At 36.9% G+C, this 55,767-nt stretch overlaps 1 protein-coding gene across 1 annotated transcript; it reads right to left on the reverse strand.

Annotated features, from left to right (window-relative positions):
• Positions 1–2,092: 2,092 nt before the first annotated feature.
• Positions 2,093–22,988, reverse strand: NOS2 (nitric oxide synthase 2). The gene is made up of 27 exons (XM_053457196.1): positions 22,927–22,988; positions 20,858–21,033; positions 18,121–18,193; positions 17,729–17,848; positions 17,145–17,293; positions 16,567–16,729; positions 16,220–16,311; positions 15,890–16,031; positions 15,505–15,644; positions 14,890–15,064; positions 14,247–14,348; positions 13,331–13,525; positions 12,813–12,895; positions 12,524–12,668; positions 12,076–12,180; positions 11,552–11,601; positions 11,218–11,392; positions 10,383–10,515; positions 8,888–8,966; positions 8,091–8,272; positions 6,652–6,815; positions 5,872–6,082; positions 5,236–5,323; positions 4,854–4,975; positions 3,805–3,953; positions 3,471–3,665; positions 2,093–2,384 (listed from the first exon to the last, which is right to left on the reverse strand). The coding sequence occupies exons 2-27, from the start codon at positions 20,968–20,970 to the stop codon at positions 2,298–2,300; spliced, it is 3,432 nt and encodes a 1,143-aa protein (XP_053313171.1). The 5' UTR covers positions 20,971–21,033; positions 22,927–22,988; the 3' UTR covers positions 2,093–2,297.
• Positions 22,989–55,767: the final 32,779 nt, after the last annotated feature.

Here is a 55,767-nt window from a genome sequence, read left to right on the forward strand (position 1 = left end):
AAAATATTTACAAAAATGTGAGGGGTGTACTCACTTTTGTGAGATACTGTATGTTCGCATTTGTATAATTGTTTAGTAGTTTGACTGACAGACTTCCTCCCCTGCTCCTTTTTTATTCCAAGTGTAATATTAACAATACGTAGCTGACCTGCACAACTTGACTGTCTGCTATTTTGTAACCGTTTGAACCTTTATTAGTTTTTTTATTATTTGCTTAACAAATTTCTTTATATGTTTCTAATAAAAACAACCAAACATGGGGTGAAAAGAGTTCTGACCTTACAATACTCCAAAAAAGTTTTTTTATCTATCGTGTGTACAGCTTTTTGTGTCCCCTGAATCTGTGTATAGTTGTATATTGAGGCCAAATATCTATGCAATGATTAACTCACAAAGAAATGGTTGAAGGAATATATGTACAGATACAAAAAAATACATTTCAGGCAATTTGTTTAAAATATTTTATTTAATTGATTTTATGTTTACATAAAATTTGTAAACTACAAATCCCAGCATCAAAACGTTAATAAACCATAATACATTATTACAAAAGAGGAAAGATTCTATTCTATTCTACAAAAATACATAATTGTTTAGGAGGAATCTGGACCAGCCAGTATGTTAAAATAGGCAACATTGTATTTGTATTGTATTTATGCAAAATATATAATATTATTATTATTATTCATTGTAGCCACCCTTGGAGGCATTAGTGGAACAACCAATCAGAGCCATCTATCCCCTTTCCTTCTCCCTCTACAGCTCAGGAAGTGTGTGGTTCTGTGCTTACTAAACTGGGCTGAATTAAGTGGGTGAGAATGGGTTAAAAGGGATGGGGAACCAACTAGTTACGAGACAAGACAATACTCATGCATAAATATATACTCCTTCATAAATCAGATGAAACTAATGCCCATGCTAGCATTTTTAAGTTGCCTATCACAGTAAATGTTTTGTGAAACATTAAAAAATATCTAAATTGCAAAGCTAGGGGTAGAACACAAAGTATACATGTAGACAAGTGAATTTTAACTTTTCCTTCTACTAAAGTGCAGGTGTCTTTATCATTTATATATGCATACAAAATACTATATGTAACCCTTTTTAATTTAATGATTATGAAGGAGAAAGGAAACTTGCAATTATGTACATTTTGAAAAATATGGCACTTAGGAAAAAAATAAATTAACAATTGCTACAATAGACATAATTTTACTTCATTAGATTAGACTTAAATTACATATTACAATACATTTAAATTATTACACGCTATCGCTTATGTGAGTGCCATCATCGTGCTGCACCCATGGAATACCTTGTCAGCGTCCCTTTGTGTGCATGCACAGCACTGGATTTGGGCATTGTGAACTCACAGCTCTTTTTTTTTCTAATATTCTAACCAGCCTTTCTGGTTTTTTGGTATCTGAAGGCTTTTTCCAGATCTTCATACACCATGCAAGTGCTAACATTAAAGCACATGCTTGTGTGGAAGTGGCATTACATACATTGATTACATGGACAAGGTCATAGCCACATGACCTCTGTTTTTCCAGATATAAACATAAATATTATTGCATGAACCTAGGAAGCTAACACTATATTACCAAGGCACTGGTTTGACCTATATATATACAATAATTATTTACCAGCTTTCCAGGCTACATTTTTCATTTTAAATATGTAAACAGAGTTGTGTGAACATAATATGTTGATTGATTGCACATATCCTTCGTTAATTTAGTTATTCCTACATCCAGAGGGTTGTGTTCCATAAGCACTTAAACATGAAATCTTTTAAGCAATCTAACAAAATCTAATATTCAAAAAAGCATCCTCTGTGTAGATATCAGTAAGCACCAGGCTACAGTTTGTTATATATTTTTCTTTATCATAGTAGCCAGGTTTTAAAACAGTTGGGCAGCTGACCTAAAGTTGCCATGTTAAGGGGAAGTCATTGATGCTCACTGTAATAACTATAGATAAAGAAATTCTCTGACAAGGCCTTGTTGCCTTTCGTTTTACTTGTTGGCTAGTATCAGTGGTTACCTATTAGTGATAATAATTGCACAGTTAGGGACTGATATACTATTTTTGCCCAGAAGATGCAATGGCAATTGTATCTAACATGCTTCGGAATGAGGATGCCTTCTTTCATTAATAGATTTCATGGTTTTAAACATGTATGTAACAAAAAATAAATAAAATTTATAGAATACAGCAAATTTTGCGGAGAATAATTCTTTAAGTCTAAGATTGTGTCTGTTGAAATGCAGGTCAACAAAAGCCAAGCAAGGCACTCAGGTAGTGGAAGATTTAAGTCCATTTGTTGTTTGAGGAGATTTATAGGTGGCACCAAATATATCTTCATGATAGCGCATTTCACTCTGTAATAGAAAAAAAAAAATATGTATCTCACAGCATTTCTTTGTGATTTCCTCTGACTTAGAGTAAATAATTGGTGGCTTGTAGATTCCATGCTGTGCCTCAACTCAATCTACTAAGGCCTTCCCTCCAGTAGCCTGGGACAATTATAGCAAACTTTGTTGGGGCACAGGTGTTCACACAAAAATCTAACCTAAACCCAGTGATGACTGGTCTTGCACACAAACTGCTGGGAATCTTTACCTTTGAAACATGCAACCAGCCCATTACTTAAGTTGGGAGTTTGCAGGTGAGGAACTCCCTGATAACACTATGCATTTTGAAGGACCAATCCTGGTGAGCTTCTTCAGCAAGAAAAGTGACTTTCTAATTCTACTTATCCCACAATATTAGCTATGTATCATGTAGCGTTAGCTTGGCCCTTCTAGCACGAGAAACTAATTGGGGATGACCTTTTAGGATAAATTAAAAAAAAGTTAGGAGCAAAAAATGCGAATCAACTCCGAATGTACAAACCCGAAGCTCAAATTTAGTGAACAGACTGCGTTATCAGTTTTTTATGTATTCAACTCTCCAACCATCTGTTGTCATCAGTCTGAAGTGGTGGGTTTAAGGTCATGAAACCAAAGTGGAGGATTCTAAAAAGCAAACCTGCTTAAATGTACAAAATCCTGTTTAATGGTCAAAGGATGGAACCGGAAGTAAACAAAATCATCCCATTATGTAGCTTTCTTAACATTGAGTGTTGCACAATTAGGACTCACAGAGGTACATCGTCACATGTGTACTGATACTCCATGCAGGCAGAAAGGCAAATATGCTTTTCAGAGGGCAAGTGCAGAGTTTAAAGCACCCATGCCCCTGCTGTGCAACATTTTATGTCATTTTTGACAGTTATATTGAGGGGGAGCCAAACAGAGTACCTGCTGGCATGACAAAATGTAGACACTAAGTAGCTAAAAACTTATAATACTATTTTTGAAATTACCCAGTACCTTCACTAATAGTTTAGTAATTAAGTTATGCAAATGTTTTGCAAATCACTTTTAGTTTCAAACACTCTTTTCTATTATTATATATGTAAATACCTTTAGTTGGGAGAAATATTTATCTGTTTCCTCTTCATTCAGCCCCTTCTTCTTGGCAATCATGCATTTTAGTGTTTCAGCAACGTCCCTGGCCATTTCAATTCCACCACAAACGTACAGATGACCATGTTCCTCAAGGATGATCTTGCACACCTCTTTTTCAAGTTGTCTTTTTAGAATGTCTTGAACATATGTCTAGAGGCAGTGAGAAAAACAGAGCTGCTGTAGGTAGCAATAACTTGACATATCTACTCTACCTTTTAAACACTAGGACCAGTGCTTGGTGACGCAGAAAAATCATAGGAACGTAAACAGCAAATTATCTATTCCTCACCTTGGCTAAGCCAGGCTGTCTGGAATATGCAGTGTACACCTCTTTCAGTATGCCTCGACTCTTCATATAGGCTGTTTCTTCCCTGTAGATTTCATCCATCCCTGACTGTTGACATCCAGATAATAAAATCATAGAACGAGCCTTTGTTCCTGCAATTATAAAAACACTTTTTAGAAATATTTTAAATGTATTTCCCATTATAGTTTTCCTAAGTATCAAAACATGTCTAACAGGCATTTGAACTAAATTGTAAGTAGAGGAAACACATTCTATGGCAAAGATGGCAGGTGCTGATACTAGGGTTTCGTTACAGAGTAGAGAATTTCTACTGTAAGTAGTAGAAAATAAGTAAAAAAAATAACCTAGTTATTTCATAGAGTTTATCAATTTGCAGATAATGGTCCATAGAAAAACACAATGCATTGTATCAAACTAAAATCCTTTTTACCATATAATAAACGTCAATCACAATTCTTGCAGTTAGAAGTGATAGAGTCGTGGGTACTAGATATTGAATGTTTAAGGTTGTAATTATGGTCACGCATTTATCTGCACAGTACCATGTGATACATGGATGACTTCTCCTTTTTAAACCACACATGGTATGAGCTAATAAACTCCTGATTGCTCCATGAAATCCATTACTCCACAGATCTTCATTAGTCATAAGTCTGGGTGATTAACACTGTGTCACTTTATCATTTACCACAATGTAGTATGATAAGCATACCTGGGAGTGCTCCATGTTTGGCCCAGAGGCTCTAGGTGAAGCTCTGGTTCTCTGGGTCACATTGCTCAATTTCGGGGTAACAGGAGCAGTGTTTAGACACGCCCATTCTCCACCCAATTCCAGTCCCACCCCTATACAAATTTAAAGAGTTTGGACTAGCCCTGCCCAAGTGCACATCTAGCCCCACCCTATATGGCTAGCTCCTCCTCCTCATGTGGTTAACCATGCCCATTGTGAAGCTACTGTCCTCAAAGAGGGAGGACTGTTTCTGTTAAAAACAGGAAGAATACAAATATTTTTGAAAAGTAATACTTCATACCTTTCTTTTCCAAGTCGTAGAGCCTCTGTTGCCAAAATCCTCTGTATGGAGAAATTCCTGTTCCTGGGCCAATCAGTACACATGGGACTGATGGATTCTCGGGCAGGTGGAATGTATTAACACTATAAAATAATTAAATACAAAAGATGTATTTATGGAAAAAAAAAAAACATTTTCCCACAGCTTAACAGTTGAAAGCTGGTTCACTTCAAATAACCAGAAAGCAAAACGACTCTATTGGGTTATGTACCAGAAATACTTCCTTGTAAAATAACTTCCCAATAACTAGTTTTATGAGACAGGTATAAGGACACTAACATGTATCTGTCTCTCCCAGATTACAGTAATACAGGTTTGCATGGTACCAGAGCTGTATGTTTACCTTCGTACAAAGCAGGGGACTGTTTCATTGATCTTTACAGTGTTCAGCCATGAGCTACAAACACCATGGTGTAATGGACCCAGACCATCTAGACAAGAAAGAATTATTATTTCAACGGTGTGAAAACAACAAAAAGTGGTACAACCACAGGCAATTCTCCAGGTTATAACATCTGATTACAAGGCCTTTTGGATAGCCTCAATCTTCAAGTGAAGAAAGCAGCATTTAGTTATTCCTACCCCTGCCTAGTTCTGCATTTTTCATCTTTTTCATAACAGAAAGAGTGCAAATGCTTTGCATCATCTGCTCCCAAAACCACTTGTTTTAACATCTTTTTTTACAGTTTACAGATCTCATGTAATTGGATTTGCGTGTTATTGGTTTAGAACTTGACGTGTCTACAAATCTACAAATCTACAAGGAGACATTGAAGTGGATTCGTCAATAAAACCAAACATTTTGTCTGTATATGTTGAATTTCATATAAGTTCAGAAAGACTTAATAATATTTTTCTTTTAGATTATGTGGATGCCGTTATGGTCTAACTTTCCTGTAACCTTTTTAAAGATGCTAAAAATAATTAATAGTAATTTATACCAAAATAAGGCATTTGCAATAATAAGTTATTTTTTTACCTTGGGTTTTGTAGTTTACAACAGCAACAGTAAGATGGATCTCTCCAGGTGTCATGTCAGGAGAAGAGCTGATGGAGTAGTACCTTGGTTTTAGAGGTGGAAGCTGGGTTAGCAAAAATGTTGCAGGGACTTTAAGAGATGGGAATGCTTCTAGTACTTCAAGGAATGTTGGACAGTAATAGGATTTCCATGCAGTGTATTCAACTACGTTCTGAAACAAAGAATGCCAAAGGAGTAACAGATTAGCACCTAAGGCCTTGGTGCTTACAACAAAAAAATAATATTAATGATAACTCAGATATTGGCTGACTCATCCATTTTTTGTAGAACCTTACTTTTGACAGCATGCACTTGCTGCAAGACCTGTCCAAGTATTTATCATTAACTAGTGTGTTTGTAATAGTCTGTCACATTTCTGTGCAACAATTAATCCCACTCAGGTGTTTCCTGACTCGTGACAACACATGGGACAACATGGTTGTAGATTAAAATACAGTCAAGGTTCTTAACTATTATGACACCCACAGGTTCAACACCCATTAGCATTGTTTGGCTTATATTTGGAATCTTGATCCTGAGGGCCTTCTGCATTAAAGACTTTAGACAAGGGGCTATTCATGTAAGTATTTTTCACAACTTTTAGTATAACAAAAATGTTTTATCACAAAAGCTGGTGGCAAAAATGACACATCAAACAGTATATCAGACAGCGGTCCTTTCGTTTCTGAATACCCCACCCAATCCCAAAGTACTTAGCGAAACAACTATTTATATTCTTACGTTGCACAATTCTTCAAGTTTCTTTTTATCTGTTTCATCAGAAGCCATCAGAGACAACTTTTTCAGTAGCAGCTGTGTTGGCGGAGTAGTTATGTCTAGGAAGTATGTCAGTGCCTGGTTCAGGGAGCATGGAGGGATTTTCTCACTGATTGTCCAGAAATTACCTGAAACCACAGGAAGAGGAAGCCTGTAAGGATACATTTCAAAGTGTTCCTGTGACAGCTCCTAAGTTTTATACCGTTTAGCAATGTTTGGGGTTTTTTCTTTATTGACTGTAAGGATCAGGATGTCGAAATAATTCTCGGAACTGGGACACCATTTTAGGCAGGGAGCACTTGATTAATATACATACAAAGATAAACAAAAAAATAAGTTCCAGTCCGTACATTTTGCATGTAATAGAGTTAATAAGAAATGAAGAGCGAAGCACAATTAAAAAAAGACACATTTAAAAAAGAATTTAAACAGAATACATGAAAAGATATGCCTAGCTTTTATATGTTGCCTCTTTTTTGGAAACAAGTTAAAAGTAGTTTGATTGAAATCATAGGTGGCTTAGAATCTTGCAGACATCTGACCCCCTTGGCATTTAAAATCAAAGACAACAAACCTAACTATGAGCTGTACACTTAGAACTCCCTAAAGTCTCTTGGAGTCTCCCCAAAGTCTCCATTCTGTTGCAGGTGTCATCTCCTTGTTTAAGAAGAATGGTGTGCTCCTTGACTTTTTGCTAAACATATTCACATAGTGTATAGTACAACTGGCTTAGTTTGTTATGAAACTTTACTTCATTATATAAATCTAATATACGGTACATATTATATGGACAGACATGGTGATAAATACAATGACAGATTCCAAATTACACATTGTCAATGATAACAAACAATGTTTAGATCTTAGTGCAATTATCTGTTATTAACCGATTTTAGGTGGTTTCATGAACAGATCTGATAATCTGAGATTTTAAGGTTTATGTTACCAGGTGTAGACCGGGTACATGAGTACAATGAGCTTTAATTTTTTGGTGTTCTGACTCCCTTTAAATATAGACCTGTCTAATTCACTAGTCCTGAAATATTTTACTCTTTAACTCAACTGACAACTTGAATTGTTAAATATGTCAGTTATGTCTAACCTATAATGAGATTAATAACAAGGTAACAAAAGACACTTCCTGAAAAACCTGATTATTTGAAGCATGTGGGGACTAGTAAGGTGATATGCAGGTGCAATACCATCATGGTTGCCCTGCTAATGTCCACTTTATTGAGTGCTGCAAATGAAAAAAATGGAGATAGATATGGTGGTGATGGCTCCCATGATGGGATATTACATGGAATTTCTGTTTTGGTGTGAAGCTGATAACTAGCCAGATGTATACATGTACAAACATGACATTGAAGGAGTTAACCTTAATCGAAATATGATGACCTTACCCTGCTCACTGCGTGTCTCCAGTCGGATGTCCTGATTGCAAGGAGGAGCATCCTTCAGAAGTTTAATTATACTCGTAACTAGCTCTGGCTGGTTGCCAGGAAATACACCAGCATGTTCTCCTGGCAGATACTGTACTTCCTGGCTATTCTCGCAGGAAAGCTTGACAAGTAGGGTGGCACGGCTAAAGAACAACAAGATAGAGCCTCTTAATAGGACTGATTACGTACGGAGGATTTCCTCTCTTTGAGCTAGATCAACAACTGGATTTAGTAAGAAGACACATTTATTTATCACAGATTTATTCACTATTGCGTCAATCCCTTAACAGTTGGACAATGTCACAGCGACCTGGTGGCTTAACCAAGTTTGTCCATGGCTTCCATATAGGGAAAAATAAAATCATCATCAAAAGGATAAGAAAGTAAACTATGAAAAACAGTGTTTCCAGCATCCCCATGATAATAACTACTGTGATATTTCACATATACTAAATGTTTTCCAGTAAGAGTGCATATTATACTTAGTGGTGCATTCCTGGCCTAGGCTAACTATGCTTAGAGAAGTGGCCATCGCCCTATTAAATGATGAAGCTCCCTATTGCCCACTGCTCAATGGGTCAGTTACAAAAGTCGATTTACAGAGCAGGGACAGCCTTCATAACCTGCTGTACCTGGTGCCACATGAGCAGAGTGTTGGTATATTATGCTTCTGGGCATGTCTAGGGAAGGTCAAGAATTCCCAGTATAACACTGTGCCACTAAACACACATCAAGTTACATTTTTGACAGTTACTTACCCTGATTTTGGATTTTGGAGGTTTTCTCTAGACTTTAATTTCATTGAGAGGATGTTCCTGGAATGCAGTTTAGTGAGGGCTGCAAACAATTGGATAGAACACATCATTCAAACAGGGTTTAAGAAAATACCAAGGGACAGCAGGAGTTTAGTTCTTGTTCACTTACATATAGATTGCCTGTAATTTATAATAATTACGGTATATATGCATGTGTTTTGTATTCAAGGCACAATACACAAAACATTGTTAATGTTCTCAATTATGTTTATGGAAATGGACTTTAACCCTTTGTATTCCACCGAGCTTTTGTATCACACAATAATTAAAGTAATATCACTCAGAGAACAGGAAAATGATACATAGCCACATTATAAATTCACCTACAGACAGTTAAGATAGAGTTTCATAATAAACCACATTACTACTTAGCTAAATGGTTTCTTAAGTGCTTCCTTTCATTGGTTATCAGTTAACACACAATCATATAGCCCCATTTTCGTAATGCATGAAGTCTCCACCTTTTCCGCATCTCTGCAGTGTGACATACTGTTTGAAAGCTGATGTAAAGACTGACTTGGACACGAGCCAGCTGTGTAAGCATTTATGGGGGTTTTAACTAGGAGAAGAATTGTTTCCTATACCAACAGTACTCTCCATGATTAGTGATAGCTTACTACAGGCCAACTGAGCATTAAGGCCTTATATACATTATTACTGTTCATAAACAGCACAAACACGATTACTCCAAAACCTATTAAGTAGCTACCTGCCACTTGTGGTATCCAAGTGGCTGCAAAGAAGTCTTCATAAAACCCTACAACATTAACACTAGGGATATCGTTAACTTCTGTATCTGTTTTTAAGCAGGAATTTTAATAAAGTGATAAGAAAACTGAAAGGTTCAAATATTATTCAGTATTGTATGAAGGGGCCTGTACCAGCAGATGCCCAGACAGATATAAACATAATATGCCGGTGACAATATAACATTTTTAATGCCAATAGAATTGTATAAGGTAAAATGCTACCATGCTGCACCTTTGCTGATCATTATAATTTTACCCAAGTTTATAGTGTAACCATGTTGCAAAATTACTGTTTTACATTTACAAAATAGTTATATAGGTTGTGTGATTTGGAGAATCTCCAAGTAGTTTTTGTGTGTTCCTGCAGATATGATGTCATACCCCAGCAATTATGTTTCACTTGACAATGCAGAGACCTCAACAGGAGGGAGAGAGCAGTCAGTGGCAACACTATTGGCCCCTTCTGAGTTCAAAGAGGGAGCCCCACTTGCCCTGCATAAGGGCAGTCCTGTTTGTTCATTACTTCAAATATCAGGACCAATATCAGAACACCTTTAGTTTTATTAGCAAAACCTTTCCTATACGAGTTGAGGATTAGCATGCCCTTATGATTACGCTTGGGAACTTCTCATGGCAAAGTTCTCAGGTAGGATTATGCTAGAGATGCCTTATGAAATATCCAAAAATACCTCTAATGTGGTCATATGGCTGGGTTTCATTCACAAGGCGATAATTCTCTGGACTCCAGTTTTCTGTTGAGGTGTAATATTTAGGTAATATAATCCTTTCTTTGTCTGGAACTTTGAAAGCTTCACATGCAGCCTAGAATATACATATAAGATATAAGATATGTTTTAATGCGTTATCATAAAAACATTGTATTATCCCCAAAACTGATGTGGCTGGTAATGACTGGAGACGGATATCTCTGTTCTAGATAGTAATTCCTATCAATAACCTTTACTTCTTCCTGGTGTCTAAATATTTTTCTACTGCAAATTCATTAATGCCACTGTATAGCACATTATAATATGATGCCATACTATTTATAAATACAGTATAATAGAATAATACTAAAAGACAACTGTTTTAGTTACAATTATAAGTTATACATTATAAATAGAAATCATACAGATTATATATATTTTCTTGTATTGTAATGGTGCAAGGTCTCTGTGATACAAATATCAGAAGATGCTGAATCTGTATAGTTTGGAGAAGAAAGAATAAGGAAGATATAATGGATACTCTTAAATACATAAAACATTTAACTACAAGGAGGTATGGTTGGGGAAGGTGAGAGCAGCAGTATGAATGATGAATTTGCATAGTTTCAGTGGCAGATGAACAAAAAGACTATTGGGGATTCAGTAATTCTTACAATAGCTGTAGACTAGGCAAGAAAGCAATAATTTAATCCAACATGAGGTCTGTGCTTTTTAGGCACTAGCAAGCTATATGAGATAATTGGCTCTTATCAGGGTGTCACTTTTATGTCCCTATTACACAATAATAAAGAAATACCTTAAACGTATGGACAGCCCAGGTAAGGAATGCCTCTTCTTGTCCATTGAGCTCATCCCCTTCTCCAGTCGGGCTAATCTGAGAGGCTCCAAGCTCAGCAAGCTTCTCTTCCACAGTATGCGCAAATGCACAAAAGTGCGGGTACATGCTAGACCCAAGGCCAAAAACAGCATACCTATGAAAAAAGAGGTGGAGGTATCCATAATAAATGCATTTTGCAGAATACAGAATTCGAGGTTTTGGTACAATATAATGATGCAATTTTACGGTCCAGCCATGTATGCTACTATGGTACAATTATCTGAGATTTATGTCTAGGGTTAAGAATTCTTACCTTAACTTATTCTTCATTTTTTTCAAAGCACAGATTGATTTCTTGAATGTCTGTTGGATGGAAGAAGAACCATGTCAGTTAGTATAACACAACATAACTGTACAGAAATACATTTTGATTTTATTAAAAATACAGACCATATTGTCATCTTTATCACTATTGCAGATCATTATTAACATGCTCAAAGTATTGTTAACCAAAACGTATTTCATTATTATTTGATTATTTAAACTATTTTAAACATATGTAGCACAGTACAGTGGCTGTAAAACTGGTCATGGCGTATAATGTATATTAACTCTATATAACAGTGTGGCAATGTTCAAACCTCCTACAATTCCCACCCTCGTAAAGTAAAAGCATGCAACAGATGACATCATTGAACACTATTCCGCTATTTAGAAAGAAGCAGCCCCTTGTTGTGTTCTAAGATCATGTACTATTTATCCTATCATAGACGCTTATCAAATGTGCTAGGATCCATTAACGAAAAAGCAATATTATTAAGAAAAAAGATACCCTACCTCTCCATTGCCCGGACAGTCTCCATTTCCAAAGGTGCTCGTGACTACCAACAGAAGTGTTTCTTTTTCCAAGCTGCTGATGTTATATTCATCCATACACAGTACCTGAAATACCAATTTCTTAATTATTACAAGAATAATGTTTTGCTTAACATGAAAAAAGTTGCAATTGAGAGCATATGCTACAATGCAGATATATTTCTTTAATGGGACACTACTTTGCTAGTGTAACAAAAACTAGATTATTTTGTAGGACTGTGACCCTTTAAGTGCCTGAGAGCCGACTTGTTGTATATATTATTTGATAATGAATCTTAGACAATCAGTTTCTTAACTATATGAGTTAAGTAAACACATTGGGGTGAGAGGGGACAATTCCCCCCGCATTTGCTTAAAGGAGGCTAGTGCAGTTATAAGGTGGCTGTCTGGATTTAGTGGGGCAGTTCACCTTGGCATTGAAGGCAAAGCTGAATAAAGTGTGCAGTTTTTTGGCAAATGTTTCTGATTTTCCAGTTTCTGTGGCGTAGATGATCGTTGCTTTGGTTCGAGAAGCCATTAGTTTTCTGAAGTGTATGGATGCAAAAAGAACAGCCCTGAAATGGCAAAGATGTGGTTAAGACATGACATATATTGATCACATTTTCATTATTAAACTGAAGAGGATTTCAAACATTATCATTCCATTATATTGAATATAGTTAACCAACGGCACCAAAACGTATCTAACTAGCTCTTACTTTGCAATAACACTGAACTTGAATTCCTTTCTTTTTGGTTTGCGGCTCTCATCTTGCCACACATGGGTTTTCCAGGCATCGATCTGAAACAAAAATTTTCAACAATAAGAAATGAAGGCAATTCACGGATAACTGTCCGGGGTTATTCTTTTTTTCAAGAATGTATTGAGATGCTCACTAAAAGCTTCCTCTAATATAATACAGCATAGAGAACAACTTTGATTCATTAATATTTATGTTCCTTAGTATGTATTTTTTATTGTTTGTGTTAAAAATGAAGTCCTGTTAAGTCTTTTCAGTTAGTATCCCTAAAATCCTAGAACACAAAAAAAAATTAAACCCACAAGTGGATATTGTTGTACTACTCTTAGAGAATACATATTGTTAAAAAAAGCGTGTGATAACGTTTAGTGGATCATCAATCACAGTAAGTATGCATGTTACAGCTGAACAATGGACATCTGTGGTCTTGAACCTTGCATGAATGTAAACTAAGCAACCAAGCACAATGTTCCTACCTGATAATAGTAAAATGGGCTAAGGATGTAATTGAGCATTTCCTGATGGAAGACAGTGGTGATGCTTCCGGATATAGGTGGAACCAGCCAGAGCCAATCAGCAGGGCACCCTCCACGCAGCCTGTATTCATTTTCCATATGCTTCATAAAGGATTCCACAGCCGAATGGTGATCTGTGATAGTCACATTATGTTTCTGAAAAATACCAGATTATTTTTTAAAAAAACAGGCAGCACTGATGATAATGATATTTAGATATTTTTCAGGAATCACTAAACTCAAACACTTAGAACCCCTAAATATTAATATATATATATATATATATATATATATATATATAAAAATATATATATATCAGGAGAACCTATGAAATAAATGTCACCCATTACAAGTTGGTGTTCTAGATGCTTTTGTACTTTTTTTGTAAGTTTTATACTTCCAATACTTGACTTTTCTCTTTCACAATGTTCAATGTGTAGCTTCCCAACAAACAAAGAAAATAGATTAACCTAATTATATACCACTCATCAAACCAGAAACTCCAGAAAATATTTATACATCCAATAAGGCAACAATTAATGTCCATCATCTGTAATTATGCTCTTCCATTGTTTGTTACTAGAGTTCATTGACACCTTGGTAGGATAGCCTTTTGCAATGCTTCATTTTGAAAGAAGTTAGGCATTGCACGTGTCATGGACTTTATATATATGTTAAATGCTACTGGTCATGTTGAACTTTCCATATTACAGGTTCCCATAGTCAGCTTTGATTCATTGGCTATGACAGAATTTCAGTATATATATTTATTTGTAGAAATGACTACCCATTGATAGATCTATTTATGCTCCTATAGGTAAATCTTAAAAACGGCTTGGTGCCAGATGCAAATATACAATACATAGGCAAAACTTACTTGAAAACTGTACAGAACTGCCACATTGATCTCAACAACAGCTTGATCTTTCCACAATGACGCAACCTTGTGTGTTTCCAAACCCATCCTTCTAGCTATTTCCTGTGGAGAGGTTTGAAATATTAGCAAAGATATTTGTGAGTTCAGCAATTAAATACTTTTCCTTTGAAACACAATACAGTGTTTATGGGTGGGTCTGGATGATTGCTTTCAACCAGTATAAACAGTCATTTCTATATGTGCGCTCCTGAAATTTCTTAGATCTATACTTGTGTGTGTGTTCTACAATAGGGAAGTCATCAACACGTTGTAAGTCATCAATTCTCGATTTTATCCTTGTGTGCTTGATGCTCCAACACAGCAACATTTTCAATAGTTGACATGTTTCAAGAATCTCAAATTTCAGGTATACTTTTCTCTGCTTTTCAGGCTCAAACACACAGTAGAAGCTCACCTGAGACTGAAACCTAAATCCCTACACAGATACATAAGCAAGGCAGCCCATTACCACGATGATCAGATGACTAGACTGCTGGTTTTTATTATATTAACTACTTATTTGATGTTTTATTTGGATTCCACTAACTTTCACAATATTGCCTAAGACAGAACTTTCAAAATCAGATAGAAGAAGGGAATTTACCTCAAGCAAGTTAAAACGCTGAACATCGCAAAAGTCCCGGACACCAATTTCTGTACCCATATACCATCCATTGAATGGGCAAGCACAGAATTCAATGCCTCCAACTTCAAGGAGCATGTTGGCAACTGCTGGCAATGTGTACCATTTCAGATTGAGCTCCTTGAACCAGTCAAACCTTACATAGCAGAACATAAACTATAATTAATGGTGAATGATATAAATATGAATCCATCTAAAGACCTATATCCTCACAGAAGAAAAGATTGGTGTCATCACTTGAACAAGCGAAGTGACCTTTAAGTACTGTATGTAATATTTATCTAAAAAAAAATAATCATACTAAATTTCACATGCATGACATTAATGTAATTTTATCTACCACATAGATGGGAAATATAAATATGTTAAACAATTACATAAAAGGTGAGAGAGCAGATATGATGTTATACTCATTTTGATAAATAAAAAATATTTATGTGGGCCCATTCTTTAACACAGATAAAAAAGGGAGTAATTATGGATAAAATAATGCAATATTTTGTAACACAAATTTTCTTTCAATTAAGGTCATTAATCTTATGTGGTGTCTGTCATGAGGTCAGGGTCAAAACATACCTTGGATGTTCCATTGTGACTTCAAGTATAAGATCTGATGGTATCTCAAACATTTCTGGATCTTGACCATCTGCCTGGAGCACCAATGGGAGGATCTCAAACCTTTCGTACTTTGGTTTCCATCCAAGCTGTATACATAACTGCAATAACACATACGCACAGATTTTTAAATTGCATTAACATGTGCATCTTCTTTAGGTACCGCTAATTGAAGAATTTACTTTTTTAATGATGTTTACACTTAAAAGACTATTGTATGAACTCTTTCTCTCTATATAGTTACATTTTATCTCCCAGCATTTGTAGTTTCTATGCCCAGTGCATATAAAATATCAATTTTATCAATATCAATTTGTGTCATGCAAACCCCAGGCATTTTACAAACCTCTGTAAACTCCACACTAGCTGGGTCGCCAAGAATTGAACCATCTTCCATTTCAAATCCTGCATAGCGAATCAGTTGGCTGTTCCACACCCGGAAATCGTGTTTCCCATCTGTTCGTTGGGGAAATACTGTAATTGCTGACCTGTGAATATGTAAATAAACATTTTTATTAAAAAAAATCTACAAGCAAGCATATGAATTGTTCCTTGAATTCTGATTAAGATGCAATCCTTCCATCTCTCATCCACAAAACCCAATGCACACACATTACAAGCTCTCCCACATCTAAACAGTCCAATTAGTGTGCTCCCATTTTTAAATCCAAATTACCTGATATTTCCACCATTTGTGGCATACTTTATGTGTCGGCAAATGAGGTTAAACATTTCTTTCGCTGTCTTGCAGCTGCGGGCATCAAACACCTTGAAAAGAAATAATGAAATAGTCAATTGTCTAAAATTCCTGTTCATATAGTTACCCTCTCTCCTGGAGGGACTGAAACATAATTTTTTAGTGAAATCTAATATGTAATACATTTTTTGTAATTGTATGAAAATTCCTTGTGTGTCCTTTTTATTAATATACAGTATATATATATATTTATTTATTATTTTTTTAATGCATTTTTTTGGTAATGTATTCCTAATATGGGCTTGTATGTTGGAAATTGTTTTTACCTGTAAATTAGACCATTGTATTCTTCCAATGCATCTGGGGGCATTCCTCCATGCCTGTTTTGCAGCAAAAACGAGTTCCTCATAAGTCAGCTGGTAGGTCCCTGTAGTTTCAATATCCTTTGCAACGGTCTCTAGTCTGTTCAGGTGGTTTTCTATTTGTGGTCTGAAAATACATAAGGTGTCAAAAGATCTAGTACTATCATGAAGTTTCTTATGACAGATATAAGTTGATGTTAACAATTCATAGAGCAGATTGTTTTAAAGCAATACTGAAGCCAAGGGAATAATATGTGTGATAATTAATTCTGCATAGTATATTTATACATATCATTATCAGTAATAATTTGGCAAGCAGCCTCGTTCCCTGTACCCCTAGTGCCCGCATGGTGTTTTATCTATATATGGAAAGTGCCTGCTTTAGGAAACATTTATGATTATTATTTACTTATTACTTAAGTTAGCATAGGAATCCTTTTTTTATAAATAACTCTTATAGTCTATCTTCAGGCAACTTATTAAATCAATGCAATATTCTACATTTTCAGAACAGGTAGAATGTAAAGTGAAAAACGTCTTACTCTTTGAAGGAATTATAATATTGGTTAATGAATTCAATGGCTTGCGGTAACACAACATCTGCTGGCTGTGGCTTCTCCCTTGGACCCCGCGTGTATGTCTTAGGGTTCATGATTGACCCCTGGCAGACTTTAGATTGACAACTGAGGTTCTGAAAAGTAAACAGTTTCTTAAGCATTTAACATTACAAGAAAAATAATACCTACTTATTAGTTAAACAAGAATAGTATTTAAAATTGATTTCCCAAAGAACTGCCTCACAACAGGCATGCAACAAAGGTGTAAATGTTTTATTATCCTATGTTAAAAACATTGATTTGTGTTTGCAAAGTGAACAGGTGACATAGGTACCTTTATTCTACATTATTTAATGTATTTGGGGTACACTAACATTTGGCATATATAAGCCATGTATAAACCATATTGTAAACATCAATGTTGTTTTATGTAAGCCATATATTAAGTTCATTAAAAAAACAATATCGCATTTGATTAAACAAAGTCAAAAGTTGAATCCAGAATGGCTTTCCTTAAGTAAAAATGAAAGGAAACATTGATTTTCCCCCTAAATGGAATTTGTTCATACCTTCTGTGCTTTGAGATGCAATGTGTCTTGTAGTACCTTTCCATTTTCGTAATTCTTCAGCTTCATGTATTTTGGACAAGTTACATTTTTATGGAAATGTTTGAGGTTTTCTGGAACACCCTTGAAGAAAAAAACAAACAAATCAAATATTACCAAAAAGAAAAGTGTGTTAAACAATATAAAAAAAGCATTATAAATTAAATAACTGGAGGATATGCAATGTACAGAATGTTCCATTACAGTATTGTGTTATGTATATTTAAGGCTTTATTGATAGTTATGTTATATTTTTAATATTGTTATCTATAAAGCAAAAGCACGTGTGTGTGTACACAATACAAATAATATTAAATGTCTAGGTTCTTGTATGTGTTTTTTTTACCTATACCTACCTCTGATGTAGATTTCATTTCAGTTATATCTGTTTGCATGATATTGAGCTTGGCATTTTCTGGTTTCAAAGTCCTTTAAAAAAATACATTTGCAATTTAATTTATTGAATACCCATTTCAATACAAATCTGAGCTTTTGTTGCACCTGACATGTAAAAATGACGGTTAGTGTCTTTTATGGTGCTCCCTTGCCATGTCTACTAAGCAATGCAGCTCTTTTAAATACTTCTTATTTATTATTAATTTATTAAGACACAGCTAGGCATAGGTACCCAGCAGAACTCCAGGTGCAACAAAAGTATATTCACATTCATTGGAGTTATTGAACGACTAAAGGGAGCCATAGACAGCCGAACCTCAATCTGTTTTCAAGTATGAACAAATCAGGGAGTGTCATCTGGAAAGCGATTTTCCTGTTCTAAATTACATCACACTGGAACACACCACATGTGCAATTTGATATGATAAGATAAGTCTTCCGCGTCTTTTGCTTTGATCACTTTAGTACAGGAAACGAAAACTGTATTCAGCAATAATCCATTATTTATACTGTTCAAACTGCTTCATTGTTGGTATATGTAGTTAGCACAACATTGGTGCAGCAATTTCACTCATTATTTCAATAATAATAATAATTTCATTTCCACTGATTTGCTTCTGAAGTGAGAAATCGTGCACATATTATCAAGGACTATAAGTGCTTTCCATCCTTTGTAAAAGTCTAGGAATCATCAAAGATATTAATTCTATAGAACAACTTTGATTTTCAGGGAAAATACAGCTAGAACGACCTCGCAAACATCTAGCCATGAGGGACACTGGATGGCTTAGCCATCATGGTATTCTGTCTTTGTATCCATCATTTCCACTTACCCACTGTTTGCTCCTAAAATTAATATATATATATATATATATATACATATTTAGTTATTATTCTAACTTCGAAATGTTTTAAAGTTTCCATCTAAGTGGTAATCTAAATGTATGTTTCTCTATACATGGGAAGAATAAGTTAGTTTGTAACATAGGATGTAGGCTATTGCTACTGGTGCTCAGCTATACTGAATATTAAACAAGATCAAGGACCAAAAAATAGGAGATTTTAGAAAAAAGAAAAGATGGGCAGACTAAATGGACCAAATGGTTCTTAGCTGCTGTCTGGTTTTATGTTCCTCGTGCTTTTAACTTAACATACAAACACACCATAGGGCACAAGACAGCTACGGGAAGGTCAGATTTTTATTTAACTGTCATGTAAAAAAAAAATGGCATGACTGTTCCTTTAAGATAATGAAACTAAAGCATGAATGGACAGGAGGCCTGCAGGCCAAATTTGTCTGGAGTTCAGCCATTTCAAGGCTGGCGTTTATAGTGGAAAATGCCTATTGTTTAGACAGCCTGGAAATCCGCTTGGCACTGATGGGAAATTATCAAACCTGTTCACATAAAAACATCTGGAAAGAGACATTAGTAAGAAACAAAATAACTACTGCTATAGAATATATATCTGGTCTAGAAACAGTATGAATGTGTTTTACTCTACGCACTTTGATGTGTACTGGGAAATTAAAATCGTGGGGTGTTAGAAAGACAGAGAAGCTGTGGTGGGGTAATAACTCTTTCAAGTTCAACATTAATATTTTTCCCCCTTAAACTAAACCCATAAGGGCTCATTTTGAAGAGTTCCTTAGTTGGGTTTTGTAACGTGTTCCATAGCTGCTTTGGGCATAAAACCTCCCAAAACATTGCCCAACAAGTTTTTGATTCATAGGCAAATGGACACTTGTCTGGCCAGATTAGATTCAGATTTTTAGTCATGTCACCTTTTCTAGATATTTTGAGACAGCACTTCCAGATACTTCTTGTCAACAGTGTTTATATAATACTAGAAATGCTGATGTAACGCTAGTTTTCTAGCTTACAAAGTACAGAACAATACATGACAATACAAACAAAGAAACAAAGGTTTAGATTGTGTTAGTGGGACAGGTGCCAAAATGCGAGGCTGAGATACATATAGGCGCCAAATCAATATCTGATGATATATGCAATCGAGGTATATGTGAGCTCTGGACATGTATAAATGAGTGAAGTCTAAAACGTCTGACCATAACTATTAAATAGTTACAACTTAGGATGGAAACACCAATGGGCATGCTTGTCAATTTCATATGACTGTAAATGGCAAAAGATTCAAATGTGGCTATTCCATTAACTTGAATCAGTAGGTTTAGAAGAGAACATGGAGGGGGGGGACAGATCACACATAGTTAAAATAAATGGCACTACAAGGTTCAGTATTTGCCCTTTCGTTATAGCAGACAAAAATACTTAAATAGACTTAGATGCCAAACATAGGACACACTTGAAAAGAATATACCGGTATTATTTATGATATATTATAATTAATAATAATCTTGCCTCAAAATCATAAAGAATAGTACAAAGTAGCTATCGGAGCAACTTTCATACAGTATACATAGCTAAAAAAACAGATAATACATCCTTAATACTGAAATATCAATAACAATCCACAGAAATCAAGTCAAAGTCAGTTCACTTTAACATTGCATTTTCTTTAAGGTATCTTAGATGAACATAGATGGCCCAAACTACAACCAGAATGGCTATTTCATTAGTTAATCCATCCAATTTCATGACATAAAACCTTCTGGAATGGGCCAATGGGTTATCTTAAGAATATTAGATGTTACTATTATGGTTATAAATGCTTTACCTGAATGTTTTTTCCACGTCCATATTATCGTTATTGTTAAAATCCGTAACATCGTAAGACGTTTTTTCCTTATAGTTTGCGGATTTCATGAACAGCTTCCATGGGCACATCATTTTTCAAGTATTGGTTATTTCTTAGACTGAAAGTGCAGAAAATAGCCTTCTAAAGAGGTTGGTCTGTTGGGTAAAAATAGACTTTGGTTGAAAAAACGGTCCAAAAAAAACCCTGCAAAACATCACTTTAACACCACAGGAAAAGGCCTTTTTGTCACACTAGATGAGACGAGAAACATCCTCTTTGCACTTAAAATAAATGACCTTCTCAAGCGTCCAGTATATTCTACACTGATGTCCGTAATAGTGTATAGTACTTCCTGGGGCTTCTCGCATTTAAAAAGCTGGTGGCTACTGAGTTTTTGTTTTAATTAATTAATCAGCTTTTCAATTAGTAAATAAAAAAACAAAAACTACACAGAAATACATTTTGGGTGATTCAACTAAGATACCGGTTTATGCTTATTATATTATCTAGCACATACTTTTTTGGGATAAAAGCATAGGATTCATTTCATCTCCATAGTAAATGATTAGGAATACATTCCTAATGCATTTTTTTCACTAGAGTATTATTGTCTAACTCGTATTCCTTTCTTTTCTTTAATATTGTCTTACACTATTTCCTTTCTCTTGGTTTTTGTTCTCATTCCTGTAACCTCAGCTTCTGGTGCACTCATGAAACCACTAGTACCATTTTTTGTCTGTAGGTAGATTGCACCATAATGCATGGTTTCATACAGGGTTGGCCCTGACATATAGGCAATAAAAGTGGTTGTCTATGGTGCTCAGCTGGTGGAGAGTGCATCCAACACGTTGTCTCTACAGAACATAAAGACATAGCTTGTCTAGGGCACTAGAAACAAAGGGGTTTGTTCTGGCTTGATGTATAGGTCCCACCTGAGTTAACCAGTGCTAAATTTTTAAAATAAAAGCTACCAGATCACATAATTCTGTGCCATTACTCAGTGTTTGCGTGATGTAAAATGGTTATGTGTGACATCATTGATGCCCCATGCATGCTGAGATGGGTCACAGTAATGTTCTGCCCACAATCCTGTCCCAAAATTATGTCTTAGGTTATGTCCTAGGTTATTACCCCCAATTGTCACTGTCATGTAACTCTGATGCCCCAAACACATAAAATGAACACCATGGATACTGAACATGTATCCGTCTGTCCAGCGTTCCGTTGGGGCTCATGGTGATTGGTTGGCTTCATACAGGAAGTGGACTTTACAATCCGTTAAATAAGTAAAGTGACATCATCAGCGACATTCTGACATCATCTTAGTACATCGGTCACTCACACCTTTTGTTTTCCAAGACAGGGTAATTATTAGCCTTGTGAAAATCCATCTATACTCCCTCACCTATTTGACGTATCCTGCTCTGGGTTTCCTTCACCCAATTTTGAAACCCGAGGGAAATTTAGTATAGCATTACTATTACATTAAACGCTGTATTTTCCCATTGTATTAGTCAAACAGAAACTTATTCCGAAGCATTTGAGTTATTTATTAGCACATTTTATTGTGAGTCACAGGAACAGGACTAACATGTTATGCAACACAAGTCTGCGAATGCAGTATACTGATATTCCTTCCAGAGACACCAAGGGATAAAATATATACATAATATACATCACCCTCCCCATCAGAAGAAAAACAGAAATAATAATCTGTTCCTTAAAACTGTGGGTGGTAAAATTTGTTTTACTTTTTAGTTTTAGTAATTATTTTTATGTATAATAAACTGTCAGTTTAAAGCTGTTGTTGGTAATTGATTTGCTAGTGTTTATGGCGGCTTTGTATTCACAAAACAAAATAAGTGATTGTCACGGAAGCCTCCGCGCCCTGGACTCCTGTATTTTATTTTATTTTTAAAATCGACCAATTTTTAAACATTTACCTATATTTTATTTAAACAGTTCTCTTTTATAAGATGCTAGATTAGTAAATTAGCAAAATGCCGTTTTATCCACAATATAGCTTTTTTAAGAGATATAACACTAACCTGCAGGGCAGTCTTTGGGATCCGACTTACTGAGTAGTCTTGTCTGAGTGTCCCTTAAATCTAAAAGGTTCAAGAATGATTATAACATATATATTATACGTTATAAGAATTATAACATATATATACTGTATAGTAGATAACCAGTAAGTGAAATCAGTATTATATATAACAGCGTCAGTCTCCCCTCTGCTAGAAATGACATGCTTAATTGATGTTACTGGTTTTCTACTATATACAGAGGTCCATTAAAGATGCAAAATCACGGTGGGGTTTATTTAGAATTTGCAATTCTAGAGACATTTTCAAAAGAAGTCTCATCAACATAGAGAATAAACCGATTAAAAAAAGTTATACTACAAATCCTCTTTTACAAACAATCCATATTGATTACACCCCTGACTTTCTACTGTTTACAGTACAGCAAGATTTGAAAGGCTTTCCTTATTAAGACTAAACACGTCATTTGTGAAGACAAAAAAGAGTTGCGATGAAGTTAAAGATATTTATTGGTAAAAAAATATATTAATTCAAGTTCTGTTCAGTTATATTTTAAACTATAAACTTGAAAAAATTATTACTGTATCAAGTATTGGCTGACTTTTGAGTGCAAAACAATATTCTATTATAAAATACCAACCTTTGTCACCTTTTTAGGTACTTGCTATACTAGCTGAGGCAACCAGAAATTGTTTCCTTTGTAAACCTTTCCCGATATGTTTTACTTCTCAGAGCTAACTGAGTAAATGTCTCCAGGTGTAAATAGTTTGAATTCTCCGTTGTATTCTAAAGAATAGCTAAGATCGAATTTACCTGTTTCAGATATCTTCAGGAATCAGTAGTTTGTTTTTTTTTGCAGGAAGAAAGAAGCAATAATTTTGCCTGCAGCTGGTTTCCTGCTTTCAGTTGGGTACCTGAAATGACATTAACACGAAATGTTTCAAGGAAAAGCAGTAAAAATAGCTAATTCCGTTGTAAAGCTCCTTTGTCTTGCAGTGATGTATTGGGTTTACTCAGGGAAATGGTGCATGCATTATTGATTTGTGTAGAAATCTTCAGAATTTTGGAATATCTCTTTTCCTTTTCATATGCGACCCTCATTTACTATGAGATCTTCCATATCCCCGGCCAGAGAACACATGCAAGGTATGGCTGTTAGGGAAACCTAGCCTCTGTACCTAGCCAAATGAAGAAGAAGAACAGGTGGCGTTCTATTAACACAGTACTGTTCCTTCTCATGTCTTATCGTTCCAATCAACAGAAGCAATGGAATGTTATTATAGTTATGTGATTCACCTTGCATTTGGCTTCAATAACACACTTATCAAACATTGCTTGCTTCTCTGACCTGTGGAGAAAAGGGCATGACTGCCCTTCCACTATAAACGAAGCTTAATGAATATAAGCAGTAATGCAGTGAAATATATATTATATAATGCAATGCATCCTAAGCTAAAATAGTTATGTATAAGTGTGTTTATCTGGACTGTGGAGTAATATGTCATTAATTTATACTATGGAGGAGAGAACTATACACGGAGAACTATAAGAGAAGAGATTGAAAAAACACCATGATACTAATTATATGTGTTCTCAAATCAGGTGTTGAAGATAAACGGAGCATCAAAAAGTTAAACAACAACTTGTTAACAGCTTAAGTAACAACATACGTTTTATAACATTGTATATCTGCATACAAAGAGTGTCCCAACAGAAATATGACAAATATCCTATTAATTATGAATACATTTTTTGGCAAATCTAGTTTAAGATGATATTCTGAGCCTTAAATGTAGTTTCTCTCCTAACATCATGTGCTAGGGTGAAGTTACTGGCCATATGCTGTTTAAGGTCTACACTTACTAATACTATCAATACAATACGAATAAATCTTATAGATTTACGAATAAATTCTTATAGAATATAAAGGCTATTCTGCATGCCCTGGTGTATAATTATTTCTTAGCCAGTGGATGTTCATTTAGCCTTTAAAACAAGAGACAGTGAAGCCATTTGGTGGAAGAGTTTGCAAATTAAAAATAAATAAAAAATGTTGAGGGATAGAGAGATCGGTCTCTACAAAAGCCATTTGTATATGTACGTAAAGGGACACAAACACATAGGGAACATGAACTAACTAAAGTATTTAAATTGATGTTAAAAATATTGTTTTGATTTCCGATTTAAATCTAATCATATATACTGTATTTCAGAGAAAGATTGTAAAGGGTCACTATTGCTTTGATTAGGATGTATGGTAAGAATAATATAGGAGTCTAAAAGTAATATAAAATAATTATCAATAAATATAAATTAACAAGTTTCTGATAAACAGCAATTCTATCCAATATTACAATCTACAAACTATCATCATATTATCAATCCATAGATTAATATTTGAAAATGTGTTTTTGAAATTAACCTATAAAATAATACTACTATAAATACGTTATTATTACTATGAAATCCCACAAGGTTAAAGTATCTCACAATAAGTATCATCATTTCATTGATTAATGTATTATAATCATTATTACTTATCACTAATTATCATTTCAAAAAGATTTACCATAACGTATCCTGAAACATTATTTATAAAATGAATACAATATATCAAATAATAAATATTAAAATACATTGAGATACTGTGTTTAACAATATAAGAACTGTGTATTATTAAACATTTGTATCAGACTTACCTGGCTGGCTTTCTGTGCACTGAGTTTGCCGTTTACAGGTTAGGATGTAACAGAAGGTGGATGTGGAAGCCTTTTATATGTATATAATTCCTGCCCTGAAGATGTTTCTTTCACAGAATATGCAAAGCAAGCCAGTCAGTAATAAGGAGGAAAGTCCCTTTGACAAAGACAAGCTTCTTCCCTGGTGATGTGATTTTGTTATTTTTATTGCATAGTTCCAGTTCATTTCCACTTTTGTGTTTTCATTTTATTTTGGGGGTGAACACTGAAAAATGTTTAGGATTCAGATAACTAATCCTTGACTTAGAGAGATGGCTTATATAATGACTTAATGAGACAGCCAACCTATTCTAGTTAAATGGGAAAATGGTTTATTTAGTTTATGTAAAACAAGCAGGGCCAGCTGAGTATCATTGAGATGAAATGCTTATTTGAAGGTTTTCCTCAACCATATTAGTGTATAGTATCACATACCAAGAACCCAAGAACAGAACGGATCTCTAACCTCTAACAATATAACAGAATGCCTTTTCCCATAAAAGATGGATAAATAGGTAGGTAGGTGCCAGTGCCAACTGAAATGCTAATGAGTTCACAGAGGGTCTACTCTTGAGCTCACAGGTACTGCACTCAACCATGCAAGTCAATGGAGCCCAGCTCACTAATCACAATGTGATTACTAAAATAATGAGAAATAAATAAAAAATAGTTTAGTTTAAAAAATAAATAAATTTGGTAACGTAAAAATAATTCCCCCCTGATGTCACCATCAGGTGGAACCACCCAAAAAAATATATATATTAAAATATATATTCTTTTTAGGAGAATGCTAAAATTAGCGCTATACGTTCACAAAAATCGTCACATAGAAAGGGTTAAAATATTGGCGTTTGAAACGCTCTGGGATGTTTTCAACTATATATAGTTTGATGGGATAAATTAAAGTGGCCAGCTTCAAATATGTCCTAAATAGGACATGGGGGAAGTATGACTGTATTTGAAAAAAAAATAGTTTTGAAATAGCAATATGCTACTTGTACTTATTACCCTATAATGTGCAACAAAACATAAATCTCCAATGTATACTACAAGTAAAAAGAACTTCTTCTCGTTAAGGGATTAAATAATATTAAAGACAAATCAATAATAATTATCTCTTACACAAAAGGCAGATTGGCACACATATGGGAAAAGAAAAAGGCAACAAATATAGATTGTATATAATGTTTATCCTCTGTTTAGTACAGAAATGAGTTTCTTGTTGGCTGAGGGAAGTCAACCGTAGGTCGAGATGGTCAAGAAAGCCTGGTCAAGATAGTATTTGATCTTTAGCACTAAATATGTGTGCTAAAATATTTTTAATGATTAATATTTTATTAAACTAAACACTTGCAATGAAGCATGTATCCAATAAAAACTAAGTTTAGATTTTTCATGATTCCACAGGAAGTCTGGTCTCCATCACTGATGCATGCAAACTGCTAACAAAACCGACAATATGTCTGATATAATCTCAACTTAAATCTCGAAACTCTTTTTTTATGTTTAATTTTTACTGGAGTAAACTTAAGTATGATAGACACATTGGAAATCTTTTTAGAAGAAGCGATCTGGCCCTACATCCGACATTTTACTTTTTAGTCTACTTAATACACCTAAACAATTCAGCATACAGAGCTGAAGAAACAATATGTGTATTTATTAGAAAGCCCCCTTGCATGTGCACTATGGGAGCAATGATTCTCATTTCCTATTTTTGGGAGACACATGATATTCATAGAAACATAGAAAGTGACAGCAGATCATTTTGCCCATCTAGTCTGCCCAACCTCTGAATACCTTCCTTAGTCCCCGGCCTTATCTTAGATGTAGCTAAGCCTTAGGCCTATCCCACTCTTGCTTAAATGTCTTCACAGTATTAATCTCTACCACTTCTACTTCTACCACTTCTACTCCTGATATAACTTTTAAACCTTTGCCCCTCTAGACTAAGACTGTGTCCTCTTGTTGTAGTATCCCTAAACAGTTACCCAATACATCCTTTGTTTGATTTACTTTTAAAAGGGATATAAATTTTACCACCATGTGCTTCAAACTCAGCTGATGAAACGTATTCCCTTATTTTTAAACTTAATATATTTAAAACCAGGCAACTATTTCAGAAATAGTAGGCTATATATTTTTTTTTTACATCTGATTAAAAATAACAGGTTGTTAATTCTGTTGTATTTAACACTCAAGTCTGTCCTATAGTTGAAAATGTTCATAATTCATAATTAAATTATTTCATTTTGATTCCTGTATTTACTAATGACTGATGACCAACTAAAGAGGCCTATGATTTGGGCACTTGTCCCTTTTGCCTTGTGGGGTAGTCAGTCCTCGAAATGGGGCAGAATGAATGAGAGCTGAGAACTAGAATACGGAGAGAAGGAAGGCTGAGATGTTTCAGCCTATTTACAAGACAATGGTAAACAAAATGAGATATCATAAGAGACATAAAGAGACAGCAGGAAGCAAAAACTATCAACATAAACAAAACATGGGATATATAAAGTATGAGGAAGCCAAAAAGGTAAATTAAGAGAGAGATGTAATAGGGTGGGGAATTTCTGAATGCGTTCATACAACTTATTTATAACTCACCTCCACTGTGTTTCAAAAATAAAAATAATATTTGGCTTTCTCCACCCATTTGTTTTACACTCATAGAGTAGAATTTCTGCTGTTTCTAAATCCTCGATAAGGCATTTTAATTATACATTAACATATGTCATGAGGTTCTACTGGATGAGGAATATATATATATGTGTGTGTGTGTATATATATATATATATATATATATATATATATATATGTGTGTATATATATTTATATAAATACTACAGTTCAAACGTTTCAGGCCACATTTTGTTTATTAAAATGACAGGAGATTGTTCAGAAATACGTGTAGATGTTGTTGATGTTGTACATGGAATGTTGTAAGCTAGAAACGGCTGAGTTTTAATGGATATCTTCAGAGGCCCTTTATCACCCCCATCAGGGCCGGCCCTATAATGGGGCAGACTGGGGCAATTGCCCCAGGCGGCACTTTAGAAGGGGCGACACTTTGCCGCCCCAATCGCTTTTTTTTTGTTTTTTTTTTGAAGCGGAGGAGAGAGAGAGGGGCACCGAGTGGTTTTCGCTTACCCGCTCGGCGCCCCTCTCTCTCTCTCCTCTGCGGCGAGTCTCCCTGTTCGGTCCCGGTGCCGGCTTGTAATGCAGAGCGCCGGAAGTGACGTCAATTTCCGGCGCTCAGCATTACAAGCCGGCACCGTGGCAGAGCAGGGAGACTCGCCGCAGGACTGTTTAAAGGTAAGTACCGGGGGGGTAGATAATGGCGTCGGCGAAGTTTAAAATGCCGCCACCCCCCCCCGGCGTCGGCGGGGGGGGGGGGCGGCGTTTTAAACTTCGCCCCAGGCGGCGTTAAGTCTTCGGCCGGCCCTGACCCCCATCACTGTGTTCCAATGGCAAGTTGTGTTCACTAATTGAAGTTTCAATATACAGCTAGAAATGTCCATGTTTTTCATTAAAATCACTAACCCCTTTTGATAGTATATATGTATTAGCCTATAAAATCAATTCAAGTACGAATACCAACATGAGTGTTTTGTGTTAATGATCTTTTCAAGTTGAAATGTATTGGTAGTACTTAGGTGGCTTAAATGTTAATGTACTTTATTTATAGTATATTTCAAAAGAAATAATATGAACATACTGGTCTGGAACAATTCGTAGAAATGTTTACAAACCTCCATGCAATAAAGAAGAGAATAATGGAAATTGTGTCTGATGAATTGATAAATGTTTTTGGTGGAGAGCCTAGGGCACAATAAGGTTGGTCTCATTACTGAGTTGTCGGTTCTCGATGGTCTCTTTAGGGGTAATTTCCTACTGAATATTAAAAGGTCCATGCCCCCACAGACTGGTCTTTTTCCCTAGAGGTATGTGAGCTTTGGCCCCCCACTTGCTCAATAATGCTGTAGGGTCCAATCCAAGGTATGCACATGGACTTTCAGCGGAAAGCATAGGCACCCATATACTTTTAAGAGCTCTAAGAGAAAAGATTTCATCTCAAATACAATATAAAAATATATACAGTATGTAAACAAAGTAATTAAAAACGTATTTTTTCTTCCCTATTTAAAAGATACATAAAAGTGACATAAGTTCATGAGGAATCTTTGTCACACCCTTCTTACGACTTCTGAGAATGGCCTCTTACACAAGTAGGGGCCTTAAACAGCTGCTTAATCAGCTTATATGGTAGCCTTAACCCTTGGGAAAGTCATTGATGACTGTCCATCAGCTGCTTCTCAACGAAGTTGACACGGCCCTGCTGAAAATGAAAGAAAGGCTAAAGAGAATTTAAGTGGTAGAAGTCTGTTATCTTTACTTGTACATAGACACATTCCCTTAACCTTGGTTAGGTTGAAATTTAAAATAAGGGATACCTTTTCGGTTAAGATTTCCCATTCTGATCATATGTAAAACCTATTAAACTCTGAGAACTTAACTCAACATAGCATCATTCTTTAATATTCAACAGAATTTTTGTCTGAATGAAAATAAAAACATTTAGTATGTAGCAGCGGAATGTAGGAAATTGTGTTTTTAAATATAAAAGTCAAATTTACCGTACTTTGCACAGATGTACTTGCAACTACTTAGCAACTTATTAATACAGACAGCTCTATAATGCTGTTAAATACTTTCAAAAAGAAGATCTATAGGGCATTTGTCTTTCTACGTTGCACAACTTCAAACTTTTCTACGTAGCACTTACTCATTGCAAAACCTGACTGACAGCCTGTACGTTTTTAAAGTATGATAATATAATTAATATCGTGTATCGGTTTTAAAAAATCTAGAAGTTCCCTATTCATTTTTACGTTTCCTAGTAGCGATGACAGCCTGAGTGGGTGTGCATTCTTTAGAAAGAAATCGGATATATATTTGTCAATTCCTGAGTGTAAGAATTATGGAAAATCTTAAAGCAGAACTGTAAATTAGTAAAAAAAAAAAAAAAAAAAAAATGAGTACATTAGTCAACAGAGCATAAAACATGTTTGTTTATGTATTTATTGCTGTTTAGTTATCTTGATAAAAGACCATGATATGAAACATATGTGATATGATTCTACTTATATATTGAATAAAGCATAATTTATTAAGGAATACACTATTCTTCTAATGCTTAAATCAATCACGTAAATAGTTATCATTACATTACAATGTTGTGCAATAAGAGTGCAAATCACAATTTCTGGACTATATATATATATATATATATATATATATATACAGTATCTCACAAAAGTGAGTACACCCCTCACATTTTTGTAAATATTGTATTATATCTTTTCATGTGACACACTGAAGAAATTAGACTCAACACACTCAACACACAGCCATTAATGAGTACACCCCTAATTGGAAATGTCCAAATTGGGCCAAAGTGTCAATATCTTGTGTGGCCACCATTAATTTCCAGCATTGCCTTAACCCTCTTGGGCATGGAGTTCACCAGAACTTCACAGGTTGCCACTGGAGTCCTCTTCCACTCCTCCATGACCACGTCACTGAGCTAGTGGATGTTAAGGACTTGCGCTCCCCCACTTTCCGTTTGAGGATGCCCCACAGATGCTCAATAGGGTTTAGGTCTGGAGACATGCTTGGCCATACCATCACCTTTACCCTCAGCTTCTTCAGCAAGGCAGTGGTCATCTTGGAGGTGTGTTTGGGGTCGTTATCATGTGGGAATACTGCCCTGCGGCCCGAAAGAAGGGGATCATACTCTGCTTCAGTATGTCACAATACATGTTGGCATTCATGGTTCCCTCAATGAACTGTAGCTCCCCAGTGCCGGCAGCAGGCCCAGACCATGACACTACCACCACCATGCTTGACTGTAGGCAAGACACACTTGTCTTTGTACTTCTCACCTGGTTGTCGTTAGCAAACTGTTTGTGGGCTTTCTTGTGCATCATCTTTAGAACAAGCTTCCTTCTGGGACGACAGTCATGCAGACCAATTTCATGCATTGTGCGGCGTATGGTCTGAGCACTGACAGGCTGACCCCCCACCCCTTCAACCTATGTAACAAAGCTGGCAGCACTCATATGTCTATTTCCCAAAGCACGTGCACTCAACTTCTTTGGTCGACCAAGGCAGGGCCTGTTCTGAGTGGAACCTGCCCTGTGAAACCGCTGTATGGTCTTGACCACCGTGCTGCAGCTCAGTTTCAGGGTCTTAGCAATCTTTTTATAGCTTAGGCCATCTTTATGTAGAGCAACAATTCTTTTTTTCAGTTCCTCAGAGAGTTCTTTGCCATGAGGTGCCATGTAGAACTTCCAGTGACCAGTATGGGAGAGTATGAGAGAGATAACACCAAATTTAACACACCTGCTCCCCATTCACACCTGAGACCTTGTAAAGCTAACGAGTCACATGACACCGGGGAGGGGAAATGGCTAATTGGGCCCAATTTGGACATTTCCACTTAGGTGTTTCCTTTTATTTTGTGTACTTTTGTTGCCAAGGTTAATACATTAATGGTTGTGTGTTGAGTTATTTTGAGGGAACAGCAAATTTACACTGTTATACAGGCTGTACACTCACTACTTTACATTGTAGAAGAGAGTAATTTCTTCAGTGTTGTCACATGAAAAGATATAATAAAATATTTACAAAAATGTGAGGGGTGTACCCATTTTTGTGAGATACTATAGATATATATATATATATATATACCGTATTGGCTCGGATATAGGCCGCCCCCGTATATAGGCCGCACCCTAAAAGTTTTTTTTCTTTAAAAAAGCACCAAAAAAAACATGCTGCCACTCTGTCCCCCCCCCGAGATATGCTGCCACTGTCCTCCCTCCCCGAGATACGCTGCCGCTGTCCTCCCTCCCCGCGATACGCTGCCGCTGTCCTCCCTCCCCGCGATACGCTGCCGCTGTCCTCCCTCCCCGCGATAGGCTGCCGCTGTCGCTGTCCTCCCTCCCTCCCCGCGATACGCTGCCGCTGTCCTCCTCTGCCCCCCCTCCTCGACTTACCGGAGCAGACTCCCGAGTGTCTTGCGGGGCCGGCGAGGGACATCTACGCAATACGCGTATGCAACTTCCGGTACCGGAAGTTGCATGCACGTATTGCGTAGATGTCTCCCGCCGGCCCCGCAAGACACCCGGGAGTCTGCTCCGGTAAGTCGGGGGTGGGCAGAGGTAAAACGCTTAGATAACCTCCCGTGCCGGAAACCCCCCCCCGTGGGAAGTGCTGGCAGGGGAGGCTGTCTGAGCGTATCGGGGAGAAGGATGCAGGTCCCCTGCACCGCTGCGGGGGATCTGTATCTTAACCCCGCTGCCTGCCCGGCGCCCGGGACTGCATGTCCCGGGCGTCGGGCGCTAGACCCCGAATATAGGCCGCACCCCCACTTTAAAAACTTAAAGTGGGGGGAAAAAGTGCGGCCTATATTCGAGCCAATACGGTATATATATATATATATATATATAGCATGAGGATCATAAAATGTCACAGTTAGGGGGTCTTAAGCACAGGCTCAGGAACACCAAATTGTAGCAAAACAGTACTTTTTACTGCTCAAACGAAACACCACCAAAAAATCATAAAAAGAAACAACCTAGCTCCCAGTTGAAGCCTCTCTAACTGTACTATGCTGGCCCAGACTGACCGGCCTAATCACTCACTAACTTGACCTCCCAGCCATCATCAGGCTCCAGGGGTTTTAATGCCCAGCACCTGTTCCTGATGCAGGCCCCATATTGATCCCAGACCAGATCCTGCAGATCTCTAGCCTGCAGGAAGTTATTGAAGTTATTTCTATTTCTTTGTGTTTAACGCATAATAGAGATCAGTATTTTCAGGATATTTATAGCAACTTTTGTAATTGATGCACAAGCAAGTGTTGCAAGTAAATGTCAATAATATGACTCAAATATTCTGGTAATATATCAGCAGGTGTTTCCTTTTATTTTGTACACAACACTCTCTGCGGGATTAATGACTCTGTGAGGTCTTCTGTGAAAGTTGCTTACCTGCAGGGAAGCATCTCAGTTAGCAGGAGCTCCAAATGCAAAGAAAATAATGAAATAAAAAGTTCATAAAGTCTAATGAAAGATGTTTTTAAAAAATATGCATAATTCATTTTTATAAATGTTTCCCCTGCCTACTTTGGTTATATTGGGGTTTTTTAACTTTAAAATAAAAATCAATAAAAAGTATACATATCTATATACAGTATATTAATATTATTATTATTTTATTTTTATAGGGCCAGAAATCTATGCAGCGCTTCTTGCAGTACATACATTCTCAGAGACAAAACTAGAATTTACAGACCAGGAGAAACCATACATTAGGTAACTAAAGAGCGCTCTGCTCACAACCTCACAGTCCGGTGTCTCTTTATTACTAGACCAATCTCTAATGCAGCCGAAAATAATGGACTGTTTTCTCTGTAACCTCATCTGCTTAGAACAAACTAAGCAGAAATGTGGTTGATGATTTAAGTAAGTTGGCCGTTTCCACGATTCCCTGGAAAGTGTGTCTAGCTTACTACTTTAATAAGATGTAATGTCTTTTGAACTGTAGAGGGCATCAGTTTACAGAAATGTACAGGTTTTCTGTTTACAGACTTTTTTTTGCATTTTTGCACTTTTTCTTATTGCTAAACATCTCTTATAATGCAGCTTTTATGCACTAAAAGTAACATGTTTATTTAAAATAAAAATATAAATTATAATGTGACGCAATAATATTGTACCTATGCATTTTGCTTGTCCTATAGTGTGCCCTTAGTAATGTATATTGTAATAAAGAATGGACCGATGATGTCTTCAAAGCTGTTAGTCTCTTCTCCCATCACTGTAAACAAAATGTTGCCAGTTTTGCTTAACGTTAGTGAGGTTAACACCTGTATAAGAATTACAAAATTACGCATACATAGCCAATATATGTCCCAAATATTGAGACACTCTTTCATGGGGTTAGTGGTATGGATGGAGCTTTTCTGAGACATAATACACTGCATTGTAATGTAATGCTACCTATTTATTTGATTGATTTAAGCATTAGACGGATAGTATATTTTATTTCAAACATTTAATTTAAAAATGCATTCTAAGTGTTTATAAAAGAGGGACACCAAAAGAGGGGGTACTTGTAAGATGTGCAAGGTTTCAGAAACCAGGTTTAGGATTTACAAACGGTGGACATTTGAGTTTTGCCTTTATCATTCGATACCAGATTGAAAGTTGACCTCTACAGAGGCTGAGAATAATTTGTCATGTGTTCCCATAATCCATTTCAAGAGACCCATGGGAACATATGACAAATTATTCTCATTCTCGTACAAATAGTAGAATCTATTTATAAGGTTTTTTCATTCACTTTTGTAGATGAGTAAAAGATGTTTCAAGCAAAAGTCTGAAAAAGTATCTTTTTCCTAAAATGTTCATCATATTTTATAAATTTTTTTAAAGTAAATTGTATGAGCAAAATAATGGTATCTAAAGTATCTTATCTATGTGTGGGTACAGTAAATGAGAAAGAACTAAAAATACAATCAGCCATTGTCACAAATGGGTTAATTGGCACAGTAAGAACAGACATGCTGTAATGCAATTTACAAAATTTCACCATTTCGTGTTCCCGGACTGAGAAATAAGTTGAAGACAAACTTAGTTAAGGATATTCCTTATTATTTCTATACACTATAAAAAAACATACAAACAATAATCTTGCATGAGAGATCAACAGGTATTAATCAAACATAACACAGGGTTTGTTATAGATATGTATGTGAAGTTATTTATAAAAAGAGGACTTTTTATGTATTTTTGCCTCTTGGGATGGCAGGTGAGTTTATGTGCCTTGGCCAAAATACAGTGCTAAAGTCTTATGTTTATTAAAAGTATGTAGTTGTAGCTTTGGTTTTAAGTGGTGCTAATTTGTTCTTCTTTGTTTTTTAATTTGGATGATTTTCATGTCTTTTGCTGCCACCCAGGAAATTGGGAGTGAGCACAGACTAATGACTCTATATATATTTATGTGTTAATATCCCTAGGCTAGGGCTCCTAACAATCAGTACCTTGGATGAATCCAGCCAAGTGGCCCAGTAATAAAAAAGCCCAAATATAACAGGCAGATAAAACACTCAGTGCCTGCTATCTAGTCATGGCTAGTTGGCTCATGCAACCATGTGTATCAAAGTAAGTAATCCATGACACCAAAAGTAATCAGTTATCCCCTTCACTAACAGGGTTTTTTTGGTACCTCAAATATGGGGCAATTTTGCCATTTTGCCATATGTTGGTTGAACCATTATTCCTCTTTCTTGAGAATGGTGTACAAAAGTATATTATATATGGGTTTTTCAAGGAGAGATAGCGCTTTTTTTGATACCATACTGACATGATTAGCTGAACATCCAGCATGAGTAATTTATGAAAAACTAGAGAAAAATCCTTACATGTACGGGCTTTGTCATTAAGGGGTTAAATTGCCGGGTTTTGAGCAAAGAAACAAAAACAAATACCCACAAACTAAAATATCCATAAACTGCTGTAAAGCAGACAATCCAGAGCATCTCGTCAGGAGCATTTAGACATTTTTTATGCAGCCATTTGGCCACCAAGTACTGCCAAAGATAGCTGAAGGACACTTCTGTGTTGCTTATGGAAGATAAATTCAGCCATACTTGTTCAGCTGCATCTCCTGATTACAGAAATACCTCACATGCATAGATTATTTTTTTCTGGACATTACAGGGCACAACTATTGTTTTTCGTGTATACTGGCTGTATGTCTCATTTGGACCTGTTTAGCACCCCCATAAAAGTATATATTTATGAAAAGCAGACAACCCAGAGTATTTTTTCGGGAGAACTTGGACACTCTAAATGAAGCCATTTGGCCACCAATCACTGCCAAAATTAGCTATCGAAATTATTTAATGCGCGTTTGTAGAGCATTGCCAGAAAGGGACAGGAGAGGCAGTGATACCTGAAGTCCTTCTTAATACCTTTTTTGGTACCAGTGGGGGAATGAACAAGGAAAGTGCCTACCATTAATGTGCAGGACATTTTATCTTGCACATTTGGAGTGGGATCCTCAAACACGATCACTCCTGTGAAACTGTTAAATCATTTTTAAGTTGGCACCCTGGGATAAGTAGGTGGCAACCTTTGTATACTATATTTTGGTTTTACGCAACACCAGGTACGGCTGTAGACACTGATTAGAAAACCTTCAATGTACCTAAAGGCCAGAATTTCATCATGTTGTGCTTTTGTTTGGGATGACTTAATTGTTTGGTAAAACCATTATGTTTTTTGTACAATGCTATGCCATACTTTGAACACTTTGACTGGATGCACCGCCTGAAATGCACTCTGCCCTTGAAAAGAACAGGGTACTCATTAATTGAGACATGTTCCTTGCGGTTTAATTTCCAGGAATTGTATTACAAAAAAATATATAATGGGCCTTAATGTATACATTTGGTGACCTCTAGGGACATTGGGTATTATGACAAAATGAAGAAATGTTAAAAGATCAATATCTGGTCTTGATCATCATTAGGGTCAAGGGCCACAAATTTCCTAATTTCATAAAGGTAAGTGGGTTGTCAGGTTGGACATCTGCTGTCTTGGTCAGCTGCCAGGCACTTTGCAACATGTATGTAAGTTTGAGCTGAATTTGGAAAAAACTAATTTAAACAATTAATTGGCTCACTGGCATCAATATCACATCAATACACCTCACTTTCGGCAGTAGAACATGGACTCAATATTTGACATTATCTGTGGCTTCATCAGAGGTATCATATGCTTCTTCTATGATGTAGAAGCGTTCCATTTATGGAACGATCTGCACTATCCCCAATTCCCCCTAACCATCCACCAAACTAACTAAATTTTTCATCTATAAAGATCAGGGGGAGTGGGGGAAATGGAAAGGTTAAAGCAAATGGAGAAAATCAGTGTGGATCAGTGGTGTAACAGCAGGGGTTGCAACTGCGAGGGAGAGTATGTGTATGTGCATCTGGTCATGTGATGTGTGATGGGTGTGAAAGAGAGGTGTTTTGTGTGATAGGCATAATGAAAGTCATGTGTGATGGGTTGTGATGTTTATAGGTGTGATGGAAGTGATGGGTGATATGTGATAGATGTGAGGGAGTGAGGAGGTATTTGTAATAGGTGTGATAGGAGTGGTGTGCGATAGGTGTGAGGGAGTGAGGTGTTCCTGTAGAGTGAGGACGTTTTAGTGAGTGTCTGTCTGTAATGGTGAGTGTATGTGTTCAAGGGTATATTTTAGTTACCAGGAAAGTGAGGAGCCAGGAGTGCTCTGATTTACCTGCCCCCGCTCCAGAAGATGCCAGACACCCCCTACCGTCACAGCACTTTCTGGAAGCTATCATTTGGAATCTGTGCAAAAACACATTGTGTAGTGAAAGAGGCATGCAAAAAGTTAGAGAAACTAAGTGCGAGAGGAAAAAGTCCAGGTATACAGAGAATAAGAGACACACAGAAACATTTACATATTTGGAAAACACAAAAGAAATACAGTAAAAAATAGTGAGAGACATACACAAACCTTAATATACACTAAGTTTAGAACAAGCACAAAGAATTACAGACATAAATCCAAAATACATATAGTATACTATAGATGCAATAATTGATTGAAATAATTGAAACATACATACAAAATTTACAATAGAAACGTTGCTGCAATTTTAAGCATAATACATTGCTTTGCCACCTCAAAACCACATTTATTCTGTTCTTTTTTGTTAACCTTCCCCCTCTAAAGAGAGTGCTGTAGTTGCATAACACTGTACTGCATCCACTTTTCATATGTGTGTGATGACCACTGCCCTGGGAGATTCCCTTCTTTCATTTCCAGACACTACTTCTCGGACTTCCCAGATTCCTTTCTGAGTCTGTTAATTTGGTTTTTTTTCATTTTTCTCAAGTGGAGTATTCTTTTCCATGAACATTTCAACACATCTCCTAGCATTTCAGCCTGTTTAATTTTGGGACTTCAGTTGCCATGTTCCATGTAGAGCAGAGGTTCCAAAATGTATTTGGCTTACCGCTCTTTTTCAGAAAAAAGAATTACTCAGCGCCCCTCTGGAAATCTACCTGGATCGTTCCAGCGCCCCTCCCCCAGGGGGTGGTATCCCCCACTTTAGGAAGCAAGGGTGTAGAGCATACTCGGTGTAACTCATTTATTATTACCAAAAGCTTATATCCAAGTGTATTTCCCTGATAAAAGAAAGTCTACAAAAACAATTACGTCCATAAGGTCCAGCTGTCTCCAACCAAATTCATAAAAAATATGTTTCCCCATAAGCATTTTTAACTCCAGAGTAATGTCAAAGATAACACCCGTGGAGTGGGAAAAAACATACTTGAAAAAAATAATTAAAGACTGGCAAAAGTCCCATATAAAGCACCTGTCACTAAAGAAATGTTCATTTACCACCTATAGCTTTTGGGAGAGTCTTCGTGCTCAAAGCCGTTTTCATTGTTTAGATAGGGAGAGACTCCTCATTCTGATTTATGTGACTTTAAACAATGCAGATAGTGATCTGTGTGCCTTACAACTACCTTAAGACTTTGATCTTTGATCCTCAAAATGTGTTCCCCAGCCAAACTTCTGTCACCATCAATTGCCAAGTGATGTGTAAATAAAAAGGCTTGGCACACATTGTGGGACTGCAGCCACTATTTGTGCTGCAGTCTGATTCCCTGTGTTAATGAATTAGATGTTTCAGGTTAAAATAATGCAGGCGGAATGTTTTCACCATCCAACACAGAAAAATCAAGAGAGAAATACAGATGCTAATATTGCAGGAAAAATTAAGTCAACCCTGGAACTACCCAAATTTCTTCAGATATTGGTCATTAAAACTGATTTTATAAACCGGTATGTATATATTTATATATATATATATATATATATATATATATATATATATATATAATTAGGCATGAGGAAAGACATATTTTGTCTAGGAGTATGTTTGCTTTTTTGTAATGTTTTCTAATATCTGTTTTTGTTATACGTGTTACATGTAAAAAAAATGTATTTCCTCACAGTTACATGATCCCATTATAAACAGGTAATAACTAAATATAAATAGCTCACTGTACCGTGATGGGTGATCCCAAACATGCCGGATCATCATTATAATAAGGTAATAACTAAATATAAATAGCTCACTGTAGTGTGATGGGTGATTCACGCCATGTATGAAAGGTAAGAAACCAGAAAATGCAGTGGATGGGTTGTGTAATTGCCCTTACTACAATTATGAGTCTTACTTTAAAAGAAAGACATGTAATTAAGGAGGAGAAACCAGACCAGGTACTTAGGGTATGGTATGCCAGGTAGCCAAGTGAAAAGTTATACAGTGAGGGGAGGGGCCACCCTCTGACATGGGTGGGGCTAGCATTAAGTAAGTTGGGAGTGGGAGGGGAATCAGGCAAGTAGAGGGCATGGCTGTACACCTCTTTCATGCTCTGGGAAAAGAGGAGACCCAGGAGAAACAGCATTTCACCCAGAGACTCCGAGCCAAACCCAGAGAGTGAAAGTTATGGTAATATGGCAGTAAATCATTCGTTATACTAAGGTTTTCCTCTTTTACATTTACAATGCAAGAGGAGCGATTAAAATAAGTATTTTATTAAATGTATGTGTAGATGAAACTTTGTAATACAATCAAAATATGACTTGTATTTTTGTAATAAATGTCTTCATAGGACTAGATTTTCTGTTTTCATCAGAATACCTTCTAATGAAGAAGAGTTACTGGACTATGTTCTAAAAAAAAAGTGTTTAGGAAACTCCACAGTGAGTTTGCTCTCAATGAAAGACACAAAACAGGTTCAAGAAAAGTATTGATCAACGAAACCAGTGATCATCTGGGAAAGTCAAATAAGATTCTGAATAGATGTGGCCTATGCAAGGACACTTAAACAGGAAGTTAAAGAACAATGTATTGTTAATTAGCATAATAACCTGTAATTTAAAAAGGGTGTTTCTTAACCTAGAGCAAACTACTAATCATGTTACAATATTTATCTGTGAACGTGCCTTGGTACAGATAAAGGAAGAGTATCCTGCCTTACAAACAGTTACACTACTACTTACAAGTACAAATGAATAATCAAGTTAAACTTTCAGCAACATAGCCGTTTGGTAAGTGTCAAAATAATTAACCCCAGGGTGCCCTAGCTCAACAGTATTTTACAGTACTACCTTGAGTATATTGGCTTTAAAGAGGATGTTAAATGGATCAGGTGTGTTTATAGGTGGCACAAACCCTCATGGTGCCAGACCCCTTTAGTGTGTGCCTCCAACCTTGCTACTACACAGAACCGTATGAACCGTGCGTAGCCTGGCCTGTCTGTCAGCTGCCCACTTCCATTCTGCACTGCATAATAATAGGATGCACCTGGTCCGGTATAGATACTACATTAACCAGAGTGGGGTGTATCAATTACTTTTGCTTTAAAACTAAGTATCTCCAAAACAATTACCCAGATTGACAAACAGCACGTGCTAAAGCAGTTTTAATTAAATTATGCTAAACGCAGGTGACAGTTCCCTGTCTTAAACAAGTGAGGATAACTGGATTAAAAACGAGAAAGAGAAAAGTAAGTTAAAAGGGTGAGGATTCACAAAGGGGAAGAGAGGTATGAAATGAGGGAAAAGAGTTGCAGGGTGGGGGGTTGCAGGGTGGGGGGAGGGAGTTAGAGTACCACTCTAGCGCTACTTTCTCATGCCAAATGCATATTGGTGACCATTTTCCATGGACATCAAGTAAAGTATGCATTCTAGTAATTGGAGTTATAGTTCTGTCTAGTTTTCCTCCTCTCACAGGCTGCCTCTACCGAAGACGTTTAACCCCTTAACGACAATCCCCGTACATGTACGGGGTTGCCGTGCAAGGGGTTAACGACAATGCCCGTACATGTACGGGCTGCCGTTAAATAGCTGCATCGCCGCGATCGCGGCGTTTTCGCCGCGATCGGCGGCTTTGCAGCATCCACGGAAGCCTCACAAGTGAGGCTGACCGTGGATCCGGGGAGGGCAGCCCTTGGCAGCCCTCCCCGGAAGAAAAATGGCCGCCGCCGCACCGATCATCAAAGATCGCGGCGGCGCCCGGCTAAAACTGCTTAGGAAGCGATCGGAATCGCTTCCTAAGCATAAACTGTGTTGCTGACATGCCTCAGTATCGAGGCATGTCAGCAACACTACCCCCCCGACCCCCGATCGCCTTGTGATTGCTCCGAGGAGCAACCACAAGTGCCATCCTGTAAATGACGTTGCCGTCATTCACAGGATGGCATCAGCAATAGATATCAGTTCACAGAGGGTCTATTCAGACCCTCTTGAGAACTCTCGAGCTCCTCCTGCAGGTTGAATGCATGTACTGCATCCAACCATGCAAGGTCAATGGAGCCCAGCTCACTAATGAGAGTGACTAGTAAGTAAAAAAAAATTAAAAAATGTTTCAAAAAAATGTCAAAAATATGGTAACATGTAAAAATCCCCACTGTCACCAAAAAAAAAAAAAAAAGTTTTTAACAAGCAAGTCCTAAAATTTTTTATCTTTACAAAAATTCCATTATGGAAAGAGTTAAAATATTGGCATTACAAATGCCCATAGGGTGTCTAGTATTAAAAAATATATGATTTGATGGGGTAAATTGAATTGGCCGGGTTCAAAGATGTCCCAAATATGGGACATGGGGCAGATGTCTAAATGGCAAGAAAATACACACCTCACAAAGGCGGCCTTTTACCTCCCAAATAACCCTACAAACCCATGCATGGGGGGTATCGCTGCGCTCAGGAGATGTTACTGAACACATATTGGGGTGTTGTTTGACAGGGACATATACCAGGAGCGATAGATTTATACCTGAAGTACAACATGTGTGAAAAAAATACAAAAATAATTACTACCATAAAGTTTCACAAAGGGTAGTGGTAAAATTAGTGCATGGAAAGGGTTAAAATACCAGCATTTCAAATACCTTGGGGTGTCTAGTTTTTAAAAATATATGATTTGATGGGGTAAATTGCATTGGCCGGCTTCAAAGATACCCAAAATGGCACATGGGGGGAAGAATTACCAGATTTGGAAAAAAAGGTTTTGAAATAGCAAAACTCTACCTGTAATTATTGCCCCATAACGTGCAGAAAAAAGCAAAAAAACATAAAAACATTGGGTATTTCTAAACTCAGGACAAATAGTAGAATCTATTTAGTAGGTTTTTTCATTAGTTTTTGCAGATGAGTAAAAGTTTTCTGTTTAAAAAGTGAGAAAAAGTAATTTTTTAACAAAAAATCCCCATATTTTATCATTTTTTTTTATAGTAAATTAGATGATATGATAAAATGAATGGTATCTAAAGAAAGCCCTGTTTGTCCTGAAAAAAACAATATATAATATGTGTGGGAGCATGAAATGAGAGAGAAGAAAATCACAGCTAAACAGTAACACTGAAAAACGTTAAAAGAGCCATTGTCCCACAATATACTACGAGTAAAAACCCCTATTGTCCTTAAGGGGTTAATACTTTTTTTGAGGAAAATGTACAGAACAGGGTTCCCCAGCTGACCCTGTCATTAGATGCTGAGAAGACATTTGACAGGGTCAGCTGGAGATACTTGGCTGAAACACTGAGTGCATTTGGAATAAAGGGGAAAATACAGCAAGCGATAATGGCTTTATACAGCAAACCATTGGGTAATGGTAAAAAAAAGAAATTGAGAAAATAGAATCGAACCACTTGTTTATCTAGGTGTAAGAATTACAACTACCCCAAATTCCTGGACGGAGATTAACCTTCTTCCACTGATTAAGGAAATGAATGTATCTTTTAAAAAGTGGCGAGGACTATTCATTTCCTGGTGGGGAAGGATAAATGTAGTCAAGGCTTATACTCTCCCCAAGTTTATATATATCTTTAGGATGATTCCATTTAGTATACCTTATAGTTGGCCGGAATTAATTCAACGTTCCATAAACAGATTTATATGGGGAGCTAGAAAACTCAGACTAAAAGTTCAACTTATTACAAAAAATAAAACGCAGGGGGGGTCTAAGTGTGCCTCTTATCCAGGAATACTCACAAGCAGCTTTGTTTTCACATGCTTGTATAATGCAGAGAAACAAAGCAACACAAGAATTATGGTACAGAGGAGAGAGCCTTACTTCATTTAAATTTACCTAAAACTTCAAAACAAAATTTACAATTTTTGTTACATCTGCTGACAGCAATAAAGATAGTCCTTGCTAGAAAATGGAGAACTTCAGATCCAATTTTGTGGGTAAAGATAAAACCCCAAGTATTACATCAATGCCATATGGAGAGAGTCAATAACGCACTAACTGTACATGGGTAATTTATTGGCAGTGCTCTGGACATTGGAATCCTAACATTGTGTTGTTTGTGAATGTCGATGTCTAAAATGTAATAACGTACTTTTATGTCTTTTGTATTTTTGTATAAAATATTAATAAATAAAAATAGAACCCCAAAGTGTTTAAGACTTGAAATAGCAAAACTGACTATGATCACTCCAGACACACCAATACAAACAAAAAAAGTTATATACACCTGGTGGAGGATTCCAGGGGCAGCTTGTCTTCCTTTAATGTATTTTTAATGTTAGGGTAATTTAATTTGACTGACATTTGACAAGCCGACTAGACTGGTTTGCGTGCTAGATTTAGTAAAAAGGGAAGGCTGTGTCAGCCTTGAAGGTAATTCTTGGGATGCTGATCATTACTTGATCGGTCACTTACCCAAATCTTGTAAGTGGTCACCTAAATAAACCTGTGTGATGGTGTTTACTGATTAAAATAGGTAATACATACATAGTAACATAGTAACATAGTTCATAAGGTTGAAAAAAGACCAAAGTCCATCAAGTTCAACCTATATACATATTGTGTCCCTACCGTGTTGATCCAGAGGAAGGCAAAAAACCCTTATGAAGCAGATGCCAATTGCCCCATACCAGGGGGAAAATTCCTTCCCGACTCCAAATATGGCAATCAGAATAAATCCCTGGATCAACGTTCTGTCCCTATTAATCTACTATCCATAACTTGTAATATTATTGCTTTCAAGAAACACGTCCAGGCTCCTTTTAAACTCTTTTATTGAGTTTACCATTACCACTTCCTCTGGCAGAGAGTTCCATAGTCTCACCGCTCTTACTGTAAAGAACCCCCGTCTGTGCTGGTGTAGAAACCTTCTTTCCTCCAGCCGTAGAGGATGTCCCCTTGTTATAGATACAGTCCTGGGTATAAATAGGTCCTGGGAGTGATATCTGTACTGCCCCCTTATATATTTATACATAGTTATTAAGTCGCCCCTAAGCCGTCTTTTTTCCAAACTAAATAACCCTAATTCTGATAATCTTTCTGGGTACTGCAGTCCTTCCATTCCCTTTATTACTCTGGTTGCCCGTCTTTGAACCCTCTCCAGCTCCACTATATCTTTCTTGTACACTGGTGCCCAGTACTGTACACAGTATTCCATGTGTGGTCTGACTAGTGACTTGTACAATGGTAGAATTATTTCCTTGTCGTGGGCATCCATGCCCATTTTGATGCACCCCATGATTTTATTTGCCTTAGCAGCAGCTGCCCGACACTGGTCGCTACAGGTAAATTTACTGTTAACCAAGACTCCTAAGTCCTTTTCCATGTCAGTCGTGCCCAGTGTTTTGCCATTTAATACATATTCCCAGCCTGGATTTTTCTTCCCCATGTGCATAACCTTACATTTATCTGTGTTGAACCTCATCTGCCACATCCCAGCCCAAGCCTCCAACCTATGCAGATCCATTTGTAATCGTGCACTGTCCTCTATTGTGTTAACCACGCTACAGAGCTTAGTATCGTCTGCAAAGATTGATAACTTTACTATACAATCCCTCTACAAGGTCATTAATAAATATATTATATACATATATATACATGAATTAGAAACTGAGCTGAATTCTGCCAGTAAAATATTAGTAGATAGTATTTTCTCACTCACTCATGCTCAGACTTTGACTTACTCTCTCTCGCACTCTTTCACTCTCTTAATGTGTCCGTACCTCACCTGCTGTCTTCTGCTTGTCCCTGTGGGTAGACTCCCTGCAAACAAAAAGGTCAGAGCTTCAGGGCACCCCCGCTTACCCGATTGGAGGAAAGGCTGTCCCTGTAACTCTTGTATCTGTGAACTGACCAGCGTAAAAAATCTGACGTTGAGTCAGTCGGCTCAGAATCTGAGCCGCGGAAGGCATTAGCACTATATCTGTACTACTTTATACTAAAAAAGTTTACAGAAAAATTTGCCTCTAGCGAGTAAAAAAAACTGCATTCAGCAAAAAATAGGTTTTTTTGTAAGTTTGGTTTTTTTTACTTTTTGTTTTTACATTTTCTTGGAACTGGATGGTTCCAGGGGCAGCTTGTCTTCCTTTAATGTATTTTTAATGTTAGGGTAATTTAATTTGACTGACATTTGACAAGCCAACTAGACTGGTTTGTGTGCTAGATTTAGTAAAAAGGGAAGGCTTTGTCAGCCTTGAAGGTAATTCTTGGGATGCTGATCATTAGTTGATCGGTCACTTACCCAAATCTTGTACGTGGGTAAGTGGTCACCTAAATAATCCTAAATAAACCTAAATAAACCCGTGTGATGATGTTTACAGATTAAAATAGGTAATACATGAATTAGAAACTGAGCTGAATTCTGCCATGGGTACAGCCATATTTACTTACTATTCTAATAATTTTATTATTCTAACTATTCAGTTGTTCCTTCTTTTAATGAAACTCTGAGTTGTGTTAAGCAGAAGAGAAGGGATTCAAGATATCTTTGCTTTAGTGAGCTGAAAATTTTACTTTAAATCAGATATGGGAAAAGTACACTTTACTAACTAGTTAAAAGTTAGGCTGGTCTCCCTTTAAATCAAATATTGAAAAATATAAGTTTTTTTTAGAAGACATTCATTTACATTATGTGTCTAAAGCTTAAAACATATTTCCCAAAATTTTGTTATGGTCTGTATCTGTCTTGCTACTCAACTTAATTTGTAAAACCCTCACAATTTTTTGTATTACTAATATTAGATTAAAAACACGGTTTTTTTTACAATATTGTGCATGTTTCATGTAGGTTTTACATAACGTCACAGCAGACGAAATATAGTGCGATCCGTGTACAAGTTTGATTATGCACCAGTTTCTGGCCAGGTTCCAGCTACATTCATTTAAAGATAAATATGTCATGAAGCAAAAATATTATATGTATCCCTGAAAGGAATAATGTTCTGTCAGAGCAAAACAAGTAAGTGTGTTTAAAATAAAAACATTTATAGATACATTCAATGTTGTTATGTTGTTTCACCAAATCAGTGGATAAATACTTACATTATAGAATAACATATTTTACATATTTTTTTACTTAAATAAAACAAATCAAAAAGTAAAAAAGGCAAATAATGTTAAAAACAGTGTTACAGAAAATAAAAACTATCTATTATGCATGCACTCTCTCCATTCGCATATTACCACATACTTGTCTATAAATAACATTCAAACAGAAGTTCTACCATGCCCAGATTTCCCGATGACTTTCCAGCTAGAAAACTCCTATGGGTGTTATTTTATGTAGTCATGAATAAATCTGTATTGTGGAAAAACTTACTGCCCATGTCACAAGATGCCCCAAGTCACGAGATGGCACATTACTTTTAATCAAATTTTCCTTAAAAAAAAATGTGATTTTTGTTTTTATTTGAAGGGTGTTCTAAAAGTAATGAAAGGGACCTTATAGTCTCCCTCTAGAATGTTTTTGTATTATGATCCAGGACTTCAGAAAGCACAACAAATTTAAGTTTCAAACAAAATCAAACTGCATTTATTTACAAACTTGTTTTTTTAACCACCCATACAGCGGTTCCAAGGAACCCCCTCTCCCCCTTTCTCACTATCTACCCCCTCTCCCTCCCTTATCACTTTCTAACCCCTCTCCCTCCCCATACTCACTATCTACCCTCTCCCCCTTTGTAGTTTTCTCACCTTTAGGTCCAGCGATGGGAGCACGAGGCTTCTGTCTTCCTGCTCTGCTGCGGTGCCAGCTGCTTCACTGCTGAGCGCCGAAATATGACGTCATATTCCGGCACTCAGCATGAAATGCCGGCACCGGGACGGAGGTAGAGGCCTGTCTTCCACTTGTCCCTGTGGGTTGACTCCCTGCACACAATATGGTCAGAGCTTCAGCCTTACCCAATTGGAGGAAAGGCTGTCCCCGTAACACTTGTATCTGTGACGTTGAGTCAGTCGGCTGAGAATTTGAGCCCCGGAAGGCATTAGCACTAAATCTGTACTACTTTATACTAAAAAAGTTTACAGAAAAATTTGCCTCTAGCGAGTAAAAAAAAACTGCATTCAGCAAAAAATAGGTGTTTTTTGTAAGTTTTGTTACTTTTTGTTTTTTTTTTTATATTTTCTTGGAACTGGATGGTTCCCTTTATGACATTACTGGGCATCTATTTTGACTTTGTTATTTTTTAAGTCATTGCAGCAATATCAACCCCATGATGTTCAATGATGGTACCTCAATTTTTGGGAAGGGGTTAAAAAAGAAAAACTTTTTTCACAGCCCAGAGTGCTCCTATGACCACTGAGACCACTTTAGCCTTCACTCTTTCTGTCCCTGGTACATCTCCAACTTTGGTACTGCTACATCTATCACCACTGCTGTCTTCTGGTCCTTGTCTGCTATCAGAATGTCAGGTTGATTGACCAGTACCTGTTTGTCCGTCTGGATCTGGAAGTCCCACTAGTTATTGTTCTTCCCATTGAGCTGGCTCTTCAGGATCTGCCTTATCCTTTGGTGGCACTTGGATGTTGCTGCCTTCCATGCCTCCTCATCATGGTTCCCATGTGACTGTTGGATACAAATTGCATCTGGGTTGTATCCGGGATGATACTTAAGACTGATGGGGTGAATAAGAAAGTACACCCTCTTTGAATTATATGGTTTTATATATCAGGACATAATAATTATCATCTATTCCTTAGCAGGTCTAAAAATTAGGTACATACAACCTCAGATGAACAACAATACATAAAATATTACTTGATGTAATGATTTTTGTTTAACAAAATTAAAGCCAATATAGGGAAGCCATGTGTGAAAAACTAAGGACACTCTTACTGCTTCTATAGGAATTAAGTGGCAGACAGGTGCTGCTAATCAAATGCCCTTGATTAATTGATCAGCAGCAAGTGTGTAAGCTTGCGAGCAGGGCTCTCTCCACCTAATATATCGGTTTGCCTTAGTCTGTCAATTCTCGTCTTGTCATATGAATATATATATATATATATATATATATATATATTGTATTAAGCGCTGCGTAAATTGTTGGCGCTATATAAATAAAAGATAATAACAATAGTAATAATAAGTGTGACCACTTCTTTAAAAGCCAACGTTTTAGCAGTTTGCTCGTCTGGAGCATTCTGGTGAGCGTTAACACAATGCCAAGAAGAAAGACTTTAGCAATGATATTTAGAAAAGCAATTGTTGCTGCCCATTATTCCAAACAATGTAAAGTCCATCATTCTACAGTGAAAACGATTAATCAAAAGTGGAAGCCATTAAGACAGTTGCCAATCTCCCCCAATGTGGACGTTCAGCAAATTCACCCCAATGCTCAGATTGTGGAATGCTCAGAGAAATTACAAAAAAGTTACATCTCTGACTCTACAGGCCTCAGTTAGCCTCTTAAATGTTAAAGTTTATTACAATACAATTAGAAAATGACTGAACAAGTATTATTTGTTAGGAAGATTCTGGAACAATGTCCTTTGGACAGACTAGACCAATGTGGAGATGTTTGGCAATAATGCACGGCACCACATTTGGCAAAAACCAAATGCAGCATATGAGCACAAACACCCCATACCAACTGTCAAGCTCGTTGATGGAGCGGTGATGATTTGGGCTTCTTTTGCAGCCACACAGGACACAGGAACCTTGTGGTCATTGAATCAACCATAAACTCCTCTGTGTACCAAAGTATTCTATATTCAAAAGTGAGGTAATGCAACAGGACAATAATCACCGGCAAATCTACAACAGAATGGTCAAAAAAGAAAAGAATCAAGGTTGCAATGGCTCAGTCAAAGTCCTAACCTCAACCCAATTGAAATGCTGTGCAAACCTCAATGAACTGAAGCAAAGTTCCTCCACAATGATGTTAGAGATTGATAAAGAAAATGATTACTTTAAGTTATTGTTGCTAAAGTTGGTTCCACAAGCTATTGAATCATAAGACGTACTTTCACACATGGCATCTCCACTTTGGCTAAATTTCGGTTGAATTAAGTCATGACAGGATGTAATATGTCATGTGTTGTTGTATTTACCTAATTTTTAGACCTGCTAAGGAACAGAGAGTGTACTTTTCACACAACTATATATATATATATATATATATATATAATGCCGGCAGCTATTCTTGGAACGTATATATATATATATATATATATATATATATATAAAGTATATATAGATATAGATATATATACAGAGCTGTCCTTAAGTGTTCTGGCGCCCTGTGCGGACTGCTCCTCTGATGCCCCCTTCTCACTACCTCCTCCCCTCTTCCCCTTCTCACTACCCCCCCTCTGCCCCTTCTCACTACCCCCCTGCCCCTTCTCACTACCCCCCCTCTGCCCCTTCTCGCTATCCCCCCTCCCTGCCCCGTCTAACTATCTACTCCCTCTCTCTATTTCTCATTATCCTCACTTACCTTGTTGCCGGAGTCCTGCGGTGGAAGCAGGAGGCATCCGTCTTCCCGCTCTGCCACGGTGCTGGCATGATGTCATATTCTGGCACTCAACATGAAATGCCGGCACCACGACGGAGTCACGGAGAGTGAGGGGCGCCAAGCGGTTGCTGAAAACTTAACGAGCAACCGCTCGGTGCCCCTGCCCGGGACTTAAATTAAAGCATCGTTTTTTGGGGGGGTTTTTTAACTTTATTTAACATGAAGGATGTTAACTAAAGTTTAAAAAAAAAAAAAAAAAAACCCCGATGTTTTAATTTAAGTCCCGGGCAGGCGTCCCTGCTGCCATTGAGCCCTGTGTGGCGGCACAGGTCGCACACACCTAAGGCTGGCCCTGGATATATATATATATAAGTCAGCTACAGACAGGTGTTTTCCTTACAAGAATATTTCTAGAACAGACAGAAAATGGGTTATTTATTTTAAAGGGATTACTTGAACACTCAAAGACTTGATTAATGAAAGGTAGCTCAGTCTAGTCAAACATTTTAGATTTCAGTCATCAGTGGCTCATTGAAATTTAGGGACTTGAGCTCTAATAAAATTGAGATCTGTACTTTTCTGCCAATGTGTCTTCCTCTCATTCTGTTTGCAGACGGGAAACTTTCTTTCCCAGTAAAAATATTTGTAAATGCCGTAGGATACAGTTTTCTCAAAAGCCTCTGGTGAAGTAGAAGTAATGTATATATATATATACATACAGAGCACCCCTCACATTTTTGTAAATATTTTATTATATCTTTCCATGTGATAACACTGAAGAAATGACACTCTGCTACAATGTAAAGTAGTGAGTGTGCAGCCTGTATAATTGCTACCCCCTCAAAATAACTCAACACACCTTGGCAACAAAAGTGAGCACACCCCTAAGTGGACTGTGCGCTGTATGGTCTTGCCCACGGTGCTGCAGCTCAGTTTCAGGGTCTTAGCAATCTTTTTATAGCCTAGGCCATCTTTATGTAGAGCAACAATTCTTTTTTTCAGATCCTCAGAGAGTTCTTTGCCATGATGTGCCATGTTGAACTTCCAGTGACCAGTATGGGAGAGTGTGAGAGAGATAAACCCAAATTTAGACCCAAATTTAACACACCTGCTCCCCATTCACACCTGAGACCTTGTAACACTAACGAGTCACTTGACACCGGGGAGGGGAAATGGCTAATTGGGCCCAATTTGGACATTTCCACTTAGGTGTTTCCTTTTTTTTGTGTACTCACTTTTGTTGCTAAGGTTTTAGACATTAATGGCTGTGTGTTGAGTTATTTTGAGGGGAGAGCAAATTTACACTATTATACAGGCTGTACACTCACTACTTTACATGGTAGAGTGTCATTTCCCAGTGGGTGGGATATATTAGGCAGCAAGTCAACAGCTCTTGTGGGGTGATCCCATGCTGACCCCTGTCCACACTCATTCACACAATACATCCACAAATTAATTCATTAATTCACACAATTCATTCACACATTACTTCATTCATTATCTTACTCATTCTTTCATGATTCTTACTACCCCCCTTTCTCACAATCTCTTCCCCCTACTCACTGTCTACCCCTCTACTACCCTCATCTACTTCCTCTCCCCCTACTTACTATCTAGCCCCCTTTCCTCACCCTACTCACTATCTACCCTTCTCACTATCTACCCCTCCCCCCTTCTTACTATCTAGCCCCTCTCATCCCTTCTTACTATCCACCCCCTCCCTGCAGTTCACTTACCCTGTGGTGGAAGCGTGATGCCTCAGTCTCGCTGTCCTGCTGCGGTGTGCGCAGCTTCACAGCTAAGCGTCGGGATATGACATTATATTCCAACGCTCATCATGAAGTGCTGCACCGCAACCAAGGCCTCAAGCTCCCACCACTGCGGTAGGGAGCAGAGAAGGCAAAAAGGGCCGAGGTATTGCTAAAAGCTTTTTCATGTGCGACCACTCAGCGCCCCTTTCTCTCCTCCTCTCCCTGACGCCCCGGCACGGCCCTGGCCTTGGTGATTGGACAGCTGCGTGGCGCTCCTGCTGCCATGGCGCCCTGTGTGGCCGCCCAGCTCACACACCCCTAAGGCCGGCCCTATAATCGGGTGCAGCCCGAGCCAATACGGTAAATGTTGGTTTGTTTTTGAAAAAAGAATTATATACTGTCATGTGAAAAGAGTTTTACATATCAGGACATAATAACAATCACCTGTTCCTTAACAGGTCTAAACATTTGATAAATACAACCTTAGATGAATAACACATGAGATATTACACCGTGTCATGATTTAGTAGTATAGTATAGTAGGTTGAAAAAAGACTTCAGACCATCAAGTTCCACCTTTCACACAAACCTAGTTCTAAAATTCTAAAGTTGATCCAAAAGAAGGAAAAAAACCCTACTTGGGGCAAATACCAATTATGCCACAACAGGGAAAAAAAATCCTTCTTGATTCCATAGCGGCAATCAGATTTATTTTTTAAAAAAAAGAAAGCAAACTAGAGAAGCCATGTGTGGAAAAACGTCTTATGATTCAATAGCTTGTAGAACCTTTTTCAGCAATAACTTGAAGTAATTGTTTTCTGTATGACTTTTCAGTCTTTAATTTTGTCGTGGAGGAATTTTGTCCCACTCTTCTTTACGTTGCTTCAGTTCATTGAGGTTTACGGGCCTTTGTTTATGCACAGCTCTCTTAAGGTTCCACCACAGCATTTCAATTTGATGGAGGTCTGGGCTTTGACTGGGCCATCGCAACACCTTGATTCTTTTCTTTTTCAGCCATTCTGTTGTAGATTTGTTGGTGTGCTTGTGATCATTGTCCTGTGGCATGACCCAACTTCAGCCAAGCTTTAACTGTCGGCAAGATGCAGGGCTGGCCCTACCATGGAGCAGAGTGGAGCAACTGTCCCAGGCGGCACTTTTGAAGAGGCGGCACTTTGCCGCCCCATGCGCTTTTATTTTTAATCGGAGGAGAGAGAGAAAGCTTTCCACTTTTGAATGACCCGTCTTACTGTTGAATGATGGATTGGTTTGGAAATGGCCTTATAACCCTTCCCAGATTGATAATTGCTTCTGCAAGATCATTGCTAAAGTCTTTCCTCCTTGGCATTGTGTTAACATATACCTGAATACTCCAGACCAGCAAACTGCTAAAACGTTGGCTTTTATAGAGTTTGTCACACTTGCTGAAAATTAGTTAGTCAATGGCATTTGATTTGCAACATCCGTTTGCTACTTAGTATCTTATTTTTTTTACACATGGCTTCTCCATTTTGGCTTTAATTTTGTTGAAAAAATCATGACATGGTATAATATGTCATGTTGTTCTTCATCTGAAGTTGTATTTAGCTAATTTTTAGACTTCCTAAGGAGCATATGATTGTTATTATGTTCTGATATGTAAAACAACAGAATTTAAAGAGGTTGCCACATGACTGTGTAATTAATGATCCAGTTATTGTGGGAAAGCATTGAAACATTGTAAAATAATAATAATAATTAATAATAATAATTAAGAGGTTAATAAGACAAAGGAGAAAGACACATGTGGTTAATGTCTCGAACAATGAGGTGTAACATTAGTTTGTGTATTTCTTTAGAAAAAAAAGATTGTGCCTTTTCCCTGATTACATTCAAAGGTTTTCACTAGTTGATGGCAGCATTTCTCACTTAACACTGTTTCATAATCCAGGCCAGATGAATTAATAAGATTAGCCAAATAAAATAATAAAAAGCAGTTGAAAGGCAAGATGCATGACTGTCTGTTATTCTGGAGGACGGGGTATCACATAGAAAATTGATCAATTTCTGTATAAAAAAATTATCTTAAATTATCACGTTGAACGGTAAAGACTACCGCTGTCATTTGGAGATTAAAATTCTTTTTTGTGTAGAGACTTGCTCTTTTTCTGATATTTCATGGGGGAAGCTATCATTGGTGCCCCTTTAGGCTGTACATATTGCTTGTGTTCCCCTGATGATTCATTTCTTAATGTTTTATATGCTAGGTAGACGCCTTGAGGATTATTATATAGACACGTTCTTGCTGATATGAAAAACATCACAACTTCCTAAGAAGATAAGGCACAAATCAACTCTTGGGGCACATGGATTGAAGTTTTGAAGAGGGTTGGAGACACCAAATGTCTTCTACAAACAAGCTTTTTTGAAACATACAGTAATATGCGAAATATATATACATAATCATTCTTCCTTAATGGTTTTCAATCAATAAACTTAAATTTAATGTGATATATAAAATATATTGCTTTCCAGGGAATAAGCCTGCTCTGGGGTGTGCTGAAACAGCAGCACTAGAAAAAGGCTTTAATAACAAATCTACTGTTACAGGTAAGAAGGTATTGCATATCCTATATCATTTCCTTAAAGGCACAGAATGTATTTCATCACAAAGTAAGGCTTCCTCAGGTGTGATAGGGGCGGTAGAAGTGTCTTTTATGTCTAATGCTCCAACACATACAGACTTCTGGATTGCACTACAAGTCATGAGAGATGTGATTTCTGTTTTTTGCAATGTAATTTCTTGCAACGTCATCAAAGCAAGTAATGTCTGTGAATAGTCAAGATCCCCCATTTGCCTTTATCTCATAGCGCTTAAAGTGTACTCCAAAAAGGAAACGACATAATCAGAATAGCAACAATAGTAACATAAACAGCATGGGAAATGATTCTTAAATCTTTAATACACAACCTTCTGTTCATGATTTTTATCCTGCTTTATATAATTGCTAGAGGGTGTCTGGCTATTAAATATCTCATGTATATAAATAGTATCTTTATTTCTAAATTCAAAGACAGACATAATCAGAGACCAGATTTATAACTTTACTCAAAATCTTCAACTTTAGGGCAGATATACAGAATAAGAGGAACAAGAGAAAGGCACAAATATCTTACGGATACTGAAGCAGCCACATAGCGAAGAAGGTGTGAACAACCTAAAGAAGATTTCCCAAAAGCGTCAAAAGATAAAAAAAAAAAGGATATATAGAAAAAAGAGTGTGCTGCATCCAAATTTCAGATGTACGGTCTTCATGTGGATTTGTTATTAAAGTATTTTTCTGCTGTTTCAGGGTATTTTTCCTTGTCTTTAAATTTGCATTATAGATTATTGGTGCACTAGATTAGGGGCATTATAATTTTTATGATCATGTTTTGAATTGCATTTTTAATTTAGACACATCATATTTATTTTTCTTTATGGATTTTTT

This window comes from Spea bombifrons, chromosome 2, assembly GCF_027358695.1.
Source record: "Spea bombifrons isolate aSpeBom1 chromosome 2, aSpeBom1.2.pri, whole genome shotgun sequence".
Lineage (NCBI taxonomy): Eukaryota > Metazoa > Chordata > Amphibia > Anura > Pelobatidae > Spea > Spea bombifrons.

Coding starts and splice junctions, on each gene's coding strand:
- NOS2 (XM_053457196.1), bottom strand. CDS start 20,970: ATGATGTGCCCATGGAAGCTGTTCATGAAATCCGCAAACTATAAGGAA. Junction 17,849..18,120: donor AAATGAAATCTACATCAGAG/GTAGGTATAGGT, acceptor TTTTTCTTCAAG/GGTGTTCCAGAAAACCTCAA. Junction 3,954..4,853: donor CTACGACTTGGAAAAGAAAG/GTATGAAGTATT, acceptor TTATAATTGCAG/GAACAAAGGCTCGTTCTATG.